This window comes from Acomys minous (genome assembly GCF_964271855.1).
Source record: "Acomys minous genome assembly, chromosome: 14".
Classification (NCBI taxonomy): Eukaryota; Metazoa; Chordata; class Mammalia; order Rodentia; family Muridae; genus Acomys; species Acomys minous.
Window position 1 is genome coordinate 61,871,470 of NC_140496.1, and position 54,060 is coordinate 61,925,529.

At 45.2% G+C, this 54,060-nt stretch overlaps 1 protein-coding gene across 3 annotated transcripts; it reads left to right on the forward strand.

The window, feature by feature from the left end:
* Positions 1–17,675: 17,675 nt before the first annotated feature.
* SLC16A1 (solute carrier family 16 member 1) lies at positions 17,676–42,445 on the forward strand. 3 transcript variants are annotated; one of them, XM_084755385.1, is made up of 6 exons: positions 18,666–18,852; positions 20,054–20,069; positions 32,675–32,934; positions 36,170–36,313; positions 37,702–38,547; positions 40,441–42,445. In XM_084755385.1, the coding sequence occupies exons 3-6, from the start codon at positions 32,718–32,720 to the stop codon at positions 40,713–40,715; spliced, it is 1,482 nt and encodes a 493-aa protein (XP_084611511.1). In that variant the 5' UTR covers positions 18,666–18,852; positions 20,054–20,069; positions 32,675–32,717; the 3' UTR covers positions 40,716–42,445. The 3 variants fall into 3 exon arrangements, with proteins under 3 accessions (XP_084611510.1, XP_084611511.1, XP_084611509.1); XM_084755384.1 differs by lacking the exons at positions 18,666–18,852; positions 20,054–20,069 and adding an exon at positions 17,676–18,378; XM_084755383.1 differs by lacking the exon at positions 20,054–20,069 and having other exon boundaries at positions 18,667–18,852.
* The last annotated feature ends 11,615 nt before the right edge of the window (positions 42,446–54,060 follow it).

Below are 54,060 nucleotides of genomic sequence, written 5' to 3' on the forward strand. Positions count from 1 at the left end.
CACCTTTAGTTCCAGCACTAAGGAGGCAGAGGCAGGTGGATCTCTGAGAGTTTGAGGCCAGCCTGGTCTACAGAGGGAGTTCCAGGAGAGCCAGGTCTACACAGAAAAAGCCTATCTTTAAAAGAAAGAAAGAAAGAAAGAAACAAACAAACAAACAAAAGCTGACACTTGGAGGGGCCAAAGTAGCACTGCTTTATCTGTTAGGGGGCCAGACTTAGAGAGGGCCAAGTCTTTGTCTTTCAGTGCTGTTCCAGACAAGTTGAACCTTTGAGCCTATAAGGGCTGGGTGAGGTAACAGACTTGACTTCTTTTGCCCAGTTTCACTGTGGTATAAATGAAAAGCCATGATGAACAGCACTTGGTCTCCATATCCTGTAAAGTTCCCAGTATTCTGGTCATTAAACAAATGTATTACTCGGGCTGAAGAGATGGCTTAGCAGGTAAGGGCACTTGCCACTCTTGCAAAGGACCCAGGTTCAGTTCCCAGCACCGACACAACCGTTGGCATCTCCGGTTCTAGGGGATCCAACACCCTCTTCTGGCTTCACAGGTCAACAGACACATACATAAGGATGGGGAAATAGTCATATGCATAAAATAATCTTTAAAAAAATACATACCCGCATACACAACTGGGCTGGAATAAATCTCAATGGTAGAATGCTTGCCTAGCATGCATGAGACTCTCAGATCAATTCTCAACAGTGCAAAAATATACATATAACAAAAAAATAAGTATGTACCCGTGTTGGAATCTAGAACTTCCAAAACTGCTCAGTCATGTAATACGAATATATCCCCAATTTATCTCATGCAAACTATGATAACTATAGTAAATACCAAAGTGTTTCCTTTCTAAAGGGCAAAACGGCAACCATGACGACAATCTGCTCACATCTAAATGACAGCAGCGTCTGAGAGCCAAGGCAGTTAGCTCTGTCATCAGGGACCTTTCCCAGCCAGGTCTAGGTTATTTGGATCACAGGCTGAATTTGGAAGAAGCATGAGAAATTAAGAGAGAGGTCACACCGGGCCTTGTTTTCTGTGTTATTTCTCAGTCCTCCAAAATGCATGTGGGAGGTAGTAACTACTTAGCTCATGGTAAAGCGAGCCCTGGAAAACAAAAAACAAAAACCTCACGTTGTCCACAGGTATTCAGAGAGAACCTACTACATGCACTGAACTGATAAGACACTAATTCAGCCGCATGACGTGCAGGGGAGCAGAGAATCACACGGCGGACAGCACGGAGTCAGATTCATGGCAGGAGCTCAGTAAGTAAATACTGGCTGAGTGACTAAATCTATTTATAAAAAAATTTTAAAAAGCACAAGCTGTTCATTACCTTCTTTTCTTTTAAACATGTATTCTGTGTGTGACGAGTGTGGGCATGCACATGCCACGACCTTGTGAGGAGTCGGTTCTCTCTTTCCACCCTGAGGGTTCCTGGGGCCAGACTCGAGTGGCCAGCTTTGGCAGCAAGCACCCTTACCCACTGAGCTATCTCATTGCCCTGAGAAGTGGGTTTTTATTCTGTGTAGCTTTCATACCTCAGGGACATTAACAGCACTAGCTGGTAACAGAGGGAGAGGCTGGAGGATGATATTTAAATCGGCACCATGAGACTATTCTGCAGACAGCCGTAAAGTGTGTATTTTTTTCCAAATATCAATTTAAAATAGAAAGCTGTGTTATAACGCTACTTAAAATGTTGCTGATTTATCTTTAGCATTTATCTTTTGTTTTTGTTTTTGTTTTTTTGTTGTTGTTTTTTGTTTGTTGGTTGGGTTTTTTTTTTTTTTTTTTTTTTTTTTTTTTGGTTTTTCGAGACAGGGTCTCTCTGTGTTAGCCTTGGCTGTCCTGGACTCACTTTGTAGACCAGGCTGGCCTCGAACTCACAGCGATCCGCCTGCCTCTGCCTCCCAAGTGCTGGGATTAAAGGTGTGCGCCACTACGCCCGGCAATCTTCAAGTTTTCTATTCTTCTTTTCAGCCACAGCATTATACATAAGCAGGAAAAAAAAAAAAAAAGATGTGCTGCATGTGACGGTGCACGCCTTTAATCCCAGCACTCGGGAGGCAGAGGCAAGTGGATTGCTGTGAGTTTAAGGCCAGCCTGGTCTACAAAGCAAGTCCAGGATAGTCAAGGCTACACCCAGGAGGCAGAGGCAGGCAAATCTCTGAGTTCAAGGCCAGCCTGGACTACATAGAGTCAACAGTAATCCTGTGTCCAGAAGAAGCAGAAATAAACAAATAAACAGATGAAAAAGTCATAAAACTTGCCAAAAAAAAAAAAAAAGAGAGAGAGAAAGGAAGGAAAGAAGAGAGAGAGAGAGAAGATGGACAAACTCAGCTCTCTTGGAAGTCATGCTCTCGACATGACATGGCACATGTGCACGTCTCTCACACACACACTGTTGTGTGATACCTATTCCTAGAGAGATGTAAACAAATACATACTTACCCCAGATAGGGAACCAACAACAGACCAAAGATTGGTACCAAAGTCCAACTCGGTGAGCTAAGGGCTTTTATTGGATTATTTACAGTCTTGTGAGTGAGGGGCTAGTTACAGTAGCAAAAATGACTCAAAGACAGATGCCAAAGCCTACCCTAGCATGGTGACAGCTCACGAAAGCTGGTAACTTAAGCTCACTGCCCAACTTGCAGGTAGTTCATTTGGCTTGGAGAATGTCTTCTAGGTAGCTTAGCTGATCTGACTCTCTCCTAGCCATCTTGACTAGTCTGAACCGCTTCTAGGCAATTCAACTTGTCTGTCTTTCAGCAATCCTCTTATTGTTTCTATAAACTTGGGGAAAAGAGGAGCTAGTAAATCCTGTCAGTTACAGAGACTTCCTGAATCTATTGAATTGTTTATTTCCTGAGTTTTTTTTTTTTTTTTACTCTGTAGACCAGGCCTGACTCAAACTCACAGAGATCTGACTGCCTCTGGCTCCCTGCTAGGTCTAAAGGCATGCGCCACCACGCCCGGCTACTTCCTGAGTTTTAAGGAGTTTCCCTGCAGGATAGAACGTTTCACTTCCCCTTAGAACAGCAATTCTCAACCTGTAGTTCACAGTCTCAATCTCCTGGAGTTGGGGGGGGGGGGGAGTGAGGGGGTGGAAGGGGTTGAATGACACTTTCATAGGACCGTATATCAGATATTTACATTAGAATTCATAACAGTAGAAAAGTTACAGTTATGAAGTAGCAACAAGAGTAATTTTATTGGTTGGGGTGAGGTGTCACTACAACATGAAAAACCGTGTTAAAGGGTCCCAGCATTAGGAAGGTTGAGAACCACTGCCTCAGAACATCCCCAGCCTTACCGAGCTTTTCTCTTAGACTGTTTTATCTTGAAGGAAATTTCAGCACAATACAATAATTATATTTTAAACAATTTTTTAAATTATTTTTTAACCTTATGTGTATTGGTGTTTTGTGTTTACATGTACCTGTTTACTGTATGCTTGATACCACTGGAGGAGAGAAAACATCGGATTCCCTGGAACTAGTGTTACAGATGATTGTTAGCTACTATGTGGGTGTTGGGAATTGAACCCAAGTCTTCTGGAAAAGCAGCCAATGCTCTTAACTGCTGAGCCATTTCTCCAGTAGTTGCTCCCCAATTTATTTTTAATGTGTGGGAATGGTGCTGGCAAAGTCTGAACTGGGAAACAAACAAAGAACATTGCTACTTTGCTGAACTTTTGTTTTTGAGACAAGGTCTCATTCTGTAGCCAAGGACGGCCTGGAAGTCACTGTGAAGCCCCAGGCTGACAGCTTCTCAAGCACTGGGATTACACAAGCAGAGGTGATCATACAAGTTTAAGAAAAAAAAAAGGGAGGCAGAGGCAGGCTGATATCTGTGAGTTCGAGGCCAGCCTAGTTTATTAAGCAAGCCTGGGACAACCAAGGCTACACAGAGAAAGTCCGTGTCCAAAACCAAACCAAACTAACCAAACAAACAAACAGATAGGTTCTCTTTAAGTAGCCCTGACTGTCCCAGAACTCAATATTTAGAAGAGGCTGGCCTTGTACTCGCAGAGATCCAGCTGCCTTCCTTTCTGCTCCAGGGCTGAGACTAAAGGCATGTGCATGCTACCATGGAGCCAAAACCAAGGCTTCTACAAATAATGACTTCATATTTTCTTTACAGTTTGTGTGTTCTAAGCAAAGCATCTGTCTGTTGTGGATGCCTGGGAGCTGCTATCTCCTTGGTGTCAAAACAGTAAAGAGAAACACTGGAATCCTAATTATTCTGGATGGGCAGATGAAGATTAAATTGTCAGAATTATTGCTTCTAGACTGTTTGTCAGGTGAGGGGTGGGAAGACAACCAGTTAAAAGTGCTTTTATGGGGGAGGGGGGGGGAAGAAAAGTGCTTTTACACTGAGCAATTCTATGTAAATTGTATCTGACAGAGCCTCTTGGTACAGAGGACGCTGCAAAGTGTTGACTGTGATGGATGCTCATAACACTACACTGACACCCAAATAATCAACAGATAGTTAGTAACCATACAATCTGCAGATATTAGTAGATAAAACAGTCTTGTTTGTAAGAAATTTATAGAGATATGCTTTGAGAGAGAAAAGAGCATTAAGTCGCTAGAGAAAACTATTTTTTCCCTTTTTTTGTTTGTTTGTTTGTTTGTTTGTTTGAGACAGTGTCCTTCATTAGTTCAGCTGGAGTCCTAAATCAAAGGTTGAGGAATGTTCATAGCCCATAACCCAAGTGCCTAAAGGCCTCCCTTCCTGGGACCGTCCTTAAACCTTCATTCATACCTTCCTTCAGTTCAGAGCATCTTTGTTTCTTGGATGGTTTCTAATCTATAATCACAAAGGAAGGGGAAGAAAATGGAATTGTACTACAGTTTTCCTGGATAATGGAGAAGTAGAGACAGTGTTCTTTAGTGGGATAGAAATGTCCTGAGATCTCTTAGAAAAGGAGTAAATAAAACTCTATTAGAAAATAATTCATTTCTAGCTGAGGTTATTTTTATAAAAAAAAAAAAACAAAACTAGCTTTCCAAACTGGCAGGAAATCATACTTAACTGTGACATAAAATTTAAGTTTCCTGCTAAAATATATTGATAGTGTTCCTGGATTCTGGAATGTGGGGCTGCTTCTTTCTTTTCTTTTCTTTCTTTCTTTCTTTCTTTCTTTCTTTCTTTCTTTCTTTCTTTCTCTTGAAACAGGATTTTGCTATGAATTCCAGACTGCATCCTGCCTCCCAAGTACCTGGAATTCTAGGCATGGACCACTACCACTCAAGGCCTTGCTACCTGCCAGCACATTCCTTCTTTCTGTGGCATTACAATCAAGCCCAGAGCTCCCATGACTGCTAGGCAGGTTCTGTACCATTGAACTCCATTGCCAGCACTCATGTCATCAGCACAGAAACACTGTACCTCTTGAGGATCTGACACCTCTGGCCTCTGTGAGCAGCCTGCATTGATGTGTACTACCCATCACCCCATACATCCATTTTTTTTTTTTAAGGCTGGAGAGTTGGCTCAGTGGTTAAGAGCATTTGCTGCTTTTTACAGAAGACCTGTGTTTGATTCCCAGTACCCACATGGTGGCTCGTGACCATCTTTAACTCCAGTCCCAGATGACTCAATGACATCTTCAGTCCTTAGCACGCATCAGGTACATACATGGTACCCATACATATATGGAGGGAGAAGACTTATATGCACATAAAATAATGCAATAAACCTTTTGTTTTTGTTTGTTTTGAGACAGGGTATCTCTGTGTAGCCCTGGTTGTCCTGGAACTCACTCTGTTGACCAGACGGATCTTGATTTCATAGAGATCTACCTGCTTCTGCCTCTCTAGTGCTAGGATTAAAGGCACGTGCCACTACTACCCAGATTTTTAAAAAAATAAATATTTTTTAAAAAATAATAAAAGCCAGGAGGTGGTGGCACATGCCTTTAATCCCAGCACTCAGGAGGCAGAGGCAGGTAGATCGCTGTGAGTTTGAGGCCAGCCTGGTCTACAAAGTGAGTCCAGGACAGCCAAGGCTACATAGAGAAAGCCTGTCTTGAAAAACCAAATAAAAGAAAATAAATAAAAATAATAATAAAAGCCTTTAATCCCAGCACTTGGGAGGCAGAGGCAGGCAGATCGCTGTGAGTTCGAGGCCAGCCTGGTCTACAAAGTGAGTTCAGGACAGCCAAGACTTCACAGAGAAACCCTGTCTCGAAAAACCAAAAACAAAAAATAATAATAAAAATTCTTTTAATACAGAGTCTATCTCAATTGCTGAGGCTAGCCTCAAACTTAGCACCTTCCTGCCTCAGTCTCTTAAGTAGCTGGTATTATAAGTGTGTGCCACCATCTTGGGCTCTTTATTTATTTACATTTATTTTTATTTATAGGGGAGGGTCTGTGGGGGGGGGAGTGAAAGAACAACATGCAGGCTTCAGCTCTCTCCTACTTCAGCAGATCTGGTGACAACATTTTTGCAAACTGATAAGCCTTATGAATATGTTATGCTAAAAAAAGCAAAACAGAAACAGGCTGGAGGCTGGAGAAATCATCTCAGAGCACTTGCTGCTCTGGCAGAGGACCAGAGTCCCATTCCTAGTATCTACATTGGGGGGCTCACAACTGCTGTGATTCCAGCTTCAGGGGATCCTCTTCTGCTATCCACTGGTACCTGTACCCACTTGTGAATATACACAGAGACACATGTGTGTACACACACACACACACACACACACACACACACACACACACACACAGCAACAACAAAACCCCAAAAGAAAAGCCAAAACAACTAGGCCTGTTGGTGAGGTCTATATACCCAAGCTGTTGAGACAGATCTAGGAATTCAAGACCAGTCTGGACTACGTAGTAAGACTAGGTCAGGCCAGGTAATGGTGGCCCACACCTTTAGTCCCAGCACTCGGGAGGCAGAGGCAGATGGATCTCTATAAATTCCAGGCCAGCCTGGTCTACAAAGCGAGTCCAGGACAGCCAAGGCTACACAGAGAAACCCTGTCTCAAAAAACCAAAAAACCAAACCAAATCAACAACAAGACTATCTCAAAAACAAATTAACCAACAAGGCCAGGAAGAAAGTGATACATGTCTTTTAGAGGAGGAAGGACAGGATGGACTTTAATTTGCAAAGTAACACTTTTTCTAAAATAATTATCCACTCCTGCTAAGGAAATAGGAAATGAAACATTGAAAATAGCTTAGATTTGGAGGTGGCCTTCCCGTGCTTTTTATTAGAGGATAAAAAGCAATTATTTAGAAGAACCTCATTGGCAAATATAAAAACCATGGAATCCTATTAATTCACAATAATCAGTAAGAAAGCTAAATTGAAGTAAGAGCTTTGAATTATATAACAGAATTACTACTCTCCTCCCCTTATTAATCTATCTACTTTTCTTCCATCTTTCAGTTTATCAGGTGGAAGGAAAAGGTACCCCACCCCTTTGCTGAGAATTCAACCTACACCCTCACACAGGCTAGGTAAGGGTCCTACCATGCTTTTCATTTCATTATGTGCTTGAGATTATTAATATTTAATACTGACTTATTTTTAATAAGTCAGCAGTTACTCCTTAACTAGCTTTATACCCAAATAACCATACAGAGAGACTAGGATCTATTTAATTATCCCAGAGCACAATGCTGCACAATAATTATTCCATCTTAAATCTCCAAGCTAGTATTCAGATTTCCCACATTATACTTGCTTTTTACTCATCTCCTAGGTCTGGTTCATTCCTCCTGGCGTTTTCCTGGTCCTCTCTATGTCCATCCCTCCTGTCCTTCCTGTTCTTTCTTTTCCCCTCACTGGCCCAGGATGTCCCACCCTATTCTCTGTACTGCTCAGCATGGGCTAGTTGGCTTTTATTGGCAACATAGAGAACAAATGGGGGCATGTTTACACAAAGCTGAGACAGGAGACACTTAGAATAAATATCACAATGCAATGTCCAGATTGAAACCAGATAGTGGGGTAGAGAAATCAGCATTTGAATGAACAAAAGTAAAACTGTCCACAGTCCACATGACATTATGCCAACAATTGCCTGTTGTTGTGATAAAATCCTCCAACAACAACAAACAACTTAAAGGAGAAAGGGTTTGGTTGGCTCATAGTCCCATAGTTCAGCACTATGAGAAGCCAAGGCGGCGGGACCTTCAAGAGCTGGTCACATTATGAAAAGCAGGGAACAATGAACTAATGCGTGCGTGCTACGCTCAGCTCAGCCCACTTTTTCCACTCTTAGAACACAGTCCTGGATCCCTTGGCCAGCAATGGTGCCACCCACAATGGGTGGGTCTTCCCACAACTGACATAACCACCAGAGGCCAACCTGATGTGACAATCTCTCACTGCGGCTCTCTGTCCGGGTGAATCCCGATCATGACCACCACCACCACAACCACTGACCTATACCTCCAATCTAGGAGGAAGCAGCACGCCTGCCTTTTCCTTCCTACTTCCTGAATCTCCATTTCTTCCTGTGACAAGGAATTTGAACAAAATAAATGAGCCAAAATATCCAAATGTGGTGGTGGGCACTTACAACCCAGCACTGGGGAGGCTGAGGCAGGACTCATCTGGACAACAAACAGCAGTTTTCAGTCTAGCCTCAGCTGCATAACAACATTGTGTATTTATTTACTTATTTATTTATCATTGTTATAGGTCTTTTTTTTTTTTTTTTTTTTAAGTCCTGGCTCACACCTGCTATATAGACCAGTCTGGCTTCAAACTCACAAAAGTCTACCTGCTTTTTGCCTCCCAAGTGCTGGAATAAAAAAAAAAAAGCTTTGTGGTGATACATAATTGTAAACCTACTCAGGAGGTTCTGGCAGGAGATAAGAGTTCAAGTTCAGCTTGGTCTGCAGGGCAAGGCTGTTTCAAAAATTTAATAAAAGCCCAGTATAAATTATGTTAAGCAGAGTGCCGGGCGTGGTGGCGCACGCCTTTAATCCCAGCACTCGGGAGGCAGAGGCAGGCGGATCGCTGTGAGTTCGAGGCCAGCCTGGTCTACAAAGTGAGTCCAGGACAGCCAAGGCTACACAGAGAAACCCTGTCTCGAAAAACCAAAAAAAAAAAATAATAATAATAATAATAATAATAAATACATTATGTTAAGCAGGCCTATATTTAAATCTCCCCTCTATAGCATTTTATTTAAAACATTATTTAGCTTATGATTAAGCATAAGACTATGTGGTGATACACCTGTGTTTCTTGGAGGACACGATTGCCGTAGGTTCTCTTTATGGCTACAGGGACTAAGAGTTCCCTAGCATGCATGGACTGGCAGTGGTCTTGGTAGCTGCCACAGCCTGCATTGTGTGCTATTGTGTTGTAGTTAAAATAGCCTTGGCTGTTTCATGATGTGGTCTTGTCTGAGCTGATCAAATGACTAGTCAAACAGAAAGAATACACATGATAGAGTTAGACGGCTCCACTTTGACTAACCTTTTCCCTGAAAATAAAAATAAAAACCCATTATCCAACCTGTAAGAGCCTGATGCAGCCTGAGATGGTCGTGCCCAGGGCTCTCTGCTTGGCCACACAGATGCATTGCTTGTTTGCAGTTTCTGGCTTTGTACCTCTCACTGGCCTCTGGTACAGGGTGTAACGTCTCGTCTCCAGATTCTAGCACCTGCTGTGGCTAGTGTACTAAGGCATAAATAGTATGTGTGCATATGGGTGGAATTTGGGAGTTGTTGAGAATAGTAACTCTAGTCAGAGTTCTAAACTTGGAGATTATATTTTAGGCTTAGAGTAGATAAGGCGCAGGTGGCACGTAGAACAAAAGGTGTTCCACTACTACAGGACAACCCGGCTTCTTGCTGTTAAATTAGAGGTAGTTTAAAAATGGAAGGAAGGAAGGAAGGAGGGAGGGAGGGAGGGAGGGAGGGAGGGGGGGGGGATCTGGGCATGGTGGTGCATGCCTGTAATCCAAGATTTTAGGAGAGGTGGGGCAATCAGCTTCTAGAACACTGGTTCTCAACCTTCCTGAGACTGTGGCCCTTTAATACAGTTCCTCATGTTGTGGTGACCCCCAACCATGAAACCACTCCGCTGCTCCTTCATGTAAGTGTAATTTTGCTACTGCTATGAATCCTAGTGTAAATAGCTGTGTTTTCTGCTGGTCTTAGGCAACCCTTATTATGAAAGGGTTGTTGAATGCCACCCCCACCCCCACCTCACACACACACACACACAAAAAGGGGTCGCAACCCACAGGTTGAGAACCACAGTTCTAGGTAAAATCTGGCATCACAGTGATCGTGAGGCCAGCTTGGGATACCTAGCCCTATCTTAAAAACAAACAAACAAGTGGTAGACAACAGAAAAAATGCGTACTTCGAACAGGGCATTAAACAGCTCTCTTTAAGCTTTCAGCCTGAGACCATGTGGTCTAAGACACCAGAGTCAGGGGTGGGGGGATGTCCCTTTCCTATGGAGTCTGCGATTGAAGTTCATTCCAGTGCAAAAGATAAACTGGGTTGGTTCCGTGTAGCCATGGTGACCAGAGAAGCATGAGTCTTTTTAAGGGAACACTGTGCATGAAGCTACTGAGGAATTATTCTTATTCGGGAGTCCTGATCTGCCAAATGTGACAATGAAAAGCTCTCCACGTGGGGGAGGGAGGGATTGCCAAAGCTTGTTACTACGCTCCCTGCGCTAAGATTAGGCTTCTCCTTGGAGACCTCTCAAGTCACCACAGGTACCATGACAATGTGTTGGAGAGGAAGCTCTTTCTTTTCTTTTGGCTGCCTTCTAAACAAATCAAAGACCTTGCTGGAATAAATCAGCCTACTACGGAAATGCTGTTTGGCCCACTCCCTGAACTTGCTTGCTCATTTCTCATTCTACTCCCTCCCACCCCCACCCTGACATCTTGCATGGTTGGGCCACCTTTATACTGGTTATAAACAAGGGTTAGGCTTGGTGGGGCGCGCTTTTAGTCCCAGCATTGGGGACGCAGAGACAGGGGAATCTCTTGAGCTCTAAGCCAGCTTGGCCTACACAGCCAGGGCTATCCATCGAAACTCTGTCTCAGAAACAGAAAAACAAACAAAACACCCCCAAAACAGTCTTATAGCTTCTTCCTTTATTTTGAAAAAAACAAAACCAAACCTTTTCTAAATTTAGCATGTAGACGTTAATTCACAGGAGTGGGATTTCTGAGAGCCATCTCTCTGCCTCTCTTTTGTTACTCCCCACCTTTGTTACCTCAGTCTCTACTTCTCAAGTGCTATCTTTTAAATTTTTTTCAGTCATTTAATACCACGTGAGCCTCATGTAGTGCCTTTTAAACATTTGCCCTGAGGGGTGTGGCTCTCCTCACATTGCTCATTAACCATTGTCACACTGGGCTAAAGAACTCTTCTCCCGGTCCTTTCAGGCTTTTCAGTTCAAACACCTAAACTTTAGGGATCAGTAATATACTGATACATACCAAATATAAATGTTCAGCTCCATTTTCTTCTCCAGGAATAGGTAGGCAGTACTGCCGCAGGGGACCTTTTCCTGTCAGTGAGGTTTTTTGTGAGTGTACGTAGTGTGCATGTATGTGTACATGTTAGTGTAAGCTGAAGTCAGAGAACAATTTGACTGTCTTTTCTGCTGCTCTCTCTACCTTATATTTTGAGACAGGGTTAGACCCAGGGATCACTAACTGAACAAGACTAAGTGGCCAACAAGCTCCAGAGACCATGCTGTCTCTACCTTCCCAGTGCTGGGACTACAAGTGTCCAAAACCACACCCCCATACACAAGTGGGGGAGATCCAGGCTTCGTCCCTCATACCTGAGCAGCAAGCCCTTTACCGACTTAGTTCCCACCTCCAGCTTTACATTTTAAAATATGTATAGTGTGGGGGTTGGGGATTTAGCTCAGTGGTAGAGTGCTTGCCTAGCAAGTGCAAGGCCCTGGGTTCGGGCCTCAGCTCTGGAAACAAAATGTATAGTGTGTATAGTGTGTGTGTGTGTGTGTACACAAGTGTGTGGGGGTGCAGTGGGACAAATTTGGAGGTCAGAGTACAACTTTATGGAGAGGAGTCCCTCCTTCCATCTTGACATAGTTTCTGAGGACTAAACTTGGGGAGTAAGATTTTTCACTGAGCCTTCCGGCTGGACCTAGTCCCAAGTCCCTAACTCCTTTAAACTTGTACCATAAAGTGCCCCACCTTCCATGCCCCGAGTTCTTTATGAAGATTGATGATAACTTGTAAAGAGGAGACCTTTACATTTTTTACGTAAGAAGGGATGGTACTTTAAGACCACAGAAATGTAACCATGTCAACGGAGGCACAACATCCGAGTTCTTTATAGACGGTCTCACTGTGCAGCCCTGGTGCTGTCATCCTCCTGCGTCTGCCTCCAAGACTGCTGGGATCCCAGGTGTGCGCTACATGCTTGGCTATAACCCAGGACTTGCACAAAATGTAGAAACAAGGCTACACTGTAGGCTTGACAGCTTCTGGGCCTCACCTAGATGCAGATATTATAGGTAATGTCCTATGCCAGACCTCATAGAGCCATGTGGCTTATTTACTGTGGTCTGGGGATGAACACAGGGCATCACACACTCTAGGCAAGTGTTCTATTACTGTGTCCAGCTCTATAGGGGATCTTAAGTTTACTAAGATGGCCTCCAACTTTGCATTCCACCCTCCCTGTGGTATTAATAATTACATATGGCAACTTGTACTCATTCATTTTTATAATTTGTAAATTTATTTTTCTATGTGTATGAGTGTTTTTCCGGAGCCCCTCTCCCCCAAAAATATCAGTGCACAAGCAAAACATTCTTGCTCAGGTATACAGAATACAAAGTAATTGTAAGTAACTGTTTACTACTTTGTCACGATGAAATTTTTATATTTTTATTGCGGGCGATTTGTTTTCTGTCAAACCATCTTGACCAAATTATCTCCTGCGAGCAGGAAGCCAGGAAAGCAGCAGATCAGGATGTTAAACTGGTGCAGGGAGGCGATAAAAAGTTCAAAATAACAAGCACCGAGGAGACAGAGTTCAGTCAGGGCCTTGAGTGCACCTTACTGTTACTGAGTTACCCTTCAAAAAACTTTATAGAGATCCAGACAAAGGCTTTGGGACCTTAGGTGACTGGCTGTGTGACACCGGATGGGCATGCCTGGGATGAGAGCATGCTCAGCTTTAAAAGAGGCACTTCAGGCTCAGCACTTGCCTCACACATGGTGCAGCTCTACCCAGCCACAATCTCTGCCCCCTCCCATCTCTTCCTCTTACACACTTTACAAGGACAAATTCTAACAGTCTCTGTCCACAAATACTTTGTAGACGTTTCCAAGAACTATCAATCATGTTTATCAATATGGGACACTGGATTATTCGGCCTGACTATTGCAAACTTCACTTTCCATATTTCATATTAATTATAAGTTGGGTGGGGTATGTTCTTGGCTGAACAGGTGCTCTGTAGAAAAGAATCCTTTCTTGGGTTGTTAGTAAAATGGAGATAATTAAGAACGTTCTGTTTTCTATACTACAAGAAGTGACAGAGTTGAGGGAATGCAAATAGTTCCAAATTTCTAGAGGAAACATGCTCTGGTTTTTTTTTTCCCCTTTCCCCATGAAGTGTATTATTAGTATTTTTCAATTTTGCACTTCTTATGCTGCCATTGATTTTTGGAGTTGTAGCTCTTACTTTGAATTTTTCCCCCCTCACTTCAACAAGTTTGCAAACAACAGCACAGCCTCAGAAAATGATCATTTAGTGTCTCCGGACCCCACTTTATTTTCTTTTTGAGACAGGGCCTTGCTATGTAACCAGATCAACCTGGCAGCCTCTAGCCCAGGCCTATTTTGAACTCATGTGTCCTCCTGCCTCAGCTTTCCCAGTAATGGGTAACAGAAGTGTGCCATGATGCAGAGCTCCTCAACTTCCATTCATGTGAAATGGGGTGCACTATCATTTTCTCAGCTTTAGTTTTTTGTTTGTGTGTGTGTGTGTGTGTGTGTGTGAGAGAGAGAGAGAGAGAGAGAGAGAGAGAGAGAGAGAGAGAGAGAGAGAGAGAGACAAGGTCTCACTATGTAGCCCAAGCTGGCCTAAGACTCTGAGATCCATCTTCTTGTCTCTCAAACGGGATAAAAGTTGTGAACTGCCATGCTAACCAAGCTGAAAAAAAAAATTAATACTGAAAACCATGAACCGTTTATTTATAATTTATTTAACAATCTAAGAAGTTCACACTGTGAGCAGTTAGGGTGCAGCTGGGATTCTGGAATCTCGGTGCTGTTGACGTGGCAGACCTTCTAAGTAAAATCCATGGCACTTTAGACAGCAAGTGTGAGGGATCGCTCTAAAACTGACCTGACCTGGCTCATCCAGCTTGGTCTTTATGGTTCCTGATGTAAGAGTATCTTCTCTTTTTTACATCCGACAGTACTGAGTTGTCAGACATGATGTCAGGGCCTTCATAGCTCGAATGGCTTCTGTCCTCTCCATCCATCAGGTTTTTATAAAATTGCACTTGGATCCCTTAGGAACTTTAGGAGTTCCCTGGTAAAGTGGAAAACAGCCTGTTGTCCACCTGTGTTTAGAGGAAGTGCGTAGTGTTCTCTAACTTTAAATTTTTGAATTTATGTTTCTTAGTTTATTTCCTCAATATGTTATGGTTTAAATTAGAACATGGGACTTTAACTGGCATTATCCCATTGTTTTCTCCAAATCACCTGCACTATTGTTTGCTTTTTTTTGTTTTTTGTTTTTTGTTTTTTGTTTTGTTGCCTGGAGTGCTGGATACACACAAGTGCTGGATACACACAAGCTACATACATGTTCAGCCTCAAGTTCTGTTCCCTCTTATGCATCTTGTAAAAAAAAAAAAAAAAATATATATATATATATATATATTAACTCATGAGCCAGCAAGATGGCTCAGTAGGTAAAAGAACTTGTTGTCAAACCTAACTCTCTGAGTTCAATCCTCGGGTCTCACATGGTGGAAAGAGAGGACTGATTCCCAAAAGGTGTTTCCTAACCTTCACGCACACTAAATAAATATAATTAGAAATAAAAATATTAATTCACAAAACTTATGGAGGACTTTCAAAGGATTACTAACCACTTCCACAAATCCTACCTTATTGATTATCACCATAGCTCAGGCTTCTTGGTTGCTATCTTTAGCTTACTCAGGGGAAGGACTTGAAGCCGGAGTTCAGCTAAGTATTGCCCAGATAGTACTTACGGGGCTAGGTGCTCTGACTCCAAACCTGGTACTCTGCTCACAACACTAAGTTCCCTATTTGCCCCATCTAGGTTTTATAGGGTCTGAGGTTTCTGTTTTTCTTTTGTTTTTTCAGACAGGGTTTCTCTGCGAAGTCTTGGCTGTCCTAGACAAACTTTGTAGACTAGGCTAGCCTCGAACTCACAGAGATCAGCCTGCCCTTTGCCTCTCCAAGTGTTAGGATTACAGGTGTGAGCCACTGCACCTAGCTGAGGCTTCAAATTTTTGATAGCTCTCTCAAAACAAAACAAAACAAAACAAAAAAAGCCAAACAAACAAATGAACCAAAATTATAACATAACAAGAGTATAACCCTGATTGATGCCTTGGAAGTGGGGGCTAGTGGTTTAAGATTTAACCCCAGCACTCAGAAAGCAGAGGCAGGCCAATCTGTTTGAGTTTGAGGGCAGCCTGGTCTACAAAGTGAGTCCAGGACAGCCAAAGCTACAGAGAAACTCTGTCTTGAAAAAGACCAAAATAATAATGATGATGATTATTTTTACAAAAATATTCTTAGTTTTTCAGAATATAATGTACTTTTGATCATATTCTTTCCTCCATTAGCCTCTCTCACTCTTCTTGGCTTTTTGAGACAGGGTTTCTCTGTATAGCCTTGGCTGTCTTGGAACTTGCTCTGTAAAGCAAGCTGGCCTCGAAGTCATAGAGATCCAATTCCCTAAAGGTAGGCATCACTACCACCCTTCCTGCACCTTAGACAAGCACTGTACCACTCTAAGCTCCATCCACAGCCCTGAAAAACCAGATTTTCCAAAAGATTATTTATTCTTAAATGAAAAAAAAAAAAAACCATAAGTGATATAAGAAAAAAAAATGGGCTGGAGATATAGCTTAGTAGTAGAGCGCTTACCAAAGCCCTGGGCGTGGGGGGACGAGGTCTGAAGTAAACATTAACTGTCTAACTGTACTGTCATAGTAACCCTGTGAGGTAGGCATGATTGTTCTACAGGACACAGTATAAGTAAGTTGTCATGTATCACAGGGGAACTCGGGGGGACCTGGCTCCTAGGTTTCTATTGTGAACGTGTCAGTTTCCCATGGCATCCCATAGTGCATACCCTTCTAAATTCACATCTGAAATCAGGTTCATACCTGCAATGTGGGGAGGCAGGGAGAAGCACAAGTTTAAGAGCATCCTTAGGCACAGGGAAGGTTTGAGGCCAGCCCAGGATGCATGACACCCTGCCTCAAGGGGGAAAAAAAAATCCACCTCTCTAGCTCACCTTTTCGTTCTTTCTTTTTTTTTTGGTTTTTGGAGACAGAGTTTCTCTATGTAGCCTTGGCTGTCCTGGACTCACTGTGTAGACCTGCCTGCTTCTGTCTCTGCCTGGCTAGCTCACCTTTTCAAATCATCTCCCCACCACTGTCATCAACGGAACATTCCAAGTTACCCCCCCCCCACACTTTTTTTTGGTGTTGAAGATCTAACCAGGGGCCAGACTTGTGGAAACTAAATGCTATACCTCCGACCATCCAAGCGTTCCCCTAACAATCCTAAACCACTGTTTCCAGTTCCAAGCACTCCACTGACCTGAAGAGCTTTTCCCTTAGGTGCATTTACCAGATATTAACGGCAAATCATTGCTCATAAACAGCACTTGGCCCTGGATTTCAAACTGGATCCCACTTAACATGCTGAGCGCTGAGTAAAAGGAGCCAGAGGGTGGGTGACAGCACACAGGGCCTCTTTTCACTCTCTGGTTCTTCACCCAGAGAACAAAAACTACAGGTCCTATTTCAGAGGGTTAGGAGAACTAGTGTAGGCGAGGAGAAGATGGAGAACACAGGAAGGGGAGGGAAGGTGCTGGTATGCAGAGTAAGAGTCTTGGAAGCCTGACCTCTTTAAAAAAATATTCTCCCCAGGTGTGGCAGAGCACACACCTTTAGTAACAGCAGGCAGAGGCAGGTGAATCTCTTGAGTTGGAGGCCTGCCTAGTCTCAGTTTTAAGCTCCAGGACAGCCAAGGCTACATAGTGAGCCCATGTCTCAAAACACAAAATTAAACAAAACTATTCTCATGGGTCGTGGTGAGGCAGAGGCAGATTGATTTCTGAGTTTGAAGCCAGCTTGGTCAACATGGTGAGTTCCAGGGCAGGTTGAGCTATATACACGAGACTATCTAAAAAAAAAAAAAAAAAAAAAAAAAAAGCAACCAAACCAAAAAATAAAAAAATCCATCCCAAAATAATAAAAATATCAAGGGTCAAAGTCAGTAAGAATACTCACTAGAGCTGGGCGGTGGCGCATGCCTGTAATCCCAGCACTCTGGGGCGTTGAGGCCTACGGATCTCTGTGAGTTCGAGGCCAGCCTGGTCCAGGACAGTCAGGGCTACACAGAGAAACCTTGTCTCGAAAAATAAAGCAACAACAACAACAACAAAAAAGAATACTCACTAGTTTACCACTTCAATAGAGTTTAATATCTGGGTTTAGTCAAGAACCAAAAATGGCTCTGTAGTTAGGACTTTAAACGCTGGCCACTTCCTAGCTTGGTGACTTCTGCCAGTCAGTTAACCTCATGAAGCCGGGGCTTCCTTATTTACAGTCTTCTTAGCACCTACCTCATAAGGTTGTGAAGGTCATACAAGATAATTCTGGTGCAGTGCTTGACATGCAACTGTCCCAACCCAACTAGCTATAATTACACCCCGTCCCCCAAATATCCAGTGTCCATATAAAACTCTGGCCTGAGAGTATGCTCTCGTCTGCGTTTCCGACGTGCACACCCTCCGCCCCGGGGGTGGGTGGGGGGGCAGTCTCTCCTGACCGACTCGTCCTGAAACTCAAGCGTCCATCAAATGCCACAAGTCAGGCTCTGTGACGAGCCCCTTGCGTAAAAGTGCACATTAAACTTCCTAACGCCTCCACAGGGGCTGGTTTTAGCGCGAGGAAACAGGCCCGGAGGGCTCCAGCAACTTCCCCAAGTCCCCGAGGCCGGGTTCCAGGCCCAAATGGGAGTCCATCAGCGTCCGAGCTGCACTGCGTCCATTCAAACGCTGCCCAGTCCCTCGACTCCGCCCGTCCATCGTCCTCCGCACCTCGGGGCCGCTTTTCCCGTTTTCTCCTCCAGAGCCTGAAGGGTGAGGCCCGCGATGGCGTCCCTGGCACGAGCGAAATGCAGCTACCCCACCGAGCGCTGATAAGCGCCTAGAGCTGTGCGGGGGGTGGGGGTGGAGGGGGGGGTCCTCCGGGCCGCGGCTCCGGGTCACGTGCCGGGGAGGGGGGCGCCGGCGCGCGCGGCCGAGCGAGCGGGTACGCGCGGCTGGCAGCGTGTGGAGGCGCGAGATGCAGAGCAGGGTGTATGTATGGCAGGGAGGGGGCGGTGGCCGAGCAGGCCGACTCCACCCCCTGTGCGCATGCTCCGGCCCCCGCGGGGTTATAAGGCAGCCGCGCCTGCCCCGCCAGACAAAGTGGCGAGCTGCGACGTGACTGGTCCGCCGTGCGGTTGCCGCAGCCAACGAACCCGGCGTCTGCAAAGGACCCGAGCCGGACGCCCCCCGGGCGCCGAGGAAGCGCGGCCCGCGTACTCCGGGCGCCTCAACCTACACATAACGGTTAGTCCGGGCTGAGCGAGCGGTGCGCTTGCACTGACTCCGCGCGATGCCCTTGATGTCCCAGGGGTCGGGGGAGTCCCACGGGCACGCGTGGGCTTGGGTCCCTGCGGGTACGGCGCGGCGGGTTGGGACGGCCCGACAGAGGGCATCCTGGGCGCGCGGAGCCGCATGGCCTCGGAACGTGGCGTGGGTGAAGGGGACCTTGAGACGTTGGGTGCAGCGTCTCTCCCTGCCGAGCCCGCGGGCCCGTCGTGGTCATGTGGCGGCTACTGGGCTGCGGGAGTCGGGTCATGGTGCCCGGTGACCTTGGGGGAGACGCTTCCAGTCCAGCCTACCGTAGGCGCACGGAGAGATGCTTAGATCGGGCAGAGGGACGACCTGAGGCCGGTTCACGTGGTGCTCTCCTGCCGCCTTCTCGGAGGGAAGGGACTGGGGCGGGAGTAACTTAGGACTCGTGGCATGCCCGCCCAGCCTCCCTCGCCTGCCAATCGGTGTCCCACCTGGTGACTTGCCGGGGTGGTGTGAGGAGCGGCATTGCCGACCGCCCTTACGAGACTGCCGGGTTCCAGTGAACTTTGAGGAAGGGGCAGGAGGTTGGGATAGGGGCTCTTTGTGGTCCAACCTGTGGCTTCGGCGCGTCTGCCGCGGGCACGGGGTTTCGAGGCATCCCTGAAGAGGAGACTTAAATAGCATTACATTTGGGCTGAGCACGCTCTCTGTGCCAAGTAACGTCGTTTTTCCGAGTGCATTTTTTAGCCTTTTTTTTTTTCCTTTATGGTGGCGTATTTGGTGCAACCCGCAGTGGCGAAAACCAGTTGCTGATCACTCAACCAGGAAACGCACGTGTTACTACTACTTCAGTCTTTTCCCGTTTTCCAGTGGCTCATTGTAAACTGGCCGTCTACTGCTAGTAGTTACACAGTGACGAACTCTTTTTTTTTTTTTTAACCATAACTAATTTTTAAGTCTTCAGGCGTTATTTGACTTAGACTGGGGTTGTGTGTAGCTCAGTAGTAAGAGTACCTGCCTGGCCTGCCATGCCGGAGGCCCCAAAGTTTGATCGCCTGCATTGAAAAAAAATTATTCTGGTTTTGACATGAAATGAGTATATGCTGACGTGTGATATTAGTAATTGTATAAGAGTTTGGGAAAGGGTGGATAGGAATTGAGCCAAGCAACGTGATTTTTTTTTTCCCCTCAGCTGCCAGCTGAATAAGGTAAGAGAGACTGCATCTCGCATTTATTTTATTTATTTATTCATCCACTTGTAGTTTATAAATGGTGCTCCTAAATCCAAGTCTCTCTCTCTCCCTCTCTCCCTCTCTCTCTCTCTCTCTCTCTCTCTCTCTGTGTGTGTGTGTGTGTGTGTGTGTGAGAGAGAGAGAGAGAGAGAGAGAGAGAGAGAGAGAGAGAGAGAGAGAGAGATTGATTTTGTGGTGGTCCATGGCCTTAGCCTTTTATGAATTGAATCCAAGGTATACAGGCAGGAGGTGTAGACTTTTACATAGTGAGACCCTTTTCAAAAAACAATATAAAAATATCCAAGTTTTACAACTTTGCCTTCCAATAACCATAAAAAATGACCAATAATTCAAGATTTTAGGCCATAATTGTAGGATTTCAGGGTGTTTCTATGTCTCCCCGACTGTCCTTGAACTCCATAGACCAAATTGGCTTTGAATGCAGAGTTCTGCCTGCCTCTGCTTCCCCAGGGCTGGGATTAAAGGCATCTGCTATCATGCCCAGCCTAGGATTTTTATTTTGTTTTGTTTTTCTGAGACAGAGCTTCTCTGAGTACCCTGAGCCCCCTTTGTAGACCAGGCTGGCCTCAAACTCACAAAGATCCGCCTGCCTCTGCCTGCCTGGGTGCTGGGATTACAGGTATGTGCCCCCATGTTCGGCTAGGATTAATCATTTGAGTGTGTTTCAGTAATTTCATCGTGGGTTTAAGTGGGTACTGTTGGTTTTCACAGATTGCAGTGACCTAGTTAAGTGGTTCTTAGTTTGAGGAGCATTCTGAGCCTTTTAAAGATTTAGTTGTAAGATTTACATAATCCTAAACAGATTAAGAGGGGCAGGGCAGGGCATGAGGGGATGTAAATATGGATACCTGTAAACTCAGGCAAAAATAGTGTTAGATTAATATTTTCCCAACTTTTGGGGGGGCGGGGGGAGACAGGGTTTCTCTGTGTAGCCTTGGCTTTCCTGGACTCGCTTTGTAGACCAGGCTGGCCTCGAACTCCCAGCGCTCCACCTGCCTCTGCCTCCCGAGCGCCGGGATTACAGGTGCATGACACCGAGCCCAGCAATATCCTACCAACTTCTTTAAAGCCTTCATTCCCTTTGTGCTTCAGTTCCTGGTATATATTCCACGCGAGGTCCAGATCCCTGTATAACGCCTGCGTGACTGTTTTCATTGCCCATGAGGACTAAATATGGGGCTTGAACTCAAGGATGCGCCTCCGAGGAAGTACTGTTCAATCTGAGGCTTGACAAAGGGAAGCGGGAGCTAGGTAGGCATAGGTGGTGTGAAAGACCGTTGAAGACAGCGCTGGGGCTGCGCATGGAAACGGAAAGAATTTCACCAAAAATTAACACGGAGAGGTCAAAACTAATGAGGGAATAGAAGTGCCAGCTAAGGAGGGCCTTGTGTCATTTCAAGGATACAGGAAGAGAGCTAGCCAGTTTATTGAACTTTTGACATTGGCAGAAAGCTGTTTAAGGATTGTTAGGTGTAGCTAAGTTGAGCAGGTTTGCGTTTTATGAGTGTCATTCTGGATGTGATTAGAGTGGGCCCGTCTGAGAATACCGAGAGGGAATCCTTGAGGAAGGGAAACAGGTTTTGGGTAGGGGTGTTGGAAAGGGGTGGAGTTAAGGATGTGGCTCAGGTTGCTAGTTGGAGCAATACAGTTTATTGTCTTCGTTTTAACCAGTGGCAGTCCTGAAGTCATACGGCCACCCCCGAGCTGCCCCACTTACAAAACTTGTAGATAAAATTCAAAACCATTTCTGTTCATTTGTATTGGTGAAGCTGAAGTCTTCTTGTTTCCTCTTTACCCTTCTCTATAGTTTAGTATGGAAACCGCTAATTGACCAGCAGTTGAGCCACTAGTGTGTCATTGCTCTCTCCCGCCCTGCTTCCTCAGTTTCTGCCGGCTTGTTGTAAAGCAAATCCTAAATGAAATTATTTCATCTCGGGCTGAAATTATTTCATCTCAGGCTGGAGAGATGGCTCAGAGGTTAAGAGCACTGCCTTTTATTCCAAAGGTCTTGAGTTCAATTCCCAGCAACCACATGGTAGCTCACAACCTTCTATAATGAGATCTGGTGCCCTCTTCTGGCATGCAGGCACACACACTTAGGCAGAATAAATCTTTAAAAATTTTTTTATTTAAAAATAAATTATTTCATCTCTAAATACTTTAGTATATAATTCTGAATAATAATATTTCTGAATAATAATAATATTATTATTATTAGTTTTTTGAGACAAGGTTTCTCTGTGTAGACCTATCCTAGAATTAGCTCTGTAGATCAGGCTGGTCTTGAACTCACAGACGTTCGATTGCCTGTGCTTCCAGCGTCCTGGGATTAAAAGTGTGCATCACCACCTGATTTCAAAGAGAATTTTAAATAATTAATTTTTGTATCCCACGAAGGCCTGCAGCTCAACTCCTGGTCCTCTTGCCTCCACCTTTCATTCTGGGATTATAAATGTGCCACCATTTATAGGATCAAGCCCAGCCTTACTAATTTAGCTATATCCATAGCTATCTGAAAGATTAAAAGCCTCAGAAAATCCATAATCATATTATCCTATCTTTAAAATTTAACATCACAATTCCATCAGTATTCATATTTTTCCAAGTTGTATTTATATTTATGTATTGAGCTTGGTTGTTTTGCTTTGTTTTGTTTTTGTTTTAAATAATTGGTTCCCTTGATCAAGGATACAAACAAGGTCATATGTATGCTTGGTGTCTGTGAAATTTATAGGTTTCTCATCTAAGTGATTTATTTGAAGGAAACAAGCTCTAGTCTTTCCCATTTGGGATTTTGAATTTGTCCTCATGGCATAGTTTTAACATGTCCTAGTTTAGCAGATCCCGATGTGTTTTCCTTTAATTGGCAGCTCACTTGAAGACCAAGCAGAGCAGCCCGGTTTTTATTTCTGAGTGAAGGTTTAGGAGGAGAGATCAAGTCTATTTCATGTTTGCTACTTCTACCTGGTGACATGTGATGTGTTTTTCCTCTTTCTATTGTATTCACAACCTCCTCTTACCGGCTCAGTATGGTTTGAAAGGGCAGTCATTTAACTGCACTTTAATTTTTTACCATTCCTTCTTAATTACCAACCAGAATACCTTTATTAAAGGTGTAGTTTGAAGGAGGGGACATTGAGGTACAATGAAGAAGGGTCCACTGTGCAGCTTAGGCTAGCCTTGAACTCAAAATTTCACACCGGCGGGTTTGACCTTGAGACCCTCTTGTGTAGCCTCGGCTTGTCTCAGGCTTTCTGTGTCCCAAGATGGCTTGATTGAACCCATGATTCTCCCATCTACTTCCCAAGTGGTGCGACCAACGGCCTGAGCCACCATGCCCAGCTACCATCCTGTTTTTACTTAATATGGTATGATATATGACTGAGAAACTGTATTTTTGAAAGCAACAAAAAACTCAGCTACATCAGGGCACGTCTTTTAAAAGATCCTCATCTGGGGCTGAGAATACAGCTCAGTGGTAGAAGGCTGTCCTAGCACATGAAAGACCTGGGCTTGACTGCCTCCCACTGGAAGAGGTGAGGGTTACTCAAAAGGTTTTAGCAGTTGGTATTAACTTGTCCTCAGTCGTTCAGTAAGCACTTGGTTCTTAAGTCGATGGGTTTGGTTGGTGCTCTTGGATGATTTGCCTGTTTTCATGGGTTTTGAAGGACGGGTGCCTGGGAGAAAGACGCATGACACATGATATCCATGGGACGGTCAGAGGGCAACTGTGGGTGGAACTGGCTCTCTCCTTCCATCTTCTCTGTGATCCATCTACTTTTCCAGTTACTCCCAAGGCGTTTAAGTTTAATGTAATACTTACTCTTATGTTCTTCCAGGTAACCAGGCTTAAATCCTCTTCCCCGTCCGTCCCACTTGGTTTTTCGAGACAGGGCTTCTCTGTGTACCCTTGACTGTCCTAGACTCACTTTGTAGACCAGGCTGGCCTCGAACTCACAGCGATCCATCTGCCTGCCTCTGCCTCCACCGCCCAGCTGCCTTAAATCCTCTTAAGTCCTCTTAGCACTTTCCCCTCAAGCAGGCCTACTTGTCCTGCGTACAGGTAGCTGCCACACCCTCTTTGCCTTTGTTGTGCGCGCCTGCCTCTCCTCCAATACTATGATTGTTACCCAGTTTAGAATTGCTTTGTGACTAACGCAATGGTCTTTTTACTTTGTATATTACTATCGTTGTTGAGACAGAATCTCTGTAGCCTAGGCTGGATTCAAATACCAAATGAAGGATCATCCAAGCTGCCATACCTGGTTTGTGTGTTGCCAGGGCCACATACATGCTGGGCACGTGCTTAGTCTACTGACTAAGCTGCAAACCCTGCCTTCTATTATTGTCATTCTCATCCACCCTTCTATAAAGTTCTACCAGTTTCTGGTCACCTCCCTAATTAAAACCACCTAGGGATAAGTTGTTTCACAAACGTGAGGACTTGAATTCAATCCCCCGTGTAAAAGAGCTAAGCTGTGGTAGTACATGCCTTTACTCCAGCACTCTGGGGATGAACGCAGGCAGATCTCCTGTGAGTTTGAGGCCAGATTGCTCTTCATAGTGAGTTCCAGGACAGCCAGGGCTACATACAGAGACCCTGTCTCAAAGACCAAACTGGGGTGGTGCACACTTAAATCTCAGGGCTAGAGAGGTGGAAATACAAGCTTGCTCTCGCTCTCTCTCGCGCACGCGCGCTCTCCCTCTCTCGGTTTTGTTTTGAGGCAGGGTTTCTCTGTGTAGCCATGGCTGTCCTGGACTCACTCTGTAGACCAGGCTGGCCTGGAACTCACAGCAATCACCCTGCCTCTGCCTCCTGAATGCTGGGATTTAAGCACCGTGCCCAGCCCAACGGGAGCTCTCTTAAAAGCCTGCCTGATCTGAGGAAGCTCCAGGCAAATGAGAGACCTTGTCTTCACAGAAACCATGCAGACCTCTGGCCTCCATATGTACATGCACCTGCATACAAGTGTATACACCCCCCCCCACACACACACACACACTTTCAGGGTTTCCTGCTTCCTACCTAATTGATTTGTTGGAATAGAGTTAAGTCTTTGCGTCAGGGTCTCACTGGGCAGCAGTCTGGCATCTGAATGTCCCCCTGCCTCTGCATCCTGAGTGCTAGGTCAAAGGTGTGTACCACCATGCCTGGCAAATTAAATCATCTTAAGCATATTGCTCTAACTAATCTTTAACAGTTCTATACGCTCCTTAATTTGTCTTAACAAGGGGGTATTTCCCTCCCTGTAATTTAAATTTTTTTCTTTTGGGGGAATGGTGGAGGGTCATAGATCTTACAGTGGATCTGTGTGGTAGCGTGAGTCCCAGGGTCACGCACAGAAGCGTTTCAAAGCTCAGCCCTCACAGTCACAGAATGAGCTCACCCTCACTGTAACAGGAAGGGCTCCGAGGCCTGAGCCTTTGAAGGCATCACTGACCAGAAATAGACGAGCAGGACCTGGTTCTGTTCATTGTCACACTACTACTCTGGTGCTAATCACAACCCATAATATTGCTTAATTTGATTTGACAGAGTTTGCTTTTGCGGAGAAAAGAACTTTAAAATGTTCTGGTATCGTAAGTTACATAACTGATTATTGCTTGAAAAATACATCCCTCCCATGATTCTGCTTTGTCTCTGGAGGTGTTTGTGTGGGGGTTTTGGACTGGGTGGGTAGGGGGTGTTGGTTACTGGTTTCAACCAGTTTCCTGATAAGAAGCAACTTCAGGCTTTCTTTCAGCTAGCTCAAGTTTTGAATATGACATCAGGGTGAGGAAGACATGGCAGCAACATAAGCTTCCTTGCTCACATCTGGGCAGTCAGGAAGCACAGCTGAGTTCTAGGCGTCCAGGCCTGCCCCTACCTAGAACCCTCCACTTCCAGCTAGGTTTTATCTCCTAAAGGTCCCTCAACTTCCCAAAACAGTGCCACCAGCTGGTGACTGAGTATTCAAATACATAAACCTGTGAGGAACCATATCAGGATGGAACCCAGTACACAGCTGAGTGAGTGGAAACTTGGGTCAGCTGATAGAGGCAGCGCTTTGACCAATGAGTTAGACACCTGGGTCCACAAGGTGGCAGGAGAGAACGCAACCCTGGACAGTTGTTTCCTCTGACCTCCATGGGAGTGGTGTCCACAATCAGATTCTTTGTTTTTTCAGTTTTTTTTTGTTTTTTGTTTTTTGTTTTTTTGTTTTTTTTGGTTGGTTGGTTGGGTTTTTGTTTTGTTTTGTTGCTTTTGTTTTTTGAGACAGGGCCTCTCTGCTAGCCTTGGCTGTCCTGGACTTGCTTTGTAGACCAAGCTGGCCTCAAACTCACAGTGACCTGCCTCCTTCTGCCTCCTGAGTACTGGGATTAAAGGCATGCGCCACCACACTCAGCCTCATTCTTTGTCTTTTAATAAATAAAAAGAAAACATAATGACATTGGTGATGTTTGTAAATTATTGGTAGGGAGTAAAAGTCTTTTAAGTTGATTGTTGGAGTTAGCCCCCCTTCCTCCTTTCCTTTCTCTCTGTCTTTCTGTCTGTCTGTTTTTCTTTTGTTTTTCAAGACAAGGTTTATCTGTAGCCCTGGCTGTCTTGAAACTCATTCTGTAGACCAGGCTAGCCTCAAACTCAAAAGACCTGCCTGCCTCTGCTTCCCAAGTGCTGGGATTGAAGGCGTGGGCCGCTGCCACCCAGCTAGGTTGGGTTTTCTTTTTTTAATGTTTTAAAATTACATTTCTTGAGAGAGAAGGGAGGAGGAGAGATCCTGTGGGCGACAGAGAGGACAGTTTGTAAGAGTTGATTCTCACTCATCCTGTGGGTCCCCAGAATCAAACTCAGGTTACTGGGCCTTTCCCTGCAGTCTTGTCACCTGTTACTTAGTTTTGAGAACCAAAGCAGTGTTTTTTAACTAATTTTCTCATTTTCCTATAAGAGGGATCATCATTTATCCCCCTTCCCCGATCCTATCAAAGAGTTTTAAACTCACAGTCTGCAGGATCAAGCTCCAAGCTGTGTGGAGTTCAGTAAAGTTTGCAAATTTGTTGGAATTGTGGTTGTTGGCTTGTTTTAGCAGTACCTGTAGTACCTCATACTTTATCAGGTCTTAGATTAGACACCAACTGAAATTGTTTGCCATTTCAGAATTACTAGCACTTGACAGTGTCCAATTAAAGACTTTTTTTTTCCTTCCTTTTTTCAAGACAGGGTCTCTCTGCATAGCCTTGGCTGTCCTGGACTTGCTTTGTAGACCAGGGAATCCTTGAACTCACAGAGATCCCCCCCGAGTACCACGCCCCGCACAATTAAAACTATTTTGACAGTTCTACTTTGGAATTTTATTTTATGCATCTATGCATTCACTCTTTTTTAAGGATTGCCTCATTTTGTACCTCGGCTGGTCTTGAACTCACTGTGCAGATTACGCTGAGCTCAGACTTGCGGCAATCCTCCTCCTTCAGCCTCCTGAGATTGGAGCCACACGTGTGCCCTGCCATTCCCAGTTTACCAGTGTGTTGGGATGTTTCACCATTTTCAGCACAACCACCTGAGGAATCTGGCGCTCCTCAGGAAAAGGTCACTGCCGTTCCTGTATGAGTGAGACTAGCCAGAGCCTGTGCCACACAGCAGAGAGATCTTGTCATCCTAGGGTTATGAAATCAGGATGTCACAGGTAGATTAATAATTAGATTCTTTGGCCACATAGAGTGATTTTTCACAAATTCTGGCAGAATACTTTAATTAGAAACTGTATGTGCCACCACCTAAATGGCTATCTTAGTTTGACGTGGGTTTTCTGGCCCTGTTTCCAGTAGGTTCACCTCAGCAAATGTACTGAAATTCATTCAGACCTTCATCTCTTCAACAGCTCAGTAGAATGAACCTGTAAAGAGGCTGCTGAAGTTCTTGCAGATTAGAAACCCAGCCTCTTGTTATCGTAAATATTAGTACTTACCCTCTTAGCACTGTCACCTAGAGATCTCAGGTGAGTAGAAGGGAGCCAAGTGAGTTAATAATTGCTTTAATTTGAGGAAAATCAAGTACTCATTTGGAAATTGTATATTTCTAATAAAAAACCCAGTAATTACCTTAATGACAACACAGTGTAAGGTTTATATCCTTAGCAATTAGGAAGGCTATTTAAAGGCCGGGCGTGTGGCTCAGTGGTTGAGTGCTTGCCTGGTGTTCAGTGTATTTAGCAGTAAGTCTTTTACAAAAAAGCCACTCACAAGATAGATCAGTATCACACTTGAACTGACACATAAAACTATAGTATTTATCTTTCTGGATCTGGTTTATTTTATTCAGTAAGTGTCCTTGGGGCCCACCCATGTTGTCTCAGATGACAAGATTTTCTCTTTTCTTTTTTTTCCCCCCCTTTTGTTTTGATTTGATTTATTTTTTGAGACAAGGTTTCTCTGTGTAGCCCTGGCTGTCCTGGACTCACTTTATAGACCAGGCTGGCCTCGAACTCACATTGATCCACTTGCCTCTGCTTCCAGAGTGCTAGCATTAAAGGCATGCGCCACCACGCCCTAGCCTGTCTTGTCTATTTTTAACTAGTGCTACAAAGAACGTGGAAGTACGGAAATGTATTTCCACCCAGATTCCAGTTCTTAGAAGTGTACATCCAGGAGTATAACTGGATCAAATGACAATTGTAGTCAACTTTTATTAATCTATATATTGCATACCATAGTAGCCAAACCAGCATAGTCTTATCAATAGTGTCAGCTGAGCATGCTTCTTCATGTTTTTAATCCTGGTATTCAGAAGGCAAAGGCAGGAAACTTGTAGAGACAAGATTACACTTTGTGGTGTTTCTTTATGTAGTATGATGAAAATTATACAGTTATAATTGATGACTGTTTTGTGAGTCAGGTCCAGCAGTCAGAGGTCTATTTTTCAAAGATGCTTCCCCAGCCCCCTTTGGGTGGTGGGGGGGGGAGGGTAACTGCTGGGGGCTAAACCAGCCATGTGCATGTTAAGTATACATACACTACCCTCTCCTCCGCCCGCCCCCCCCCCCCCCCGTGTGTGTGTGTGTGTGTGTGTGTGTGTGTGTGTGTGTGTGTGTGTGTGTGTACACACCACTGTATTCCATTTAATCTGCAAAAGAAGCCAGGCTTGATGGCACCTGCCTATGCATCCCCAGCACTCGGGAAGACATACGCAGGTGATCTCTGAGTTCGAGGCCAGCCTGGTCTATAAAGCGAGTCCGGAACAGCCAGGGCTACACAGAGAAACCCTGTCTCAAAAAAAACAAACAAAAGATTTCCTAGTCCTTGAGATGTGGAAGTTACCACGTTAAATCAGCCTTACGGAATCTGAATGTCTGAATTTGAAGCCTAAAACTAGGAGTTTATAAGCCAGGCCTGGTGGCAGAAGCCTTTAATCCCAGCACTCAGGAGGCAGAGGCAGGTGGATCCCTGTGAGTTCTAGGCCAGCCTGGTCTACAAAGGGAGTCCAGGACGGCCAAGATAGCATAGAGAAACCCTGTCTCAAGCAAACAAACAAAACTAGGAGTTTCTGCTTAGTAATGTACGTTGAGGTTTAGATAGATTCTATGCCTTTCACATTCACAAGTGGCTGTTGTCTCCTTAGGAAGTGGTGGCTGGGTTTGTTTTTCATGTTGGTATGGAGAGTACAGGTAAATTAGTGTTTCCTTGGGCTTTTGTAACTTCTCTGGAGGGAGTCCAGGACATGGGGGCTGGAATACAATGTTGGCTTTCTAGATTAGTTAACTAGTAAAATGCATTCATATCCCCCCCCCCCAACTCTGGTGTCTTTGTGGGAGAATGGACATTGTACATGTGATTGTGTGTGCCCTCAGAGCCGGATAGCCTGGTGCTTGTGAAACCACCCAGTGTGGGTGCTGGCAACTGAACTCAGAGCCTTTGCAAGAGCAGTGTCTGAGCCATGTCTGCAACCACTAGTATAACTGGGGAGGGGGATTGGGAGGACTGGGTCCTATTATGTAGATCTGACTGTTTTAAAACTCACTATGTAGACCAAACTGGCCTCAGAAACTCAGAGATCCTCCTGCCTCTGCGTTCCAAGCGCTGGGAATAACAGTGTGAAACTATGTGCAGACACTTAGGCAGCTGCACCTCTGGGTGAGTTCAAGGCCAGCCTGGTCTACATAGTGAGTTCCAGTACAGCCAGGGCTACATAGTGAGACCACGTGGGGTGGAGGCAGTGGTAAAAACGTTCTTATTTCTATTGTCCTTTTCCACTGTGGACTTCGTTCCTCATGTCTTGCCTGCCCACCTCACTCCCTGTTGGTGTTGCTTTATAGCACAATGCCCAAGCTAACTTTCCTTCCACCTCCCGAATGCTGGGGTTCCTGCCATGTCCCGCTATATTTGGCTTCTGTGTCCTCTTAGAAGACATTTTCTCAGCACCCCATCGCTTGTTTTAACCCCTTTTCACTTTAAATAACATTTCAACTGTGGGGCTGCTGCACACTGTAGATTAAAATCTTGATATAAGGGATGGGATAACAATTGAGATGTTAATTTTTTAAATTAATTTTTAAAAAAAGATTAAAATATTTTTCTTTTTTCTTTATCTTTTCTGTGTGTGTGTGTGTGTGTGTGTGTGTGTGTGTGTGTCTGTGGTTTTTTGTTGTTCTTCTGGTTTGGTTTGTGTAGCCTTGGCTGTCCTACACTCACTTTGTAGACCAGGCTGGCCTTGAACTCACAGCAATCCACCTGCCTCTGCCTCTGCTGGAATTAAAGGTGTACACCACCATGCTCAGCAAGATTAAAATCTTAAAACTATTGTTCTATCATTTAGCTTCTGGATCTTAATATGTGAAGTTCATATGTGTTCCCTTTTCCTGAACTACAGCAAAGGGTCTAGTCCTCACATTTCCTTTTGGGATGAGGCCTTCTGTGTAAGAAAGAGAACTGCTGCTATAAATGGAGATTTTCAATTAGAAATTTTATGTTAATTATAAGTTATTTGTCAAGTGGTGGTAGAATTATATTAAATCTGTGTCTAGGTTTTTAAATGTTGTATACCTCCCCCCCCACACACAAACTATTTTGGACACTTATTCACATGTGTATCTTCCCTAAAATTACATAAGTTGAAACTTATGTTTCTGTAGAACTTTAGATTCTGTAGAAAAGGTATTATTAACTTGATGAGGCACGTCTTCATGACTAAAAATTAGAGCTGCCTTTTAATTGGGACAAATCCTAGCTGGCAGCTAAGCCCAAAGTTAATCACGTCCAGCACGTACCGCTAGTCTAGTCAGGGCCCAGCGTGTTGCCGGCGCGTAGGTGTTCCCTGTGCGTGTACATACTCTTGATCTTTTGAGCAGTTCTTGGAAATTATAAGTAGTCGCTTTATGCTTAGAGGAAGGACAGAGAAAGTGAATTCCTGGAACCCTTATCCTTAGCAGATTTACGTCCGATAGATAGCACGCAGCTCTGTATTATTCAGTCAGGCACAATTTTTAAGAAACCGTAGCTTGTAAAAAATGTTTTTACTAGTTGGACGTGGTGGCACACACCTTTAATCCCAGCACTCAAGAGGCAGAGACGGGTGGATCGATGTGAGTTCAAGGCCAGTGTGGTCTACAGAGAGAGTCCAGGACAGCCAAGGCTACACAGAGAAACCCTGTCTCGAAAAACAAAAAAACAAATCAAAACAAAAAAGAATCAGGAGTTCGAGGCCAGCCTCAGCCATGAAGGTGTTTGGAGTCAGCCTGGGCTGGGCTGCATGGGTCCTCTCTTGGGACAACCAGTGTTTTGGGAGAGTCACTAACCTTGTCCCGTATGGACAGTTAAATCTGCTTTTCTGTTTTACTACTTAGAATTGGAATGGTTGCCATGCACATTGATTTCAGTTAACGTGTGGTTTTTTGTTTTGTTGTTGTTTTTTTGTTTGTTTGTTTGTTTTTTGTTTTTTGGTTTTTTGTTTTTTGTTTTTGCTTGTTTTTGGTTTTTCGAGACGAGGTTTCTCTGCGCATAGTCTTGTCTGTCTTGAACTCGCTTTGTAGACCAAGCTGACCTCAAACTCAGAGATCCTCCTGCCTCTGCCTCCTGCGTGCTGGGATTAAAGGTTCGCGCCGCCACCAGCCAGCTGGTGTGTGGTTTATTTCGTTGACAGAAACCTTGTTTTAGCTGCTTGGTTGTAAGAAGTGGCCACTTTAGTGTGCATGGTGTTTATTTTCCATAGAGTGTCACTGCCCAACACTGATAGCAAGAGAACCACTTTTTAAAAAATCACTTAGAAAAAAAGTACAAAGAAGCCTTTGTTTCTTTGGAAACCAAACAGAAAAGTAAGAGTGACAGGTCCACTGGAGTTGTGCGGGTGACGGGTCTGGTTTCGTTTTTAATTTAATCCCCTTTAGGAGACAGGGTCTTTTTCTGTCCCCATTCCCTGGCCTGAATCAACAAAGCCCACAAAGATACTTCCTTTCTACTCCGGTTGTTAATGGGCTTGCAGTGAGTGGCTCTGTCTCAAGGGCTAGGCAAATATATATGTGTTATTGCAGAAAAAGGATTTGCGGGGGCTGTTTTGTTGCTGACATTTTCCCCCACTTTATACCCTTCAGATACTAGGTTTGCACTGCACCTCGGAATCCATCTACACCTAAAATGCCACCTGCAATTGGAGGACCAGTCGGATACACACCCCCAGACGGAGGCTGGGGGTGGGCAGTGGTAGTTGGAGCTTTCATTTCTATCGGCTTCTCTTACGCGTTTCCCAAATCCATCACTGTCTTCTTCAAAGAAATTGAAGTTATATTCAGTGCGACCACCAGTGAAGTGTCCTGGATATCGTCCATCATGCTGGCCGTCATGTACGCCGGAGGTGAGTGCCCGCTGCTCTGTCAGCTCACCCGAGGCAGCCAGAGTCTGCACAGTGTATTATCTTAGTCAGGTTCTCTGAAGTGTTGCTTCCTGGCGGTTTGCATTGGAGCATGCTTCTCTTCCCCAATTACGCTGGCAGCTCTTAACCCCCTTCCTTCCACTGTGGGTTTGGAACAGGAATGAAAGTGTGAGGAGCTCAGGTATTAGCTGTGTTCTAAATAAAAGCTCTCGTAAAATGGTTGTGTGTAAACCTTGTTTCCTTCTCTTGCCCTCTGTCAGATACTTGGAAAGCAAACATTTTATAATGTTGAGCTGTAAGATTTTACAAAGCTACTCAAATGTCTGGAATAGTATAGTTTAAAGTCTCAGGTAAAATCTATAATTTAAGGACTGGGCTTGCCCCACAAGCACCAAGAGGCAAAGACAACCGACACCCATTTGGCTGGCACACACACCAAACGCGTGCACGCTCACCAAAAGGTAGACGCTGAATAAAGTCTTCCCCTGCTCCTGTGAGAAACTTGACTTCTGTCTTTTTCTACCCCTTTCTTTTCTTTGGCACAGTGTGGAAGCAGTGTAGAAGGTAAAACAGTTTATTTTACCTGGAGACATCAAACCACAATTAAACACAAAAGTTAAACCTACCATAGAACTTGAGGCTGTTTAGTAGGACTTCTGGGGCAGAGTGTTTTTGTTTAGCCAGGTTGGCAGTGTTCCATGTTGTCTTGTGAAATATCTAAAAAGATATCTTTTTTGCTAAGAATCCAGTGTCTCGGGTTATACTTTTCATGTAGCTCTTTTAACAGCCAACACAAAGATTCTACATTTCAATGGTGAGTAACTTAGCCTTAGGCTACTAAGCTGGTAGCAGATTCAGAAGCGTTTACGAAAGAACGCATTCAGCTCTGGGCTGCATGTTGTGAGTGAGAACACTAATTCTGCTGTACTTTTTGATGTAATAAGCCCACGGACAGTACGGTGTAGTTGAAGTCATAATTGGGGGTTGGGGGCCTGAGACAGGGTTCCTTTGTGTAGCCCTGGCTGTCCTAGAACTAGCTCAAATAGACCAGGCTCGCCTAGAATACAGAGATCCACCTGCCTCTGCCTCCTGAGTGCTAGGATTTTAGGCATGCACCAGCACCACCCAGCCCCCTCCCTCATTTATAGAAAATACAGTTCTCACTACGTAGGCCTGGATGTCTTGGAATTTACAGACATCTCTTTGCCTCTGCCTTGGGATTAACGACCCGTGTCACTATTATCTTCAACATTTAAAAAAATATTTATTATGTATACAATGTTCTGCCTGCAAGTGTAACTGCCCACCAGATCTCATTGTAGATGGTTGTGAGTCACCATGTGGTTGCTGGGAATTGAACTCAGGACCTCTGGAAGAGCAGTCAGTGCTCTTAACCGCTGAGCCATCTCTCCAGCCCTTGTTTTCAACATTTTCAACATGGGTCTCTGGGCTATTTAAATATGGAGGTTTGGTTTGGTTTGGTTTTTTTTGTTTGCTTGGTGGTTGGTTGGTTTTTCAAGACAGGGTTTCTCTGTGTAGCCTTGGCTGTCCTGGACTTTGTAGACCAGGCTGGCCTTGAACTCACAGAGATCTGCCTGCCTCTGCCTCCTGGAATGCTAGGATTATAGGCTTAACTATGTCTTTAAATAAGTTTCCAGAGCTAAGTTGTGCCCCTATCTTTGTCTCTGTGTTTGTGGATTTGAGTGTAGTGGCCACAGAGGCCAGAAGACGGCAATGGGCCTTTTGAAGTTGCAGATACAGACAGTTGTAAGCTGCCTCATACGCGTGCTGAGAACTGAACTCAGGTCCTTTAGAAGAGCCGGCAAGTGCTCTTGGCTGCTGAGCCATCTGCCTAGTCCCAGACGTAGTTTCCAAGGGACAGTAATCTTTAGGGTTTGGACTCTTAGTTTGCCAGAATCTCCATAAACAGGTTTTGATTTTGGTGCCCAGAGAAATTGGTATAGACATCCAAAGGCCCAGCATGTTCTGCGTGTTGAAGCAGACTGCAAGCCAGAGTGTTGCCTTTGTGTTGTAGCTCTTAGCTGTGAGAGCTTGGGGAAAAGTCAGTGATTCCGAAGAATTAATTATACTTGATGCTTTCCTGGGGGGACGGTTCCTCCTTTGTCCTCACCCAGTTAATGAGTTAACTGACACGTTTCTCTAAGCTCATGTGACAGTGGGCCCATTCATTAACCACCCAGTTCTGTTTTTAATGATAGGTAATTGGGGCCATTCTTTCCAAATAACACTTTCATCACTTTTACAACCATCAGTCCTTCTACCTGTGCACTCTTGTTTTTCACGTGTCTCTATGAAGCCCTGGCTGTCCTGTGACTTGCTGTGTCACAGAAGTCCTCCTGCCTCTGTCTCCCAAAGGCTGGGATTAATTAAAGATGTGAGGCACCACACATGGCCAAAGAAAAAAGGCCTTGTTGCCTTTGATTTGTTATTTCCTCTTTTGGGATTTCAAATATTATGAATTTTCTATCAGTGACTAGTTCTTTCATCCTATGCAAACTGTAAACTTAAGTTTTCAAGTGACCCGTGACCTCATGAAGTGGCAGTTTTCATTCATTAGGCCTCCAGTGGGGAACAGTTCTTTGTAGCCTGTGCCTTCTCGCTGCCTCACTTGGCAGAAGGGAAGATCTGTCCCTCAGGCCTCTTTCTTCATAAAGAAAGACAACTGAAAATAAATAAATAAATATTAAAAATAAAATAAAATAAAAAGAAAGACAACTGATAAACTCATGAGGTTCTGACCAGTTACTTCCTAAAGATCTTGCCTGTCCATACTCTTGCTTTGGGCTGAATTTAACATGATTTTTTTTCTGTCGTGTGAGGATGGGACCCAGAGCCTTGCTTATTTCCAGTCATCTGCTGTAACCAGGCAGGTTACAGTGTCCTGCATACAGTCACTGTTTCTTAAGCCCATGTCTATGAAGTGTGAAACTCAAGTGTTTTCATAATTCCAAATAAATGAAATATAATAGTTGATTTTTGTAATCAGCAAAACCAGCCTTTCTTTTGTTGTTTACATAAGATAAGCAAAGCACTATCAGTGCGGCAAAGTCTGAGGAAGGCATGCCTCTCACAATGGCATAAAGTCCAATTATCAGGCTTATGAGCCATGGGGGATGGGCATCATTGGTTTTCACATTTGTTTTTCTTGTACAATTTTTGGGAATTTATACTACTACATTTCTGATTTCTCTTCTAGGTCCTATCAGCAGTATCCTGGTAAATAAATATGGCAGCCGTCCAGTAATGATCGCTGGTGGCTGCTTGTCTGGTTGTGGCTTGATCGCAGCTTCTTTCTGTAACACAGTGCAGGAACTTTACTTGTGCATTGGTGTCATTGGAGGTGAGTCATCCCCTGGACCCACACGGTGAAGGAATGCACCAGCTCCAGTAGGGTGGCCCTCCACCATGGCATGGGCACACACAAGCACACAGTTGTTTTATTTAGAAGATAGGGTCCACTGTGTAGCCTTGGCTGGCCTGAAACTTGATATGTAAAGCAGGCGCTTCAAGCGCAGAATCACCTGCCTCTGCCTGCCCCTCCCCCGTGCTGGGGTTAAAAGGATTAACTACTGCCATATAAAATGTAGTTATTGCTGCTGTAATTAAGAGATAATTGCATCCTTTTAGGGAGAGACAGTGGTAGCAGGGCAGGGTAGTGTACACCTTAAGACCCAATACTCCGAAGGCAGAGAGAGGCAGACAGTTCTCTGTGAGTCTAAGGCCAGCCTGGTCTACAGAGTGAGCTCCAGGACAGCCAGGGCTACAGAGAAAAGCAGAAAATGGAATGACAAGGTGCAGTGATTCATGGAAGGGTAGTCACTGGCTGTTCTGTCCTTACCTCTTTCCCAAGAGGAGCAGGCTTTGACTGGACTAGTACAGTGTGCTACCTAGGTGACACGTCTGAAGGTTAAAGGTACTCTTGATAAGCCTTTTCAAAAGATTCTTGTTTTGTTTTGTTTTGTTTCTTCTTCAAGACAGGGTTTCTGTGTGGCCTACTTAACTTTGTAGACCAGGCTGGCCTCGAGCTTACAGAGATCTGCCTGCTTCTGCTTCCTGAGTGCTGGCATTAATGGCGTGTGCCACCATGCCCAGCTCTCATTTTTTATTTAGTCATCACGTTAAGAAAATGAGCCGTTGGCATTGAAATGTATGGCCAGTGTACAAACCTAGCCCCCCCCCTTTTTTTTCTTATTTAAACCAAAAAAACATTGTGTATACCTTGTCATCATTTCCTTTCAGTTAAACTGTATTATGAACAGCTGTTGCTGTCATTTCCGTATTTGAGGCAGAACAAAGTTACCAGCCAGCTCCAGGAACTGATCTGATTGGGGCAGTGAGGGAATGAAGAGGGAACAGTTACATACAGAGCAACACTGAGCTCAGACAGGCAGCTCTAGGAAGCTCAGCATGGCTACACAGTTGAACAAGGCAGGGATAATTGCATATAGCTGAATAGTCCTTGCTTAGGAAATAATTTCAAAAATACTTCTTGGGCTGGAGAGATGACTCAGAGTTTAAGAGCACTGAGCACTGGCTGCTCTTCTAGAGGTCCTGAGTTCAATTCCCAGCAACTACATGGTGGCTCACAACCATCTATAAAGTGATCTGATGCCCTCTTTCTGGCATGCAGATGTACAAGCAGATAGAGCATTCATATGCATTAAATAAATTTTTTTTTTAAAGATGCTTCTCTTTATGACCGTGTGTTATCTCTGCTCCTTTCCCTAGGTCTTGGGCTCGCTTTTAACTTGAACCCAGCTCTGACCATGATTGGCAAGTATTTCTACAAGAAGCGACCATTGGCCAATGGACTGGCCATGGCAGGGAGCCCCGTGTTCCTCTCTACCCTGGCTCCACTTAATCAGGCTTTCTTTGGTATTTTTGGCTGGAGAGGAAGCTTCCTAATTCTTGGGGGCCTCCTGTTAAACTGTTGTGTAGCTGGATCCCTGATGCGACCAATAGGGCCCACGCCAGGCAAGGTAGAAAAACTGAAGTCTAAAGAATCTCTTCAGGAGTCTGGAAAGTCTGATGCAAATACAGATCTCATCGGAGGAAATCCCAAAGAAGAAAAGCCATCAGTCTTACAAACAATTAATAAATTCCTGGACTTGTCCCTGTTTGCCCACAGGGGCTTTTTGCTGTACCTGTCTGGCAATGTGGTCATGTTTTTTGGACTCTTTACCCCTTTGGTCTTTCTTAGTAACTATGGTAAGAGTCAGCACTTTTCCAGTGAGAAGTCAGCCTTCCTCCTTTCCATTCTGGCTTTCGTTGATATGGTAGCCAGACCTTCCATGGGACTTGCAGCCAACACCAAGTGGATCAGACCTCGGATCCAGTACTTCTTCGCTGCTTCTGTGGTTGCGAATGGGGTGTGCCATTTGCTAGCGCCTTTGTCTACAACCTACGTTGGATTCTGCGTCTACGCCGGCGTCTTTGGGTTTGCCTTTGGTTGGCTCAGCTCCGTATTATTTGAAACATTGATGGACCTCGTTGGACCCCAGAGGTTCTCCAGTGCTGTGGGCTTGGTGACCATTGTGGAATGCTGTCCTGTCCTCCTAGGGCCACCACTTTTAGGTACAGTATTATCTCCCTACATTTTCCGTTCTGATCTGTGGAGAACACAGCTCTACCGTTAAAGCACAAATGGAGGTTGCATTTTAGTGATGGGGTGCCAGGCACATGCGGAGCTCCTTCATAAGGTCAAAGGACTGCCTGTCCTAACCACTGTGTGTATCTAGGATCTTGCAAAGCTTGTTTTAGTAAAAGTCTCATGAGTCAAACTCGTCAGAAGGTAAGACGATTTGGCTCAGTTATATTAGTTTGTGAGTCATTATATAATTTGAGAGCTTGGGTTACTAAGCTCTTTTTGTTTGCTTGCTTGGGTTTTTGGTTTTTTGTTTGGTTTTTCTTGTTTTGTTTTTTTAGAAACTTTTAAAAAAGATTTATTATGTATACAGTGCTCTATCTGCATGTACACCTGCGGGCCAGAAGAGGGCACCAGATCACATTATAGATGGTTGTGAGCCACCATGTGGTTTCTGGGAACTGAACTCAGGACTTGGGATAGTAGTCTCTCCCAAGCCATCTCTCCAGCCCCTGGTTTCGGGTTTTTGTTTGTTTGTTTTGTTTTGTGGTTTTGTTTTTTGTTTTGTATTTTTAAGACCGGGTTTCTCTGTGTAGCCTTGGCTGTCGTGGACTCACTTTGTAGACCAGGCTGGCCTTGAACTCAGAGATCCACCTGCCTCTGCTCCCTGGGTGCAGGGAGATGACCAGCATCATCTCCCACTCTTTCTAACCCCTTTATCATGTCTTCCACCCTTTACAAACTCCTGTCTTGCTTCAGCGTCCCATTCTGTAATGTGGCTTCCAAGGTTCTGTAGCGCTTGGCCCGCCCTGTCCTTCCAACCTTGTTTCCTACCATGGCCTCGTAACCCTTGCTCTCCTGCTCACACCCCTGGGCCTTTGAGCGGTCTGTTCCGCCCGGATCATCTCCTCCCTCTTTTCCTTGACTTGACATCTTCCTGCTGTCTCGGTGCTAGTGATGCTTCAAAAGCAGCAGCAGTTGGGGGCTGGAGAGATGGCTCAGAGGTTAAGAGCATGGCCTACTCTTCCGAAGGTCCTGAGTTCAATTCCCAGCAACCACATGGTGGCTCACAACCATCTATAATGAGATCTGGTGCCCTCTTCTGGTTTGCAGACATACATGCAAGCAAAAACACTATACATAATAAATAAATATTTTTTTAAAAGGCAGCAGCACTCCTCCCCCACTCACTAGTCTCCACCCCCGCTGTAGCGCCTGTCAGTTTGTGTAATAGCCAGGTGGAGTTCCATTCACACTGTTCAGGTGATGTCATTACCATCAGACAACACAAGCTTTTGGGAGTGGGTGTGATGAGCCATTTTCCAAATTAATTCCTTTGGTGTCAGATAATAGACAGACTTCCTCTGCCGCACAGAGGTGGGAGGTACAGGCCCCAACTCAGACCCCTGTGTTCCCTTACTAGCCTGTGACCTTGAAGAAGTTACTTAATGTTCTGGAAGATACAATGCGCATTTGGTGCAGACCGTGTGCTGTTGGCCACGGGGCAAGTATTCTCCGGAAGTGCTGATAAGGAGTTTTGGCCTTGGTGACTAGAGTAGATCTGTCTGGCCTTGGACACTCTCAAGTTTCCTTTGAATTACCGTTTTTCCCATTGTGCAGTTAGAGAATGGATTATGATCTCTGACCTTTATCATTGAGATTTCCCAGGAGGCAATTGTTTTCAATTTGAAAATAGAAAATAGAAGGCCAGTCAAAATCAGAGACGCTATAAACAGGACATTTAGCAGTTCATTTCTGTACTAGTGTGTCGTTGGTGGGCTCTTTGACGGCTGGTTTGACATCTTTCTGAGCAGATCTTTTCACTTCGGGAGAGGTGTCCTTGTATGTTCTTACCCACACAGCCTTGTTTTCTGCATCTTCAGGCCGCCTCAATGACATATATGGAGAGTACAAGTACACGTACTGGGCCTGTGGCGTGATCCTCATCATCGCCGGTGTCTATCTCTTCATTGGCATGGGCATCAACTACCGACTTGTGGCCAAAGAACAGAAAGCAGAGGAGAAGCAAAAAAGGGAAGGCAAAGAAGATGAGAACACAGATATTGATGAGAAGCCAACGGAGGCAACCAAAGCAGCACAGTCGCCACCGCAGCAGAGTAGCCCCGGAGACCCCGCAGAGGAGGAGAGTCCTGTCTGACCTGGGCAGCGTGACCGGAGCAGTTGTGTGTGACCCAAGACATCGAAACCATCCTGCTGGTCTCTAGTCTACCAGTGGTGCTCAATGCAGACAGTGGACATTGTGTGAAAAATCTACCAGGTGTTCATTGGTGGAATTTTTTTTTCACTCCTTACCAATCCCTGAGTTTAAAATATACTATGCTTTAGGTAGGGAGTGGTTGGCAAAGGATATGGGAAAGAAGTAGGGATTTCGTTTTGTTTTGTTTTGTTTTAATCTTAGCTTTCAACAGTGTCATGAAGATTATAATATGTGCCTTATTAAGTTTTAGTTTTTAGAACTCTTTAGAGAGCCTTAACTTTTAAAACCATTCTGCTAAATTCATCTATTTTAAATGTCATTTTAAAACAAAAGATAACAACTAGCTTGCTTGAGGTAACTCTAACCTTAATCTTGTTTTGTTGTTTATAATGCTCTGTCAGACATTGTTACTGGAACATTTATGAGTAGAAATATTGGTTAAAAGTAGGTTCATAACATACTGACTAAGCATTTTTCCAGCATCATAGTTGGCCTGGCGTATGTGCCTGTTAGGTATAGATTTACGGGATTTAATGCATAAAATTCTGGAAACATGTTGGCTGTTCCAGCCACAGTCAGTCTGTCCCCTGCTGGGTTCCTCTTCTCAGATGCTTGCTCCAGGCCTAGTGCTAGTGTTGCCACTAAATTGCCACCTTTGCAGAGACACTAAGCAGTCAGGGGTCATTAGCCATTTTTTTTTTTTTAAATCAACTGCAAAGCCAGGCATGGTGGCGCACGCCTTTAATCCCAGCACATGGGAGGCAGAGGCAGGCGGTTCACTGTGAGTTTGAGGCCAGCCTGGTCTACAAAGCGAGTCCAGAACAGCCAAGGCTACACAGAGAAACCCCATCTCAAAAAAACTGAAAAGAAACAATAAATTAATTAAATCAACTGCAAAAAAGTATTAAAATCTACAAGGCCGTTCTTCAACACATCTGATTTCATGTAGATAGGTATTTCAAGCGTCAGCTGAATTCAGTTTAGGTTTTCCCGACAGCCTAGTGTTAGTGTGAGGAGACTCTTGGAATCTGTGAGTGTGTGTGGCTTTCGGGTCTTGGTCCTGCTAATAAGTGCATGCTGTGCCAAGGAGCCGCATCCCACCAGCACCCTGGGGTCCTCCTCCTCAGCCCCAGAAACCTTTTCTCTTGATTTTTCATAGTTCAATTTATATTCTAGTTTAGAGCTGTATGTGAGATACTCAGTACGGACAGATTGTGTGTGCTATTTGTTTTTTTCTACATTGTTTTTCAGTATTTGCGAAACCAAGAGGGCCAGAATTTGGCCCCAGGGAAGCCAATAAAGATAAAAAAGAGAAGGAGTTTGCTCAGTGCTGTGGGCTTCAGGAAGTACCCGCCTCCTTGCCACACACACCAAGGCTTAGCGCACTATCTATAACTGTGTGACGTAGTAGTATGACCTCCACAACCCTTACTTGCCATGTAGAGAGTGGATCCAGCCTAAGGGGAGGGGGAAAGATGACCAGATTGGAATTGTATTTTTTTTAACCCGATGTCCTCGAAATAGAGGCAGAAAAGATCAGATAGATGAGACCGAATTGTACTCAATGCATTTAAAATATCATTGTAATTGACAGGGTGAAAATACAGATTAAAACCTTGTGTAAGAAGCTGACTTTTTCCAAATAAAACATTTATTTTATTTTTAGAAAACAGCCTTCCACATGCTTATTTGTGAGGCATAGCAGGTCTTCATTTTTCATAAGTTTTGTTTTTACCTTTCTAATATTGAATCATCAGTTTATATGCCTTGTGCATATGTTTTTGTTTTTCCTTCTTCATTTGAGACAAGCAGGGTTTCTCTGTGTAGCCTTGGCTGTCCTGGACTCTCTTTGTAGACCAGGCTGGCCTCGAACCCACAGTGATCCGCCTGCCTCTGCCTCCCAAGTGCTGGGATTAAAGGCGTGCACCACCACGCCCGGCTAAGCAGGGGAGGAGTTTAAAACCACATGTCTGGAACTGCTGTGACCTGATGCAGTCAGCTTTAAAACGGAAAGCTCCCTGCAGTAGGAGTGTAGTGCTGTGGTGGGAGTGCAGAGAGGAAACCTTGAACGGCGGGCATCACCGCAGGTTGGTCTCTGCCTCATCTGTGAAGCCGTGGGGAACCTCTGCGAACTTCTCCATAAAAATAAAGGTTTCTGTCAGTGATGGAATTTGGGGCATGTGTAAAGGATTCCCATCCCATCTCAGGAGCTAAAGCTGCACTTGGCAGTCAGGTGCCCCGTGCTCACGGGTGAGCCCCAGGCTTTATGATGCGGGCTCACCGTCACTCTTCAGAAGGAAGGCCTCTGAGTTCATAGTCAACCCAAAGCTGCCCTCAGACTGGAATTAAACTTCTTGCTAACGGCTCGGTGGTCCTGGTGCTTTCACACTAAGGAGGATTGGGTCCAGCAACTGCTCTGTCGTCACTGGGTTATAATCACAGTCCATGGAATTAACAGACGATCAGGGTTAGAGAAGTCCATGTGACACGGAGCCCAGGCCTCTGTCCCTCTGTCCCTCCCTCATTCCCCGAGTACTGTCCTGTTGCTGGGCTGTGAGTGAGTACAAGCATGAGCCATCACATGTGCTGGAAGGAAATTTATTTAAGAAGCTGATAGGCTGGACAGTTTTAAATCACTAAATTGTATTTTGTTGGTTTGGTTTTGGTTTTTTGTTTTTTGGTTTTTCAAGACAGGGTCTCTCTCTGTAGCCTTGGCTGTCCTAGACTCACTTTGTAGCCCAGGCTGGCCTCGAACTCACAGCGATCTGCCTGCTTCTGCCTCCCGAGTGCTGGGATTAAAGGCATGTGCCACCACCGCCAGGCATAAATCACTAAATTGTAAACCACACTGATGAGGATCATGTCCGGTCAAGTCTGTTGGAAATTGAGAACATCTTTACCACCTGAGATGAATAGTTTTCACAAAATTGCATTTTTGAGTTTTGGTTTGATTTATTGTTGTTGTTTTGTTTTTAAAGTAGGATCGTTTTTCGCCTTTCCTCCCTCAAACCCCTCCCATGTGCATCCTTGTTCTCATTCAAATTCGTGGCCTCTTTATAATTTTATTGTGGTCCTAAATAATATAAAAAATCAAGCTGCTCAGCCCTCAAGTTACCCGTGTATATACGTTTTTAGGGCTGGCCAGTTGGTACTGAATGACCAGGTGATGTGCTTTTCCCTGACCTCCTTCCACATTGGCACACCTGGTGGTGGGTGTCCTCACTCATACGCAGCAGAGGCGGTCTCACTATGTAGACCAGGCTGACCTGGAACTCAGATCCTCCTGCCTCTGCCTCCCAAGTGCTGGCATTAGAGGCAGACACCATCTTATAGTGAATTTCAGTGACGGACTGACTAGGTATTGGTTGAGTGGGGTTTTTTGTTTGTGTGTGTGTGTGTTGTGGGTTTTTTTTTTTTTTTTTTGGTTTGGTTTGGTTTCTTGAGACATGGTTTCTCTGTGTAGTCTTGGCTGTCTTGGACTCACTTTGTTGACCATGCTGGCCTCGAACTCAGAGGTCTGCCTGCTGGGACTACAGGTGTGCGCGACCACGCCTGGCTTTAGTTGTTTATCTGAAAACCTGAATGTCTTGAGTTTCACCCTCCCTAGCACATAGTTTACAGTATAGCAAATCAGGCCCAGTGCCTGGAAGCCATGAAGAAAGAAGTTAATGATAGACTTGGCTAACCAAATGATGTTTGAGTACTTGATGGGAAATGACAGCCCAAGCTTGCCTGGACTGAGGCCAGGTTGTGTATCTGGGCTAGAGTGATGGGGGGTGGGGGAGGTAGGTAGTTTGGGTACATGTGTCTCTCGCCTGGAGGTCATGGAGCTCTGTGTAGGTCAGGCTGGCCTTAAACTCACATACACCTACCTGCCTTTGCTTCTCACCTTTTGGGATGAACAGCTTTGCCCAAGGCTTTTTATATACCTCACCATTTCTTTCTCTGGGCTACAGTGACGAGTCAAGTGTGCAAATAATAACATGTGTGAGTATAGAGTATGGAGGTTGGTTGCTTTTTGCTGTTTGGGTTTGAGTATGTATATGTGTGGTGTGTTTACTTATGTGAAATCTGGAAAATTGAACTCGAGGGTTCTCACCAAACTCTCTTACAGTGAGCCCCAGCACACGTCTTTAATCCCAATATTCAGGGAGGCAGAGACAGGTGGGTTGCTGTGGGTTTGAGGCCAGCCTAGTCTACAAAGTGAGTCCAAGACAGCCAAGGATACACAGTGGAACCCTGTCTCAAAAGACGGGGGTGGGGGGTGGATATAAGGAGCGACTGACTTCAGTTAAAAAGTTTTCTGTCCCTGGCCAAATCAAAGATGAAATAATTTTTTTTTTCCTCACTACAATGGTTTATTCACTTTCTTTTTGGCAGTGCCGGAAGTAGAATCCGGAGCTTTGTGCTTGCAGGACTAGTGTTCCACCACCCAGCTGTGTCTCTCTAGCCAATGAAGGGTTGTTTGGCTTGGTTTTGGCTTGTTTTAATCTAATTCTACCCCACCACCATGCTGTATTTATTTTGTTTTTCATATAATTAATTTTGTTACTGTGATGTGTTAGGGAATTGGGCCCAAAGAACATTCTATGCCCGTGTACTACCACTTAGTCCTGCCCTGAAAGAAAAACGCAATACAGCCTTGGCTTTCAAGGGGGATAAAAAAAAGAAAAACCCTTATGCTCCTGTTGTCTCCTGGGCAGATGCAGTCAGAGTTGATTGTGAAGGGCAAGAGGATGAGGAGTTGGAAGTCAGGGGAGCCGACACCCCACTTCTGGATTCTGAGGGCACTTGTACTTACAACGTGATTTAAAATACTAAAAATCTGGATGTCATTGTATTGCAGACCTTTAATCCCAGCACAGGCAGAGGCAAGCACATCTCAGCTTGAGGCCAGCCTGGTCTGCAGAGTGAGTTCCAGGACAGCCAGAGCTACACAGCAAAACCCTATATTCAAAACAAAACAAAAAAGCTGGAGGTCAACTTAGGCTTTCTTTTCTTTTCTTTCTTTTAGGATTGGAACCAGGGCCCTAACTAGGCAAAATCATCTGTGACCTTTTTTTTTTTTTTTTTGGCCCCTGAAATAGGCTGACCTTGAAGTGCATACCCTGGCTAGTCAGGTTATTTTCCTCCTCCGAGAATTGCAGTCTGGGAAAAATGGAGGTGACCAGATGTAAGTAAGGACAGAACATTGGTGGGACTGGATGACAGCCATGGAGTGCATTAATCTGCCTCTTTCCTGTAGGCAGAGGTCCTGGCGGCTGCGTTCCTATAGTTTCTGAGCGGCTAGCCCCAGGTGAATGATTAACTCAGGCAGCCAAGGCTCAGGGCTCACCACAGGGCTGTGTGGAGCATTTCTAGCCTGAGACCAGAGTCGGAAATAACCACTCATGACACAAAAGGGTAGGGCTGAGAATAGCTCAGTCACTGATAGAGCTGCATAGTTCGCAAGCAGTAGGCAGCAGGCCCGCTCCCCAGGACAAACAAAAATAGCTGTCTTCCCAGGTATCCTGCAGCCCTACTCCTGCCTCTTTTTACTCTAATTGTGAGAGGACCTCATGTATCCCAGCCCCGTGACCTCAAACTCAACTGCGGAGTTGAGGCAAACCTTGGAATTTCAGATCCCCCCATCTCCAATCCCTGCTGGGATCATAGGCGTTTGTCGGATCTGGGTTATGTAGTGCTGGGACTTGAACCCAGAACCTGAGAGGCGCTGGGTAAGCATGCTACCAACTGAGCTCCATCTGCCCCCAAAGTGCTGTGGAGCAGTCACCTTTACTAACAGGACATTGCTGTCCTCATTGCTGTGAAGACTGTGAAAGCAATACACCAGGCATGCCTCAACTTAATCCAGCAGAGGAGATTTTTGTCAGTTTGAGGACAGGAGGCTGCAGAACATAATAGTTGGCAAAGTGCTTGCCTCATAAATAGGACAAGACTTGAGCCCCAGAACACATTAACTTGTCTGCTCTTAATCCCTAGAACCTACCTGGGAGACAGAGACAGAGAATCCCTGGCCTTCCTGCCCAGTCTAGCCTAGTTGGCCGATGAGAGAGAGGCCCTATCTCAAGGGAAGGAGACTGGCTTCCTGAGGATGACGCTGGAGGTGTCCTCTGGTACCCTTGGGCATATGGATTCCCCATTCACAAAGCATACTCACTTAAAGAAAAAAAAAAGCCAGGCAGTGGTGGCACCTTTGATCCCAGCACTTGGGAGGCAGATGTAGGTGGCTCTCTGAGTTCCCGGCCCCAGGACAGCTAGGGCTTCACAGAGAAACCCTGGTTTTTAGCAATTAGACTTTATTATACAACCCAGCTATCTTACACAGGAGGGAAAAAAGGTTAAAGGGAAATAAGAGTAAACCTTCCGGTGTCTCTGGCTTGCGCACTGGTCCAGCCTGTACGTTGGTCGTCTCCCCATCCACGTGCGCTCTTGCTCCAAAACCTACAGCCTCCTCCTGTTCTCGTCCTCTCCGCCTCCCTGCGTCTGTGTCTCTTGCGCAAGGGCCGGTCTCTTTTTAGGATCCCTCCTCCCATTGATGTTTGATTAGAAATGCAATCACCTAGCCAAAGTCTCCCATCCATTTCCTGAATTCCGGACCCCGGATGGTTCCTCCCAGCCTTCAATAATGTCCATCTCAGTGGAGTATCAGTGATTCCAAGCAGCATAGCCCGAGGCTAGCCCTGCCTAGACTGCCTTCACCCGAGATATTGTCTACAATCCTTCCGCTCACATCAGCTGGGCATGGTGGCGCATGCCTGTAATTTTAGCAGAGGCAAGTGGATCGTTGTGAGTTCAAAGCCAGCCTGGTCTGCAAAGAGAAAGTCCAGAACAGCCTAGGCTACCCAGAGAAACCCTGTCTCCAAAAACCAAAACAAAGAAAAATCCACATCAAAGCCAGTGGTGTAATCCCAGCATTCAGGAGGCAGAGGTTTAGGAGGGTGGGGGTGTCACTGTGAGTTCAAAACCAGCCTGGTCTACAAAGCAAGTCCAGGATGGCCAAGGCTATATGGTTCTCTGTCTCAAAAAAAAAAAAAAAGAAAGAAAGAAAAAAGAGAAAGAAAAGTCTGAATGTATTTGAATATTCTGCAGTGCGGTGTAGCAAATTAGTAGTCAGGACCCCCTAGAAACAGTGAATAAATAAAGATCAGCTGTAAACAGGCCGGGCGTGGTAGCACACACCTTTAATCCCAGCAATTGGGAGGCAGAGGCAGGCGGACTGCTGTGAGTTCGAAGCCAGCCTGGTCTACAAAAACGAGTCCAGGACAGTCAAGGCTACACAGAGAGACCCTGTCTGGAAAAACAAAAAAACAAACAAACAAAAAAATCAGCTGTAAGGGCGGAGCTCATCAGTTAACAAAGGTTTTTCAGCCTGCATCCTGGCCAAGCATCAGTGTAAGGGCTGAAGGTTGTACCAGACGGAGGTTCTGGAAATAAACAGGAACAACGGGGCAAATCCTGCTGACCCAAAGGGCCAATCTCAAGCAGCCCACCCAAAATGAATGAAGTGACTTCTGTTCCCCAGCGATGCATGGTCTTGTTTGTGATCCTTTCCCTGGGCTTTGACATTCGTAACGTGACTGTTTTGTATCCGTGGATTTCCTTTGCTAATATGCTTTACTGATTCCAGAATTAAAACTTAGCATTTCCTGAGCCTGTGCTGGCCAGATCCCAAGAGGAAATGGCTAGAAGCCATTAAGAGGTCTTGGGGGTGGGGAGGGACTGGACTGAGATTAACAGTCACCTGCTGTGCAGACTGTATGTGCATAGTTATTAAGAAGAGCCTTGTGATTGTGCGGCTGTTGGTTTATCTGCCCTCTCTCATTCCTTCTTAAGGCCTGAGCGCATTGACCAGGCTCTGTGTGGGCTTTTTAGGATGGGAGCTATGTAGATGACAGATCACATTTTTTTCCTCTTAAATTCCAAGTGCTACACCAGCAGGCGGGCTCAGCAGGTGAAGGTGCTTTCCACCAAGGCTGACAACCTGAACTCCAGAAGCCACGTGGGTAGGACAGAACGGGCTGCCACAAGCTGTCCCTGACCTCCACGTGTCATACACACACAATAATAAATAGATGTAAATTTGCAAAATTAAGTTCTTTTGTTTGGTTTGGTTTGGAGATGGGGTTTCTCTGCGTAACAGCCCTGACTATCTTGGAACTCGCTCTGTAAGACCAGGCTGGCCTCAAATTCAAGGCCATTCGCCTGCCTTTGCCTCCCGAGTGCTGGGATTAAAGGCATGCGCCACCACCACCCACCTTCAAAATGTTTAAATTTTTTTTAGATGAAAGGATTTTTTAAAATTATATTTTCACTTTATGTGTACGTGGTTTTGCCCGCATGTGACAGTGCCAGATCTCGAAGCTACAGCTGTGAGCTGCCATGTGGGTGCTGGGAATTGAACCCAGATCCTCCGGAAGAGCAGTCAGTGCTCTTAACTGCTAAGACATTTCTCCAGCCCCCCCCCCCAAATTAAATTCTTAATCCTTAAACTTGGGGGAGGAGGGCTGAGTTCAAGGCCAGCCTGGTCTACATAGTGAGTTCTAGGACAGCCAGAGTTAGAAAGTGAAACACTATCTCTAAAAAAAAAAAAAAAAAGATGAAATTTCAAGTACTATTTTGTTTCTCAAGTGGTAAGGGTGAGTCAATAGGCCTGCTGCAGAAGAGGCACTTTTTAGGACGTGTGTGTTCAGCCTTATCTCCGCTTCACTCTCCCCACACACCTATCACCTGCCAGGTCTGGAACTCCATCCCCGCCTGACCTCTCCCTGCAGTTGGCTTGGCTTCTAGTAACCTCCCTGAGCCCTCTCTCTAACTCTGTACTTTGTATCTCATTCCAACACCATTACCAAATGACTTTTCTAAAAGGGCCAAATTTCTCAGCATTGTTACTTTAAATTAAAAAAAAAAAAAGGCCTATCCAACTTTTATAACACGAAACAAAAGCAATAAAGATAAAAATAATAAAAGTCATGCCATTCCTCTACCTAAATAAAAACCCTACTGCTTGGGGATAAAGTCCAGATGACTTGGCCTGATCCACAGGGCCCCTCCCTGGTAGATAGCTCCTGTCCACCCATGCATCTTGCCTCTGGCCAGTCAGCCCGCGCCTGCTCTCCACCCCAGATGCCCAGTCCCAGGAGACCTCTAGACAAATCACCTTCAGTTCATCCCTTGCTAGTGCTGCGAGGTGAACTGCCAGTTTGGTTTTCTGGGTCCCAACACACTGCTTGAGGTGAGGAATAAGGGACAGCATGCACAATGAGAGTGGCCTTTTGATTTTAGGGTATAAAGACGGCTCTGCAGGAGGCGGCAAGCTGTAGAGAAAAGGCAGGAGAAAGGCTTCCTCAGCAATCTGAGTGCGGACAAGTGGTGAAAGTGATAGGCAAACCTGCCACTCACACTATGCGGCCAGCCCTGGGCCAGCCCAGTCCCCGCCACTCACACTATGCGGCCGGCCCTGGGCTAGCCCAGTCCCCGCCACTCACGCTATGCAGCCAGCCCTGGGCTAGCCCAGTCTCTGTTCTCCAGCAGTTTTCAGTCTGTTGGGAGCAATAAAAGGAAATGCGGGCAACACTGGATGAGGAGGACCGTAAAGTCCACAGGCCAAATTTAGTAAGCAGGAGAGAGCAGTGAACAGATCGGTGAGTCCCCCGTGGGCCCAAGGGCTGCAGCATAGGAAAAATGGACAGGCGGGTGGTGGTGGTGCGCACCTGTAATCCCAGTACTTGGGAGGCAGAGGCAGAAGAGGAGGCGGAGGCAGAAGGATCTCTTGTGAGTTCAAGGCCGGTCTAGACTACAAATTTAAAAACAGAGAGAGAGAGAGATGGATGGGCTATATTTATATATGGCTACACTCTGTACAAAATACCTTTGTGACCAGGTATGTGGAGTTAACCCCTGACACCAACTTGAGAATCCAGCTCCACAATGCACCCCCCATTTCAGGGGTCAGCTGTAAATAGTAGTCTTCGAAATTCGTCTCAACTTCTCTGACTTGGAGAGAGAGCTGTAAGACAGTTAAGTGCTAGCCGGGGGTGGGGTGGGGGTGGCACACGCCTTTAATCCCAGCACTCAGGGAGGCAGAGGCAGGCGGATCGCTCTGAGTTCGAGGCCAGCCTGGTCTACAAAGTGAGTCCAGGACAGCCAAGGCTACACAGAGAAACCCTGTCTCGAAAAACAAAACAAAAAAAAAGACAGTAAGTGCTCCCAAGATGAACAATGGGACACTTGTTTTTGGTTGTGAGGAAGCTTCTTTAAAAAAAAAAAAATGTGTGTGTATATATATATATTTGCAAAAACAAAATAAAAAAACGAGACCTCCTACAAAAGGTAAGTGAAAAGTGTATTACAAAGTTGAATGTGCTCAGTCAACCTTCTCACCCTAACCTGGCCCCTCGAAGAAGCCGCTAATGGAGCTGTAACTCCAGCTGAGCTGCAGTTGACCCTAGGGAGAGGAGGGGAAGAGCTCCCTGAGGAGAGATGGAGTACGAAGCCGGACCAGTGCTCCTGGAGATGCGCATGTACTCACAGGTGGGCTGCTCACCTAGAATGCAGGAAGACAAGGATTAAATTTAAAAAGTCCTCAGATGAACTATGTTTGCTTCGTGTGTTTGTTTTTGGGGTTTTTTGTTTGTTTGTTTTGTTTTTGTTTTTTGAGATAGGGTTTCTCTGTGTAGCCTTGGCTGTCCTAGATTCGCTTTGTAGACCAGGCTGGCCTCGAACTCACAGCGATCCACCTGCCTCTGCCTCCCGAGTGCTGGGATTACAGATGTGCGCCACCACCACCCGGCTCTATATACATGTTTTTTTCAAGACAGGGTTTCTCTGTAGACCAGGCTGGCCTGGAACTCACACAGATCCGCCTGCCTCTGGCTCCCGAGTGCTGGGATTAAAGGCCTGTGCCACCACGCCCCGCTAGGCTGAAAGTTTTTTATTCTTCTCTCCTCTCCTCCTTTCTTCATTCTAGGGGTGGAGGCCAGTGACTTTATCTCATCCCAGCCCCTGGTCACATATCTACTCTGGGCATAGACAGTGTTGTGACCTGGGCTGGGCATGTGGCTCATTGATAGAATGCGTGAGCAGCATTAATAAAGAGCTCAATTTGAGCCCCAGCACTGCGCAAATGCAGGTACAGTGGTACACACCTGCTACCCAGCTCCTAGGAGGAAGTGGGAGGGTCATCTTTGGCTAAACACCAATGCATGTAAAATTAAAATAAAAAAATTAAATTATTTATTTATTTAATGTATATGAGTACTCTGCCTGCATGTACACCTGCATGGCAGAAGAGAGCATCAGATCACACTGTACATGGTGTGGTTGCCGGTTGTTGGGAATCGAACTCAGGACCTCTGGAAGAGCAGACACTGCTCTAGGGTTTCTCTGTGTAGCCTTGGCTGTCCTAGACTCGCTTTGTAGACCAGGCTGGCCTCAAACCTACAGTGATCCACCCGTCTCTGCCTCCCATGTGCTGGGATTAAAGATGTGTGCCACCATCCTTCTTGTTTTTTGAGTTAGGTTTTCTCTGTGTAGCCTTGCCTGTCCTGGACTAGCTTTGTAGACCAGGCTGGCCTTGAACCCACAGTGATCCACCTGCCTCTGCTTCCTGAGTGCTGGGATTCCATGTGTTTATCAATTTCTTATAATCAAATACTAATCTCTCACCTTTGTGTTCAAGGAAGGCCTGAGCGTTTTGTATTCAGGGCCTGAGGGCCTGACACTCCTGTAACCTGGAGTTCCTTATGAGTGTCAAACATACAGCTAGCAACTGTTCCTAGGAGCTTGCACTCAGGGCCAACCGATCAGAACCACAGGTCACCATGACTGGAACATACCAAAAAAATCCCTCCTGCAGTCTGGCCCTGGTCTCCTCACTTAGCCCTGGTTCTCTAGCCAATCAGTTTAAAGGGCAATTTTCCTCTACCCCTCTGACCTATCATGTCAGAGCAAGGCTTGGAAGTGGCTGAGAAACCCCACCCGCCTGCAGTTTTTTCCTTTAAAAACCCTGTTCCCCTAGCACTAGGGGCCGCCATCTTCCCTCCTCACGAGGGGTCTAACGGCCCAGGCTCTGAGCTTGACTAATAAACTAGACCCTGTGTGATTTACATCTGACTGATTCCTGGTGGTCTTTCGGGGTTTCACAACTTGGACATTACACTAGCCTTATTTCTAACTGGAAACAAATTAAAAAAGATATTTCCTCAGGTTTTTTTTTCCTTCAGATAATGCCATTACACAATAAACAAAGGCATCACTTAAAATAATATCCAGGCTATTTACATAAACTGGACATTATTATTTATAAAGACAAAACTGAGGCTGGAGAGATGGCTCAGGGCTTAAGAACACTTGACACTTTTCCAAAAGACCTGAGTTTAATTCCCAGCACCCACATTTGGTAGCTCACAGCCATCTCTAAGGCCAGCTCCACGGGGTGATGACTCCCCTGACCCACACAGGTACCTGCATTCACATGTAACCTCCCCACCCACACGTAATTAAAAGCGATAAAAATATCTTTAAAAAGCAACAAAGACAAAGTATCTTAAAAAGCAAAACTAATGCTTGCTTCATAAAATAGTCATTGCTTCCTTTCATTCTGGCATTCAGCAGGCTGAGTTTGTGGTTTTGAGGCTACATACACAGAGAGGCTCTAATCTGGCCCCGTTTCAAAAGCAAATGTAAAGAGTGTGGGTGGCGTGGGGTGGGACTTGATATAAATACCCCTCCTGATGATCTTGCAGCTATCATATCATTAAAGACAAAATGCAACACACGGTTTCCTCTAGAGGAGAGTTTATCTGGCGCTGGGGAGATGACGCAATCAACAAAGTGCTCGCTGCCCAAGCCTGAGGACCTGAGTTCTAGCCCACCCGCCCACATAAAAGCCAGGCTCACTGGCGCCTGCTTCAAATCCTAGCACTTGGGAGGTGGAGACAGGAGAATGCCTGGGGCTTGCTGGGGGTGGGGTGGTGGCCAAGCAACCCAGCTGAAATTAGAGAGCTCCAGGTTCAATGTGAGAGACCTGGTCTCAAAAAAATAAGGTGGAGGGTAACTGAGGAAGATACAGACATCAATCTCTAGCCTCTATACACATGAATGCACACACACTCACACACACACACACACACTCACACACACACTCACACACACACATACACACACACATACACACACACATATATACACACACTCACACACACATACACACACACACACTCACACACACACTCACACACACACATATACACACACACTCACACAAACATACACACACACTCAC

Excerpts from the sequence above, each read along its gene's own strand:
- SLC16A1 (XM_084755384.1), top strand. The coding sequence starts at position 32,718 with ATGCCACCTGCAATTGGAGGACCAGTCGGATACACACCCCCAGACGGA. Across the intron at positions 36,314-37,701 it reads GTGCATTGGTGTCATTGGAG|GTCTTGGGCTCGCTTTTAAC; the intron begins GTGAGTCATCCC and ends TCCTTTCCCTAG. Across the intron at positions 38,548-40,440 it reads CCTAGGGCCACCACTTTTAG|GCCGCCTCAATGACATATAT; the intron begins GTACAGTATTAT and ends CTGCATCTTCAG.